The sequence below is a fragment of the Chenopodium album genome, chromosome 8 (assembly GCF_948465745.1).
Source record: "Chenopodium album chromosome 8, dcCheAlbu1.1, whole genome shotgun sequence".
Lineage (NCBI taxonomy): Eukaryota > Viridiplantae > Streptophyta > Magnoliopsida > Caryophyllales > Amaranthaceae > Chenopodium > Chenopodium album.
Genome location: NC_137841.1, coordinates 27,622,065 through 27,694,153, shown reverse-complemented (window position 1 = coordinate 27,694,153; position 72,089 = coordinate 27,622,065). Strand labels below are relative to the sequence as shown.

At 33.5% G+C, this 72,089-nt stretch overlaps 1 protein-coding gene and 1 long non-coding RNA gene across 2 annotated transcripts; one reads left to right on the top strand and one right to left on the bottom strand.

Moving 5' to 3' along the window:
* The first annotated feature begins 32,180 nt into the window (after positions 1-32,180).
* On the top strand, positions 32,181-35,647 carry LOC145555990 (transcription factor MYB30-like). The gene is made up of 3 exons (XM_081617686.1): positions 32,181-32,542; positions 33,203-33,332; positions 34,551-35,647. Exons 1-3 carry the CDS (start codon positions 32,410-32,412, stop codon positions 35,353-35,355), a joined length of 1,068 nt encoding a protein of 355 aa, XP_081473812.1. The 5' UTR covers positions 32,181-32,409; the 3' UTR covers positions 35,356-35,647.
* Positions 35,648-39,361: 3,714 nt separating this feature from the next.
* On the bottom strand, positions 39,362-44,319 carry LOC145555989 (uncharacterized). The gene is made up of 2 exons (XR_014091660.1): positions 43,802-44,319; positions 39,362-39,798 (listed from the first exon to the last, which is right to left on the bottom strand). It is a non-coding gene; the product is annotated as an uncharacterized LOC145555989 (long non-coding RNA).
* Between the last annotated feature and the right edge of the window lie 27,770 nt (positions 44,320-72,089).

Genomic DNA, 72,089 nt, shown 5'->3' with positions numbered 1-72,089 from the left:
TGTTTCGGATGCAGAGAAAATCAAGGAACTCAAATTAGCATCCATTCCAACTTGTTGGAAAAGAAGGTTTGTTCAAGGACTATGATTTGACCAATCTGCACAATTGTCTTCATTCCATCTATCGAGGTGGCATTGGGGCTTTAGGAAGTGGAGGCATCAACGATGAGAATGTTAGAGAGATCGTCAACTCGATCCTTCCAATTTACTACTCCTGGACTGACAGTGTAAGGTTTGAGACTTACAATATTGATTGTAAGATAATGGCTAAGAAACTCATTCTTGGTCAGTTAGTTAAGAACCATGTAAAGGAACTGATTGATTCATTCAATCAGATGGATATCTAAGGGAGACAATTTGATGATGACTTTGCTCATTACACTATTCTGTTCTCACTCCATGACGGATTTGATCTCGTCAAGCTTATTCATGATGATGAAGGCTCGACAGTGACACTAGTCATCAACCACACAGAGGAGTACTTGAAGAAGGAGGGAAGCCAATGCTTCTATTGCGGTAGGTGGTCTTGCCACACACTAGGGTGTCCCCATTACACACCAGTAAAAACGGAAGGTAAGGATTTATCTAGTGTCTTTGTTGTTGAAATCAATCTTACCTCTTCTAGAAATAGGACATTCTATACCGGTTGTGGTGCTCACATTGTTAATAACATGCAGGGCTTGAGATAGAGTAGGAAGTTAGCAGAAGGGGAAGTCACACTTCAAGTAGGAAATTGAGCAAAAGTTGCTGTACTTACTATTGGAAACTATCATTTGAGACTTCCGTCTGGTCTTATTTTGGTGCTTAATAACTGTTATTATGTCCCTACTATTACCAAGAACATTATTTCAGTTCCTGTTTTAGATACTAAAGGTTTTTCTTTTGAAATAAGAGACAAGAGTTGTTTTATTTCCAAAGAAAATATGTTATATGCTAACGCAAAATTGATTAATGGTTTGTATGTCTCAGATTACACAACTCATGTTTACAACATTGATCAGAAAAATTGCAAAACACATGAATCAAACCAAACCTTTTTATGGCCATTGTAGGTTAGGTCATAAAAACCAATCGCGCATCCAGAAATTACAAAAGGATGGACTCCTAAATTCATTTGATTATGAATCATTTGAGAATTGTGAGTCATGCTTGTTAGGTAAAATGACCAGGTCACCTTTTACTGAAAAGGGTGAAAGAACTTGTGAAATTTTAAGCCTCATACATACGGATGTATGTGGACTAATGAGTTCAAAAGCTAGAGGTGGTTTTAACTACTTCATTACTTTTACTGATGATTTAAGTAGGTATGGACATATCTATTTAATGAAGCATAAATCGGAATCCTTTGAAAATTTCAAGGAATTCCAGAATGAGGTACAAAACCATCTTGGGAAGACAATTAAAGCACTGCGATATCCGATCGTGGTGGTGAACATTTGACCCAAGAATTTGATAAACATCTGATTAATTGTGGAATAATTTCACAGTTAACTCCTCCAAGAACACCACAGTTGAATGGTGTTTCAGAAAGAAGGCGTAGACACCCATTTGTGTCTCCCCAAAACCAAACCCAGTGATGAGTACCTTTCGCGTCAAATCATAATCGAATGAAGCGAAAGTGTGGAAAGTCTAGTGTTGCGGATAGTTTTTAATTTCTTTTCTCTTCTCTCTGTTTTTGAAAACTTATTTTAAGAAAACAGCCAATCCAGTTTGGTTGGTCCATGATATGGGTTCAATAGTAGTGTAGTTGGATGGGGCTTGACAAGAGCTTTCCAACGATATATTATAAGCCCAATTCCGATGAATATTGAGGAAGTTATGGCCAATTTACTAAACTGGGCCCGGTTTGAGCCTTATATACGGCCCAATGATCTAGGGGAGGGTCTAATATTATTTATCATTCCTAATGCAATTAGGAATGGTTTTAGTCTTCTAGATTCTTCTAGAAGGTTCTTTTCATTCCTAATTCAATTAGCATTGATAAATTGACTTTTGTTGACTTTTCAGAGTTTTAATTAAAATCAAATAGCATTTTCGAGGAAAATATATGATTTTATCCTCCAGTACGGCAAACTTATCTGATTTTCGAAAACGCATTAAAACAGGCTTGGCGCCTGATTCCAGGCATTGGCGCTTGGAACCAGGCCTGGCGCCTGGTGCCAACCATTGGCGCCTGGTGCTAGCCATTGGCGCCAGTTAGCCAGGGTTGGTGCCAGCTCTGTTTTTTCGTGCGCCAGACTCCGTTTTCATTAACCAATTCTCACGAATTCTCATCAACAATCAGTTTTCAATTCTAATTCTCTCTTAATTCATTCATCTTTCTTCTCTAAACTTTGTTTTCATATACAAAATTCCGCATTCGCAAGATCTAGAAACACCTAGCCATATTCGAAGTTGCCTTCGCCCTAGACGTTAAAGGTTTTAATTTTTGAGGGTTTGGTCCCAAATCTCTCTTTCAATGATTTAATTTAATTGTTTGTTTATTATTTTCCTTGAAGTTACTAAGGTGTGTATTTTGTTATTAGAAAGAGGTACGAGGCATCAAAGTAAGTGCTTTAATTGATTTTTATTGATGTTATGATGTAGAAATCATGTTTATATTGCTATTATGATATTCCTAGTATCATGTCTAGGGTAACTTTAATATTAAATGTGATTGCTATGATGCTTCCTATGTTCTTCCTTATATTTGTGATTGTTAGTATCATGTTAGGGTTAAAGATTTGATTTTTATTGCTTAGTGACATGCTAGGGTTTGTTATTAATCTTGTTAGTATCATGCCTAGGATCTTGCTATTATTATTATTATGCTTTAATATTAACATGAACATGATTATGATTATAATTGTTATAATTCATGATTATTATTATTTTGATGATTATTTTATCTATGATGATTATGATTATAATTTTATTATTGCTATAATTATTATTATTATTATTATTATTATTATGATTTTAATTATTATTTATTATAATTATGTTGCTTGATTATATTTATTTTTATTACTTGATCACACCTTTTATACATGTTTAAAGGGAATTAGTACTTGTAATCACGCTTAATAAGATAATTAATAATCTTGTTTAGGGTTAATTGTGATGATAATTCAAGTGATCGCCAATAATAGATGTATTTGTGCATTAAATTCAACCAACATAGATAAACAGGTTTAGGGTTAATCCTATTGATTGCATGTTAATCAAAAAGCGCACATGAATACGATCAGAATAAAGTAGAGGCCTATTATTAGGGCAGGTTCAATCTCTTTTAGGTTGGATTTGTACCTTCATCCCCGAACCCTTATTTGGTTCAAGACCTTATGGAGTTGACGATCTCTTGGATCGTTAAGGGGTGTAACCTTCACCCTGTGAACGGTTTACAAGTTCCTAAAACTTGTTGGCGATTCTTTTGCTCTATCTTCTTCCCTTTTGGACGCCACCGTACTTTAGTGTAAGATCACAGTGGGGTTCAAGCTAGGGGATTAACGCTTGAAATTTATTCCCTACAGTTTTTGGCGACTCCACTGGGGAGGATTTCTATTTTAATTCCTGAATTTGTTTCGGCAATGATTTAGAATGAGTGGATGAGACTCGAAACGTTCTAAGTATTTCATGTGCGTAATTTTGATTAACATTATTGTCATATGCATAAAAAAGATCTCATTGGAAAGACCATCCGTAATGAGTTAAAAACATAGGATTTTACACGTAGGAAATTTGAGAAATATCTTTCACAACTAGGACTGAAATAACACCGCGCAAACTGGAAAATTTTATCGAGCACAGAAAGCTGCTGAGGTATGTGGGAAGTAGCGCCAGAGGCTAGAGCTTGGCGCCAGCATTTTAGCAGTAGCGCCAGACGCCAGTATTGGCGCCAGGCGCTATAGTTAAAAGCTGGCGCCAGTCTCTGATTGCTGGCGCCAACTTCCCCCAATACCGAGCTAGAAATATGCGTTCTAATTTCGACCGGTTTTCGTATTGTTTGCTCGATCCTACTTCCTGATTGAATTTTTTCTCACTTTTCTGAAACCCATATGTGTTCTACATATGGACATAACCCTCTGGGAATTCATGCTCCATCTACCCGATTGAACGCTCCGATCCGTGCAACAAAGTGTACATCCGAGATGTTGAATTCACCAAACCATGGAAGCGAGTTTTTTTCTAAAGCTCGCGGTGTCCCATCCACTCGCGCCAACCCTTCACGGTTAGGCTTCCGCGCGGTGCATCCGGACAATTAACCATGGACCCTCTATTGACTAAACCATATCCCGAACTTTAGAGAACTAGAGCCATGGTTAGGTTGCGAACTCATTGCATCATATTGTGCCTACTTAACTAATTGTGCATTAGTTGTTGTGCATATATTCTATGTTTTCTTAACCGTTTGTTTGACTTGTGTTAAGACTAAATAAACTAATTAATGACTAAAGAACTTTGTTTAATTAATTAATTAATTAATTTGAGCTAATAAATAAATATAAAATCGAGTCATAGTTCCTTTAAGTCAACCCGGATTTTTATTCCCGTATACTGCACAAACATCAAATTGTTTTTGTCATAGCCGGAGTTATAGGAAGAACTACGAGTCTTACAACCTATGGATCTGTAGCCCCGAGTTTTATCTTTAATTTGGCGTTGGTTTCATCCAAATCAGAGTCACAGATAAAAAGTTATGACTAAAATACCACAGTCTGTCCAGTTTAATGCATATACGTGAAGTCTTAACTTAGTCTTTGCTTAAGTCTAGTCACATAGTCTAGCCACATGGTCATGACAAGAGTCTCAACATGTCACCTACACTCACTAGTCTTAGCACACACTTTGAGTACACATCACCATGACCATGTCTTAGGTTCATGCATGAGTCGGTTTTTTTCCGTCATTTGAGTTGGGGGTACATTCTATTCCTAATTCTTCATATCCCTCCACCTCCATCATCTTTTTCTTTTTTCACATTCTATTCCAATTTTTCTTCACTTCCTCCTTCCATTGCATGTTGAATAAAGTTTGAGTCAAATAATTAACAATGAATATCCCCAAATTCCTTTTCCACAGTACTTGGTCGAGGAGAGAAGGGCGATTAATCAAGGACAACCTCTTTGTTCAAGTCTCACTTTTTGATAAACCAATTCGTCAAAAGAGGAAGGCTAAAAAGATAATGGCAACTCAAGAAGAAGTCAATGAGCTTAGGAACCAATTGGTTACCGTGACTGAGACACTGAAGCTACTCACACTCAAGATTGATGACCCTGTGAAGCAACAACAAATGAACCTCATGCAAGAGAGTCGAAGATTGTTGGACAAGGAACTTCTTCCACATAAGTTCAACGCCACTGCATCCCTAAATTCAAGGCAACAGATAATCCTTACTTCCATCTAAGAGATTTTGAAACCATAATGAACATTAAGGGTATCTATAAGAAGGTTTTCCCTTCTCTGTTCCCACTATCTCTTGAAATCGTTTGTCAATAATGGTTCTTTTCCCTCGAGAAAGAGAAGACCTCTTCTTGGGAGTCGATAACAAATGCTTTCATTGATAGATATAAGTGCAACATTCAAGATGAAACAGACTGTAGACAACTCGGGATGTTAAAACAAAAGGAAAACGAAGGGTTCACGTCTTTCTTCAACAAATGGAGGGAAACTTCTGCTAATATGAGGATGTTTATCAAGAATCTCCAAGGGAAGTATTCAAAGCACTTAAAGTACCAACACAACTTGAATACTTTCAAGGCTGTCTACAATATAGGCATTGACATTGAAGATGATCTTCTGAAAGATAATGGTGCGAGAGGAAAGAAGAACGACCATCCTTCTTCTTCCTTTCCCATTAATGAAGTACATGCCACAAACTCCTCTAAACCACGAATCCAAAGATCAAAAAGAGTGTTCACTCCACTCGGTATGAGTTATGAAACAGCTTTCGAGAAACTACATCACAAAGGACTAGTCATGCCCATAGGGCCCATCAAAGATCCAGTTCCAGAAGCCAGACCACCTAAGTGGGACTCTAATAAGCACTGCAAATATCACCAAGGAAAGGGTCACGACACTGAGGAGTGTTGGAAACTCAAAAAAGCTATTCAATATCTGATCGATAACAATGAAACTTCCGAGATTCTAGCCATCGAAGATGACCAAGCATCCTTCGATCCATCACTTCTTATCACACTTGTAGGAGAGCCCATGATCGAGACAGCTTATATGACCTCTCTCGATGAAGTGGCCATGATTGGGGAGGATGAAAGTCTTTTCTTAGATAATACCAGGGAAGACTCGTCAAGTCTAAAAGAGGACGTTCGAAAATTGCAAGACGTCGTTGCCATGCTCTTGAATGTGGTAGAGGGATTAGCAAATCGAGTAATGACCATCGAACGAAATTCTCGCCAAGGGTTTAATGAAGAACTCAATGCTCCTAAGCCACAGGCAAAACGGACCATTGAAGAGTACACACTAATAGGAATGACTTGCAATGAAGCTTTCGACTGTCTTCACGATCAAGGTCTTATCCACCCCATTGGTCCCAGTCAAGACCCTCTGCCTGAAAAACGGTTTCCCAATTGGGATCCAAATTCTTATTGTCGATACCATAGAGGTCGTGGTCACACCACCGAAGTATGTCTCGCCCTCAAAGATCGTGTTCTAGATCTCATTGATCCAAATCTCCTTCATGTTCCTCCGCGCGACAAGAAGGCCAAGATTAGTAACAATAGTAACAGTGGCTGTAAAGGGAAGAAGAACGACTATCCTTCTTCTTCCGAAAACACCTACTCTAGCAACAGTGTTGGTACTTTCGACCTTAGTGAGATCCTAGCCATGGGTAATCGAAAGCAACTGAGAAAGGATTTCACCCCTATTGGAATTAGCTACGACAATGCTTTCGATCGACTCCATGCCAAAGGACTCATTACTCCTATTGGACCTATTCAAGATCCTCCACTCAAGAAGAGATCTCCTATTTGGAATCCAGACGAACACTGCAAGTACCATCAAGGTAGGGGTCATGCTACTGAGAGCTGTTGGAAGCTAAAGGAGGCTATCCAACATTTGATTGATAATAACGAGCTTCCCATTAACAAGAAGAGCGAGCGATGATAAAGCAAACAATACAAGACAAGATGCGAGCTTCAACGACAAGATTTCGTGACCTCTTTTTTCTATTTCTTTTTTTCTTTTTTTTTTACCCTTTCCCCAATAAGTCTAGCATAGGCACCTTTTTATTCTCCTTCAATTCATTTTGTAGGATCATTATATATTTTTCCCTTTAATAAAATGAGCATTTATTTCCTTATATATGATCATTTCATTATATTGCATTAAATATAAAAAAAAAAACAAAAAACAAAAATTCCATGTCGAATTAAGCACAAGGTATACCAATGATTTGAGGCACCCTTGTAGCCACATCTTATCTCCTTTCACTTTTCAAATTTACAATCCTTTCTTCACAAACTACTTTGAGCCTCGTCTAACAATAGAACTTTCTTTTTTCAACCTACATCTACCTAACCTTGGGATGGGATGGTGTGCAACTTATGCAATCTCAAAAGGCTTGAGTGATATCAAAAGATCAAAATAAAAACAAAAGCAAAAAATAATAATAAAAGTGTACAAAAGGGTAAGTGTTCCAATGTCTCTGATATGAAAATATCTTTGATATGAACACGTCTCAGATTGCGTCTCTTATCGAGTGCTCGGTACCGTGCCTGAGAAACATGAATGCCAAGTGAGTGATAGACCGCATGATCGGGATTGCCCACACTTATAAAAATAAAACAGATGCTAAAGCAAAAGATAAAAGAGAGCTAAAAAAGAGTAGAAACTCAAGCATAAAAATATAAAGATTCAAAAGCAAGGTTGCACACCTTGGGGGCTTATCTAGGGTCTTGAGCCTTTTATCCCCTTCTTCTTCAACCTTTATCCTAACCACGTTACAACCCTTAAAAAGACCTTTTTGAGGTATACATACACTTGTGCGAGGTTTGGCTAGAGCTACGTTTGGCCTGATTCCTAACGGATACGTAGGCAACCTCACATCGAGGTGCGACCGTAATAAAAATGCATTCATATTCACATTCACACACTTACACCATGATCATATCAAGGGATCTCCAATGCTCATCCCTATTCATGTAGAGCTAGACTTGGGGGCTTGATCCCTATATCATTAGCTTACCTAGCCTAAGAGTCACCACCATTTGACTCTTTTTTCAAATAATATTTTCCCACGCACTTAGCCCTTGCGGCCTAAATTTAGTGTCACTTTCACACACTGCACAATACATGACCAAATATAATTCCCTTAGGAACCCTTTGTCATGAAATCATAACGTTGAAGCATGCCTTGTCATATCAACATCACTCATCAATCATATTCATCATTGCATCACGAAGTATGAAGTGCTTAGCCTCCGTGCCTAAGTTACCTAAATACTTTCATTATTGAGCCAATTGAGATAGCCTAGGATGGATTAATCCTTGCACCTTGAGAGATAGTATCAAACAACATTTGACTAAACTCATTCAACATGCATCTTCAAACCTTCGATTCTTTTTCGCGTCTTTCTTTTTCGGGAGAAAGTCGATACCCTCCACAAAAAAAAATGACGGAAAATTTTTGCTTTTTTGCATTTTCGAGTCGCACAATCATAATATAATGCACACACGGGTCATGAGTCACACGTGTCATTTCACTTCGAGTCGAGTCAACCTCGAGTCAATCACAGCGAGTCAAGTTTATACCTTGAGTCGTGTCATGTCAATGAGTCAAGCAATGTTAAACCTTAGGTCAACCCTAAGATAATTTAAAGCCTTAGGTAAACCCTAAGATAATTAAAGAGATTGGCAAAGTTCTATAGTAAAAAATAAATACAGGTGCAGCAGAATAGGGAAGACCCTACTCCAATTCTTGGCGCCAGAGATATCTCAACAACGACAGAACAGCAATTTCGGGTTCCTTGGTACGCTAATTAGCCCCTATAAGCAATCTGACATGATTAAGTAGTCAGTTTGATTACAATTACAATAAGTGGTCGACCTGATGAAAGATTGTCTCACTTAGCTTAAAGCGCCTAATCACGGAGACACCGACATACTGGTTTTAGCGGAAACAAAGTTCATGCGAGCTTTAGAGATCGACAAACGTTGGTCTTCGGAAATTTTTCTTCAGAATACTATCGTAACAAACATTCAATCATTGAAGCTCTTTTGTTTAGAGACGCGTGAATATTTCCATCAAGCTCTTTGCTCCAGAGACGCGTGGGCATATTATTCAAGCTCTTTTGTTCAGAGACGCGTGGACATATCATCAAAGCTCTTTTGTTTATAGACGCGTGGACATTTCATTCAAAGCTCTATTGTTCAGAGACGCGTGAACATTTTCATTCAAGCTCTATTGTCCAGAGACGCGTGGGCACATTATTCAAGCTCTTCGTTCAAAGACGCGTGAACATTTCCATCAAGCTCTTTTGATCTAGAGAAGTGTGGGTATATCATTCAAAAGCTCTTTTGTTCAGAGACGCGTGGACATATCATCAAAGATCTCCTATTTTCAAGCTCTTTTGCTCAGAGACGCGTGGGCATCCTATTATCAAGCTCTTTTGCTCAGAGTCGCATGAACACATCATTCAGAAGATCATATAAAAAAGAAGCTCTTTGTTCAGAGGCGCGTGAACATATCAAAAAGAAGCTCTTTGTTCAGAGACGAGTGAACATCGAAACAGCAAGGTGGCGTTCCCTAGATTGTGGAGAGTTGTCACGAACAACTGAGGGTTGTTTCAAGAGAAGCAATCTTAGATAGTATTCCCTTGGACGGGGAATATTATCAAAGCGGAGGAGGATCATTTCAGGAAAAGTAGTCTTCTATATTTGGAAGCAGTTACAGGCGTAGCGGTTTTCAAGCGGGATGGCATTCTCTAGTTTGCAGGAGGTCATCAAAACAATCAGTTACTTTCAGAGACGTGTGCTCGACGGTGCAAGATACGCGTTTCTTAACTCTTTTATCTGTTTAACTAACGCTAGTTTGCAGGTATCGGCGTTGCAAGAATCATCTAGGATCGCAGAACGTTCTGAATCATTCTCCGTCCCTATCGCTACTTTGACTTTTGTTTTCGAAACTTGCGTATCTCCAAACTCAGTCAAAGTGGGGGCTTCTGTAGACACCCATTTGTGTCTTCCCAAAACCAAACCCAGTGATGAGTACCTTTCGCGTCGAATCATAATCGAATGAAGCGAAAGTGTGGAAAGTCTAGTGTTGCGGATAGTTTTTAATTTCTTTTCTCTTCTCTCTGTTTTTGAAAACTTATTTTAAGAAAACATCCAATCCAGTTTGGTTGGTCCATGATATGGGTCCAATAGTAGTGTACTTGGATGGGGCTTGACAAGAGCTTTCCAACGATATATTATAAGCCCAATTCCGATGAATATAGAGGAAGTTATGGCCAATTTACTAAACTGGGCCCGGTTTGAGCCTTATATACGGCCCAATGATCTAGGGGAGGGCCTAATATGATTTATCATTCCTAATGCAATTAGGAATGGTTTTAGTCTTCTAGATTCTTCTAGAAGGTTCTTTTCATTCCTAATTCAATTAGCATTGATAAATTGACTTTTGTTGACTTTTCAGAGTTTTAATTAAAATCAAATAGCATTTTCGAGGAAAATATATGATTTTATCCTCCAGTACGGCAAACTTATCTGATTTTCGAAAACGCATTAAAACAGGCTTGGCGCCTGATTCCAGGCATTGGCGCCTGGAACCAGGCCTGGCGCCTGGTGCCAGCCATTGGCGCCTGGTGCTAGCCATTGGCGCCAGTTAGCCAGGGTTGGCGCCAGCTCTGTTTTTTCGTGCGCCAGACTCTGTTTTGTTATTTTATCTTTTTGCCTGATTTTCTCTATAAATAACGTATTAAAAACTCCGTTTTCATTAACCAATTCTCACGAATTCTCATCAACAATTAGTTTTCAATTCTAATTCTCTCTTAATTCATTCATCTTTCTTCTCTAAACTTTGTTTTCATATACAAAATTCCGCATTCGCAAGATCTAGAAACACCTAGCCATATTCGAAGTTGCCTTCGCCTTAGACGTTAAAGGTTTTAATTTTTGAGGGTTTGGTCCCAAATCTCTCTTTCAATGATTTAATTTAATTGTTTGTTTATTATTTTCCTTGAAGTTACTAACATGTGTATTTTGTTATTAGAAAGAGGTACGAGGCATCAAAGTAAGTGCTTTAATTGATTTTTATTGATGTTATGATGTAGAAATCATGTTTATATTGTTATTATGATATTCCTAGTATCATGTCTAGGGTAACTTTAATATTAAATGTGATTGCTATGATGCTTCCTATGTTCTTCCTAATATTTGTGATTGTTAGTATCATGTTAGGGTTAAAGATTTGATTTTTATTGCTTAGTGACATGCTATGGTTTGTTATTAATCTTGTTAGTATCATGCCTAGGATCTTGCGATTATTATTATGCTTTAATATTAACATGAACATGATTATGATTATAATTGTTATAATTCATGATTATTATTATTTTGATGATGATTATTTTATCTATGATGATTATGATTATAATTTTATTATTGATATAATAATAATAATTATTATTATGATTTTAATTATTATTTATTATAATTATGTTGCTTGATTATATTTATTTTTATTGCTTGATCACACCTTTTATGCATGTTTAAAGGGAATTGGTACTTGTAATCACGCTTAATAAGATAATTAATAATCTTGTTTAGGGTTAATTGTGATTATAATTCAAGTGATCGCCAATAATAGATGTATTTGTGCATTAAATTCAACCAACATAGATAAACAGGCTTAGGGTTAATCCTATTGATTGCATGTTAATAAAAAAGCGCACATGAATACGATCAGAATAAAGTAGAGGCCTATTATTAGGGCAGGTTCAATCTCTTTTAGGTTGGATTTGTACCTTCATCCCCGAACCCTTATTTGGTTCAAGACCTTATGGAGTTGACGATCTCTTGGATCGTTAAGGGGTATAACCTTCACCCTGTGAACGGTTTACAAGTTCCTAAAACTTGTTGGCGACTCTTTTGCTCTATCTTCTTCCCTTTTGGACGCCACCGTACTTTAGTGTATGATCACAGTGGGGTTCAAGCTAGGGGATTAACACTTGAAATTTATTCCCTACAGAAGGAATCGAACTTTACTTTATATGGTTCGATCCATGATGAGCTTTATGGATTTACACATATCGTTTTGGGGATATGTATTAGAAACAGCTGTGAACATACTGAATAGAAGACCCCTCCAAAGCAGTTGAGAAGACTCCATATGAGTTATGGACTGGAAACGTTCCAAAGTTGTCTTATCTTAAGATTTGGGGATGTGAAGCCTATGTAAAATGTTTACAAGGCGATAAACTAGGCCCTAAACCAGACAAATATTTCTTTGTGGGTTATCCCTAAGAGACAAAAGGGTATTACTTCTACAATTGTGAAGATAACAAAGTGTTTGCTGCTCGTGATGGTGTCTTTCTAGAAAGAGAATTTCTTTCTACAAAGTCAAGTGGGAGTAAAGTGGTTCTTGAAGAAATTTGAGACGAGCAACAAATGGATGTGGATAACAGCACATCATAGGCGAGGGCGCATGAGTCGACTAATACGAAAAATCATGTATCGGAGCAAGCTAATTCAACTAGCGAGACTCCTATCGTCCCACTTGAATCTAATTCTTGCGAAAATCTTCAAAGAGTTGAAGAGAATATTTCTATTATTTCTCCTACCCCACGTAGGTCTTTTAGAACCAGAAACAAACAGTTTATTGAGGTTCTGTTAACTGAGGATTCTGAAAACTTCTTATTGGAGGATGAAGAGCCTACAACCTACAAGCAAGCTTTGGCGAGCCCCAACTCAGATAAATTGATTGAGCCCATGAAATCTGAAATGGAATCAGTGTCTGAAAATGTTGTGTGGACCCTTGTAGATTTGCCTGATGGGGTAAAACCCATTGGATGCAAGTGGGTCTACAAGATTAAAACAAACAAGGATGGAAATGCCTACATCCACAAAGCAAGACTGGTTGTAAAATGACAGACAGATTCATGGTATTGACTATGATGAAACCTTTTCCCCGGGCCAGTAGCTATACTTAAGTCCATTCGGATTCTTCTAGCGATTGCTGCATTTTCAACTATGAAATCTGGTAGATGAATGTCAAAACCTCCCTTATATGGGTTCTTGACGTAGAAAGTGTATGACACAACCTGAGGGTTTTGAAGATCCAGACAATCCTGGAAAGGTATGCAAACTTCAAAAATCCATTTATAGATTGAAGCAAGCATCAAGGAGTTGGAATCTTTGTTTTAATGAGGCAATCAAACAGTTTGGTTTTCTCAAAAGTGAAGGGGAACCTTGTGTATACAAGAAGTCCAGTGGGAGCAGCGTGGTTTTCTTAGTCTTGTATGTAGATGACATACTACTCATGGTGAATGAGATACCAATGCTTTAGTCAGTCAAGGAATGGTTGAAGAGTTGTTTCTCTATGAAGGACTTGGGTGATGCCGAGTACATTTTGGGAATCAAAATCCATCGAGATAGGTCTCGAAGGATGATTGGATTGATTCAAGAGACTTATATTGATAAGATTCTTGACAGGTTTGAGATGACAAACTCCAAGAGAGGATTTCTCCCCATGTCCCATGGCATTACGCTCATTAAATCACAGTGTCCTATTATGCCAGACGAGATGAGACGTATGGCTATCGTACCTTATGCTTTGGCAGTAGGGTCGATAATGTATGCCATGATTTTTACAAGGCCAGATGTTGCATATGCCTTAAGCATGTGTAGAAAATTTCAGGAAAATCCAGGTGAAGCACACTGGACAATTGCCAAGAACATCCTTAAGTACTTGAGAAGGACTAAAGGATAGCGGAAAAGATGAATTGGTTGTCAAAGGCTATACAAATGCGAGTTTCCAAACAGATAGAGATGATTTTCAGATCCCAATATAGGTACATTTTCTATCTGAATGGAGTAGCAGTGAGCTGGAAGAGTTCAAAGCAAAGCGCTTGTGGGGAATATTTCAAGCATTACCCCAAACTTGAACCCCAATGTGATCATACACTTAAGCATGGTGGCGTCCAAAGGGAAGGAAGCTAGAGCAAAAGAGTCGCCAACGAGTTTTAGGAACTTGTAAACCGTTCACAGGGTGAAGGTCACACCCCTTAACGATCCAGGAGATCGCCAACTCCAATAGGTCTGGAACCAAGATTGGAAGTTCGGGGATGAAGGTACAAATCCAATCTAAAAGATAAAGAACCTGCCCTAATAATAGGCCTCTACTTTATTCTACTCGTATTCATGTGCGCTTTCTTACTAACATGCAATCAATATGATTACCCTAAACCTGTTTATCTATGTTGGTTGAATATTAATGCACAAACAAAACTATTATTGGCGATCACTTGAATTATAATCAAATTAACCCTAAACAAGATTATTAATTAGGGAAATTCTCAATGGTGCTCTTGAGGTTTTTCTTTTTCTCAATGTTAAACAACAAAAAAACAAATTATCCTTGGTAACCATGAAATTATTACATAAAGTTATTTATAACATTAATGATAGTTTTGTATTAAAAGTTAACTATGGTTAGGTTTATTTTAATTTTTTACAATGAAATAAAAGTTTAAAAAAAAAAAAAAAACAAAATTCAGCCACCACCAATTGCCAACCTTCCTCCCTGCCATGGTGCTACCCTCTCCACCATTGACGCCACATCTGCCGACACCCAGACCTTGACTCCACCCTCGCCGACGCCCTGGCCTTCCCAGCAGTTGCCCCTCCCCTAAACCACCGCCCCATCCCCCAAACCCCCTCTTTCTCTCACCGAAACCCCATTGAAACCCTTCCCCTAATTCATAACCCCAACCGCTCCAACCCGCCGCCTCCACCTACGCCCAGACGGCCAGCCCCGATGCGGCTCACTCGGCGTCGGTCACACTAGACCCTCAACGCCAGTCGGTCCATACCTTGAAGCCTATCAGGAAGACCTCCTATTGATGAGTCTATTTTATATATATATTTATTCCCCGTCCCACGGTCATATTTGTGCTTATTTGGGCTCTACGGAGCTATTTTTATTACTAATATACGTTTTCTAGCGTTTTTGTAGAGTTGGTATTATTTTGTAGGAATTTGAAGAATTATGACAATTCCCGAGCTTATTGAGCCACTATGAAAATATTAGAGATGATCGTACCTTATGACGAGTTTTTGAAGCCCAAGGTCGAGCTAATTAAATTTGGTTCGGTGATTAAGGGCTCGGTTTGTTTGGAGTATTAATTTTGTTGCAAGTCCAAGATAAATTAAGAAAAGAAAAATTCAGCCCAAGTGAAAAAGGCCTGTCGAAGTTATGCCCAGATTATGAAGTCGAGGAAAAAGGCGCGCCCGATCGGGCGGCCCTTTTCCCGATCGGGCGCGTGTTTCCGGAAGTCGGTTTAAGCGTTCGTTTTATTTGCTTTAGCTTAGGTTTCGTAGATTAGTATAAATACTCTTTTGTGGAGCTAGTTTTAGTTGTCTTGGATCATTGTGTGAGACAATTTTCCTTAGATCATCTATCTTCTTCCCTAATCTCCTCTCTCTTAGACTTTATCTCTCTACTTAGTTTTCTCTCTCTTAAACTCTCTCTAAACCTTTGTTCTTAATTCTTTCTTTTAATTCCAGATTTATTTTGGTAACGATTTCTCTTCCCTTAATCTTAGTTATTATTTTATTCCTTTGATCATGAGTTATTTTATTATTTTGATTAGTTTAGTTTTTAATATGTGTGAGTAGTTTAATTTCTAGGGTTTATGGGGATCTAATAAATAATATGAAGGGGTAAATTATTGTTGTTAATTATCAATGCTAGATTAATTTCCTATTGATTGATTTAATGCTCTGTGACTAGATTAGGCCTATCTTTTATGCATGAGTTTGACAATATTGATTCAAGAATCGAGAGATGAGAATTAATGTTTAGGTCTAATTTCAATAGGCAAGTTAATTTATAAATGGTTAAGTCAAGATTCGAGAGATGAGATTTAATACCGGTAAATTAATTGTGTGATTGTAATAAGTAGCGAGAGCCCTTTACAATCTGGTTAATTGATGCATTGATGATTGACTATTATTGATTATTGGTATTGCATGATAATTTCTTATTGGATTGTTTTAATGTTTTACAATTGCGGCTTGTAAAAGTATAGCAATATTAAATTGATGAATCGAGCAGATGTTAATTTGATATTAAAGGCTATTTTCAATGAGGACTTAGATCTAGTAAATTGCGAGAGCCTGTTAGATCTATGTTGATTAATAAATTGCGAGAGCCTGTTAATCATGTTATTTATGCAATGTTAATGATTGATTACTATGTTTTACCCTGGAGTATTATTTATTAATAAACTTATACCCTAGATCCCTTTATATATTGTTTTCTCCCTACTCTTATTCTTTGTAGTTTAGTCTCATACTTAATTATAAATATTGGTTACTTAAATAATTTAGATTATAATAATTAATTGGAAGTAAAAAGACTTGTTTCCCTGTGGAGATCGACCCTACTTCCCTATCTACCTTAGTTAGTGATTTAGGTATTTATTTTTTATTAGGGGATACGACTTTACCCTGTCAAAATTTGGCGCCGTTGCCGGGGAAACGGTTTTATTTTTGTTTCTAATAATTATTAGAGTCTAGATTATTTTTAATTAATTTTTTTTATTATTATTATTTTTTTTTTTAATTTTTAATTTTTTTTTTTATGAGTTGAAAATATCCATGCTTATGTCACTACAAGAATTATATAATTTTTATGCAGCAACTACTGTAGTTGTCAACGTCTTTGTCATGAAAATCCTGAATGCCCTTATAGTGAGTTTTTTGTGCGTGCTCCGGATGATTTTAGAGTCTTTCCATATACATATGATCATATTCGGAAACGATTAGTTGCTAATGAAAGTTATTGGAAGGCTCTTGATGAAAAAGTCTATGGACACTATAATAATATGAATGTTATTGAGGATGAAGAACCATCGGTTATAGAATTTGTGGTTGAAAAATCATTGGTTGACGAATCGGTGATTGAAAAATCATTAGTTGTAGAAACGGTGGTTGATAATTCCTTTGTTGATGATGAGGTTATTTGTGAGGGTAAAATTTTAAAGTCATTATTGGATGGTAAAGACAATGACTACCTCCATGTTCGTTCTATTAATTCTAAATTTTTAGCGGAGGAAGTAGAAGGTTGTGGTGTATTTTCATCTCCCTCTTTTGATTTTTCTTTCTACCTTGAGTTCTCTTTATGTGCTCTTAACTTTTTCTTTGTAGGGATAAATGTGCTTGCTATTAAACCCTATATAGTGCTTAATGAAATGTTTGCAGGAGCGTTTGATAAGTTACTCAAGGCATTGAATTCTTCCGATTGAGAGAAGGAGTATGGTCGAGCGAGACCTTGATAAACTAGCGCTTTGCGGGAGGCAACCCGTATTTTGTTGCTTTTTATTTAGTTTTTTTTTTTTTTTTTATTTATTTGTTTGTGTGTTTTCTTTTTGTTTTGTTTTAGAGAGGTAGAGGAGAGTATATCTTATATTTGTGGGAGTGTGTTTTTGTACAGGTATAGGTTTAAGAGGTCAAAAGACTTAGAAGAAATTGAAGACGAAGAAAAACAAAGGAAACGACTGGGCACGGGCCCGATCGGGCGAAGCTCTCCCGATCGGGCGCGCAAGGAGGGTTAAATTTCATGCCTCCACTCGCCCGATCGGGCGAATTTGCCCGATCGGGCGCGAGAAGAGAGCTGGAATTGAGCCTTAATTAGCCCGATCGGGCGGAGCCGCCCGATCGGGCGTGCAAGTGCAGTCAAAAACTCGAGCAAATCTCGCCCGATCAGGCGCGCGTACGCGTCAGCAAACTACATCAACTTCGACAGGCCATAACTTTTGCGTTTCTTATTCGATTTTTGCGTGTGAACTGTCGTTGGAAAGCTCTTCAAGTCTAGTTTCCAATGCACTTAGAATCACTATATTATCATTTATACATCAAAAGTTATGATCAGAATAGTGCACCTGACTCAAATTTGTACTTTTTCCCACTAACACTTTGTTTCTTTCTTGCCCAATTTTGTTCCAAAGAGATGTATTGCAATCCTCGAGACTTTGGTGACATTGATGTGGTGATGATGAAGATTAGTCACTTTGACTACTAGCTTCCCTTTAAGACAATGAGGACATTGTCTGATTTAGCTTGGGGGGAGGTTCTCGTGTTCGTATGGTACATCTTTCACTCTCTCTCTTCTCTTTTTATTTTTATTTTTCTTAGTATAGATTTTATTAATTTCTTAGGTTAGTTTTGTTCCAATGAATTGTAAATCATGCTTCTCTGTGCCCCTTACTTGAGAAAAATTGTTTTGATTCCTGGTATTTGATGATAAGCATTGTGGATTAGTTGATCATGATTTGATGTTTGATTGTCTTGAAACCTTAACATGCGTCAATTTTGTCCAACTATTTGTGAATATAGTGCTTGACTAGTTGATTTGGTAAGGAATGTGTGATAGTTCCATAATTCCTGGTATGTCAATGAATTTTAGTATTGGTTTGCTACTATTAGTAATATTTATATGATTCATTATTATGCACATTGTGGAGGACGAAGGCATTTGTTTTCTTTTAGGTAGCCTCCAGATATTGTAGATACATTTGTTCCCTTCTTGCTACCCATGTTGTTTCCTTGACTTTTTATTGTTTATTAGCCACATTACAAGTCTATTTTGCCCCATTGGTTACTAGTCCCAAGCTTGGCTTGGGGGAGCTATTAGTGAGTGAGGTGAGGGAGTTTGTAGTGTACTTATTATTTGCACAATTTGGGTGGGCTTTTGAGAAGTTGTTTTGTTGTTGATCATGTTTATTTTTGATGAGTTTGAGAGTTATATTTTCTTGAAAAAATAAAGCATGATGTTATGAAAAAAAAGAGAAGTTCAAAGAAAAAAAAATGTGAAAAAAATAAGCGAACTTCAAAAGAAAAAAAAAGAAAAAAATGTTCAAATGTTCTAGTTAGAGGTTTGTAAAGAATAATTTTGAGCCTCAATGGAAAAAATTCAAGTTGGAAAATAAAGTTTGTTTATTCACTCTATTACTCCATTATTATATCTTATGAGTGAAATTGTAAGTGTTGGGATTATTTACTATGATTGGAGTTTATTTGGTTGATGTAAGAGTTGGTTGTGTAGGAGATGTTGATCATTATTTATTTTGATCATGGGTTTTATTAGGATATAGCTCCTTTAAGCATAGCTTTTCTCTCACTTATTCCCAAATTTATCCTACCCTTTACCCTAGCCTTACATTACAAGCTTTAAAGACCTTCCGACCTTTGTGCATAGAATTGTATGAATGTGAAAGTGTTGTTTATCAATGCAAGTTATGATTTGGCATATTTCGAGTCGACTAGTAGGATTGAGCGTTCATTGTTTTATACACACGAGAGTGTGAGTTGGGAGGGCATTGTTCACGTTAAAGGGGTGGTTGGAGAGCGATCGAGTACATCTTTTACTCGCCACATAAATGAGAGTTGAGTGTGTGAGCACTAGTCTTGAATTCTATATGCTTTTGTGGTTTGATCTATTTGACAATTGTTAGGGAAGATTGGTAGTTGGATGGATTTGATTGGTTGACTTTGATACATGTTTGTCAGATTTACCTTAAATCATATTTGTTAATTTAAATTGTTTTTGGGGTGAAGTATTGATTTATTTATTCATTGCTTTGCTTAGGGACAAGCAAAGGTTTGGCTTGGGGGAGTTTGATGAGTCTATTTTATATATATATTTATTCCCCGTCCCACGGTCATATTTGTGCTTATTTGGGCTCTACGGAGCTATTTTTATTACTAATATACGTTTTCTAGTGTTTTTGTAGAGTTGGTATTATTTTGTAGGAATTTGAAGAATTATGACAATTCCCGAGCTTATTGAGCCACTATGAAAATATTAGAGATGATCGTACCTTATGACGAGTTTTTGAAGCCCAAGGTCGAGCTAATTAAATTTGGTTCGGTGATTAAGGGCTCGGTTTGTTTGGAGTATTAATTTTGTTGCAAGTCCAAGATAAATTAAGAAAAGAAAAATTCAGCCCAAGTGAAAAAGGCCTGTCGAAGTTATGCCCAGATTATGAAGTCGAGGAAAAAGGCGCGCCCGATCGGGCGGCCCTTTGCCCGATCGGGCGCGTGTTTCCGGAAGTCGGTTTAAGCGTTCGTTTTATTTGCTTTAGCTTAGGTTTTGTAGATTAGTATAAATACTCTTTTGTGGAGCTAGTTTTAGTTGTCTTGGATCATTGTGTGAGACAATTTTCCTTAGATCATCTCTCTTCTTCCCTAATCTCCTCTCTCTTAGACTTTCTCTCTCTACTTAGTTTTCTCTCTCTTAAACTCTCTCTAAACCTTTGTTCTTAATTCTTTCTTTTAATTCCAGATTTATTTTGGTAACGATTTCTCTTCCCTTAATCTTAGTTATTATTTTATTCCTTTGATCATGAGTTATTTTATTATTTTGATTAGTTTAGTTTTTAATATGTGTGAGTAGTTTAATTTCTAGGGTTTATGGGGATCTAATAAATAATATGAAGGGGTAAATTATTGTTGTTAATTATCAATGCTAGATTAATTTCCTATTGATTGATTTAATGCTCTGTGACTAGATTAGGCCTATCTTTTATGCATGAGTTTGACAATATTGATTCAAGAATCGAGAGATGAGAATTAATGTTTAGGTCTAATTTCAATAGGCAAGTTAATTTATAAATGGTTAAGTCAAGATTCGAGAGATGAGATTTAATACCGGTAAATTAATTGTGTGATTGTAATAAGTAGCGAGAGCCCTTTACAATCTGGTTAATTGATGCATTGATGATTGACTATTATTGATTATTGGTATTGCATGATAATTTCTTATTGGATTGTTTTAATGTTTTACAATTGCGGCTTGTAAAAGTATAGCAATATTAAATTGATGAATCGAGCAGATGTTAATTTGATATTAAAGGCTATTTTCAATGAGGACTTAGATCTAGTAAATTGCGAGAGCCTGTTAGATCTATGTTGATTAATAAATTGCGAGAGCCTGTTAATCATGTTATTTATGCAATGTTAATGATTGATTACTATGTTTTACCCTGGAGTATTATTTATTAGTAAACTTATACCCTAGATCCCTTTATATATTGTTTTCTCCCTACTCTTATTCTTTGTAGTTTAGTCTCATACTTAATTATAAATATTGGTTACTTAAATAATTTAGATTATAATAATTAATTGGAAGTAAAAAGACTTGTTTCCCTGTGGAGATCGACCCTACTTCCCTATCTACCTTAGTTAGTGATTTAGGTATTTATTTTTTATTAGGGGATACGACTTTACCCTGTCACCTATCCCCGTGAAATACTCTAAAAACCATCTCCAACCCTCGAAAAAACCCAAATCGGAACCCTAGCCATGGCTGGGAAGGTCCGGTTAAGGTTTTTAAGGGATGGTGTGATGATTCTAGGGGAATTCGTGGGGGAGGGGGGGGGGTTTCGGGAAGGGAGATACGATTGGGGAAGGGGTTTAGCACGGCGAAGGTGCCGAGGAAAAGGGGTATGGGTGCGCCGGTGGAGTATTGGGTGGTAGGTCGAGGGATGGAGTGAGGGGTGGCTGCCTACTAGGTTGGTGGGGGATGAGTGGTGTTTTTTTTAAAAAAAAAAAAATTATTTAACTATTAATATAAAACTAACCCTAGTTAAAGATTATATCCTAAAATATATCATTAATGCTATTGTTAATATATATTAAAAATTTATGATTACCAAAGATAATTGAAAATTCTAGTGTTTACCATTGAGAAAAATAAAAAGTTGATGAGCACCATTGAGAATTTCCCTATTAATTATCTTATTAAGCGTGATTACAAGTACAAATTCCCTTTAAACATGCATAAAAGGCGTGATCAAGCAATAACAATAAATATATCAAGCAACATAATAATCATAATCATCATCATAATCCAAATAATTATAATCATAATAACAATCATATTAAAAATAAAGCATAATAATAGAAAGATCCTAGGCATGATACTAACAAGATTAATAACAAATCCTAGCATGTCACTAAAAAAAATAAAGATCAAAGCTTTAGCCCTAACATGATACTAACATGCTATTAAGAAAAAAATAGGAAGCATTCTTTTAATCATACTTGATATTATGAATTTTTAGTTGTTATCCTAAACATGTACTAGGAAGCAATAAAACATCCTAACATGATACTAGGAATCAAAATAACAATCTAAACATGATTTCTATATCAAAAGATCAATAAATCAATTAAAGCACTTACTTGGATGTCTTGTACCTCTTTCTAATAGCAAAATACACACGTTACTAACTTCAAGGAAAATAATAAAACAAATAATTAAATTAAATAATTGAAATAGAGATTTAGGACCAAACCCTCAGAAATATCAAACCTTTCACGTCTAAGGCGAAGAAAACTTCGAACTTGGCTAAGTATGTCTAGTGCTAATGTATGATGAATTTTGTTTGTAAAAGGCTAGGCTAGAAAGAGGGATAGAGAATCAAGATATTATTGATGAGAGTTGATGATTATAAACAGAGGTCTAATGACGCTATTTATAATGAAAACAGTCCGGATTTGATAAAAAAGAATAAGAGTTTGCACAGGAATAAAACACATCGATGTCACCGCAATAGTCCTTGTCGCCGTGCGACAGGGCTTGTCGCTGCACGACAGAGTCTGTCGCAGGCGCTGCAAGACAGTTTTTACGGATTTTGTTTTTATCATATCTATTGATCTAGAAGTCCAAATAAGGAATATAATATGTCGTTGAAAAGCTCTTGAAGTCTAATTTCCAATCCAATTAGAAAATGATTAAAATATTTTGTAGATAAAAATATATGGTCGAAATAATGGAAGGGTGTCAGCTTTGGATAGAGTTTCATATTCCATTCATATATTTTTTTTTTTATATAGCTTGGAATTAATATTATAATATATCATTGGAAAGATAATTTCAAGATCTATCCAACCATATAAGATTTAGATAAAGATTATGAGGCACAAAATTTATATCTGACTGTCTTTGAACATCTTTAAATTAGAATAGAATTAGGATTTAAAAAAAAGGAAAGTTTTTATTTAACTCAAATTCTTTAATCTTATCTTTTCAAAAAGGATAATTAAGATCTTTTAGAAACTTATAGAAGCTTCTAATTAATCTTAATAAGTTTAGGAATAAGATTAGACCTTTGGACCCTCCACATGATTATTGGGCCGTAGGTAAAAACTGGTTTGGGCCCAGTTTAGTATTTTGGCCATAACTTCATCATTATTCATCGGAATTAGGCTTATAATATATCGTTGGAAAGGTCTTTTCAAACCCCATCCAACTACACCATTATTGGACCCATATCATGGACCAAAATAAACTGGAATGCACGTTTTTCAAAAATAGGGTAAGAAAAGAAATATTTTCAAAAACAGATAGAAGAGATATTTTAATCAAAACATTCTCATCACTAGAATTTTCACACTTTCACCTCGTTCGATAATCAAATGACATGAAAGGTATTCATCACTGGGTTTGGTTTTGGGGAGACACATTTGGGTGTCTACAGCGCTGTTGCAGACTCTACGATAGAATTAGAGTATTTGGCTGCAGTTGAAGCAACAAAGGAGACAGTTTAAATAAAGAAGTTCCTAAATGAGCTGGACATTGTACCAAGTGCTCAGAAAGAAATTGAGTTGCATTGTGACAACAATGGCACCATTGCTCAATCAAAGGAGCCAAGGTCACACTTCAAATCCAAACATGTGGAGAGGAAATATCACTTCATTCGAGAGATCGTTGGTAGAGGAGATGTCAAGATGTGCAAAGTTCATACGGATGAGAACATCCCTGATCCTCTTACTAACCCCCTTCCATTGCCTAAGCATGAGAAACATGCTAGTGCAACTGGATTGAGGCTAATGATGTAATTTAAGTTGTATTAGTTTTTGAGAAAAACTTATTACATATGTAATACATTCATTTGCAGAGTTATGATTAATTAGAAATTCATTATTTCTCTTATTTAATTATGGTTTTGATATTAAATAAAATATCCAAAATAATTATGGATTGATGGGCTCATCGGGTTGATGACCTGGTGAATGAAACCCCATAGGTGAACAAAATCCATATATTATTTAAGTTCCTAGTTTGAAATCATTAAAGTGGACATAGATGATTTCAATACAAGAATTAGCATGTAATATTGATTGGATATCGCAATTTTATGGGCTATAGGAGCGTAATGAAGCTCGGTCAATCACATGGATATGCATGCATGTTGCATGATCGAACTATAGACCTACTTCGAAGTTCAAGTATAGAGCTTTCGGATATATTAGTGGATTCCTTTGACATGAGTGGAACACTAATTCTATTAAATAATTGATTTGATTGTGGTACATTCAAACGTCCTCCCATAACTGGAGATTATAAAGGATGTTTCCTAGTTAATTCAAGAGTTGAGTGGGAGCTTTGATTGCCACAAGATTGGATTGAGTCTACCTATTTAATTAGGAATGTGTCTTGGCACTACTAGAAATAGACTTATTTCCGACGGATTGATTTCGACGAACACCTGATTCCGTCGGAAACATAGGAAATTCCGACAGATTTTTATTCCGTCGGACATTTACGACGGATTCTAAAGATCCGTCGGAAATTTCCGACGGAATATAAATCCGTCGAAATATATGGGCTTTCCGATGGAATTTTCTGTCGGAAATGTAATTTTATGACGGAATTAAAATCCGTTGAAAATTTCCGACGGAATATTCTGTTGGAATATATTTAAAAAAAATCTACAAACCCTAATATTAAGCCCCCCCCCCCCCCTTTATTTCACCCCTCAGCTGTTTTTTTTTTCACTTTCCCCTTTTCATTCTCTTTCCTTTCTTCTTCTGTTTCTTTCTCATCTATGGCCTCCTCCTCCCTTCGCTTCGGTCTCCTTCTCCCTCCTCTTTCTCTTCTTTCCTCTCCTTTGTACTTGCTCTCCGTCATCTCACCCACGACCCAACGTCCTCTCCTTCGTACTTCCTATCCGTCATCGTCTCACGCCGCTGCCACCCCTATTTGTAAGGTTTTTGATTTTATAAGGTTTTTAAGGTTAAATTTGATAGTCAAAACTCTAGATCTAGAGTTTTTATTGTCGAATTAAGCCTTATTAACCTAAATTTGGTGAAATTTGAAGCTAATTTCATAATTAAAGGTATGTTTTGTTGTTTTTAACGCTCTTTCTTTTGTTTTATTATTATTTTTTTTTAATTTGGGTTCTGGTGGCTTGTTGGTGGTTTTAGGTTTAGTTTAAGGGTGGGTTGAGGGAGGTGGTGGTGGGTGCCGCCAGGGCTAAGGGTTAGGGTTAGGGTGGGGTGGGTTAATTTAGTGAGAGAAGGTTGGTTTGTTTAGGGTTCGGTCGTGTCTGGGTTAGGGGTTTAGGTGTTGTAGGTTGGGTCAGGGTTAGGTTTTGAGTCTGGGTTAGGGTTTGGGCCTGGATTAGGGGTTTAGGTGTTTTAGGTCGGGTCTAGGTTAGGTTTGGTTTTTTGAGGTGGGTTAATTTAGTGTGTGGCGCTGGTTTTGCGGTGGTCTATAGTGGCGATGGTGGTGGTCTGATGTGGTTGGTGGTGGCAGTGGGTTAAGGTTTGAGAAAGTTGGTTTGGTTGGGGTTGACAAAGCCTTTATGGGTGGTTAGAGGTGTGATACGCCGTGCCGGTGGTGGTACGACATATTTTTTTTAATTTACCGAAAATAGTTTCTGACGGAATTCCCGTCGGAAATTTCCGACCGAATTGTAAATTTCGTTAGAAATTTATGACGGAATTAGCCGGTGCTAGAAATTGTCTCACGACAGAAAATTCCGTCGGAATTTCCGTCTGAATAGTGTTTCCGACGGAATTTTCGTCGGGAAGGTGGTTTTTCCTACCAAGGCGTTTCCGACAACCATTTCTAACGGAATTCCGTCAGAAACACCTTTTCCAACGGATTTCAAGGTGTTTCCGACATAATTTTTCTGTCAGAAATGGGCTTTTATCTAGTAGTGTGGCCCCTTGAAGAGGAAGAATTCAGAAAATACATGGCCGTGCTTAAATGGATTACATAGTAATCATTTGTCTTGTAATTCTAATTCAGATTTCAAGAAAAGATTTGTAGATTAATATGATCACGACATGGGATGCAATCATATTATCAAATCGACACACATTGACTTAAGGAATTTGAATATTGCGCACTTGTCTCAGAAAAGTGGGAGATTGAAGGAGTTATGTTTTCGATAAATGCAATTACTAGATATATCAAGTATCACTATTATGGAGATAATAAGTTCGTTCTTTTGGGTCGTCGTTTTCTATTGCTAGATTATGATAAATGATCTTTGGGCTAGTCAAATAGTCCAAAGCCCTTTAGAATGGATCATATGAGGTCACACATTAAGAGTATTGGGTTAAACTAGTTAGAGGCCCATAAATGGGCCTCATGAGATTATGACAAACCATATCGAGTGTTGGGCTAGAGTAGGTTGATTAGGATTAGGAGTTTGGGCTTGACATGGACTCTTATTTAGAGATGTGATCTATAAATAAGATCCATGACTTAGATTGACATAACGATTGACAAGTCAGTTAATTGTAATTCAAGCAACCAAGTCCCAAAACCCTAATCCTCTCTCTCTCTCACTCACGGCCCTCTCTCTCTCCTCCCCTTATCCGTACGGTCGACCACTTGTGGTGGCTCGTGTGGTGGTTCGTTGTTGGTTTGTTGTTCTCTCTTCTCCGTAGAAGGTCAATTGAAGGGTTCAATTGCAACTAACTAGTATTAGTGAAGGTTTAATCCGTGCTCGTGGACCAAATACAGGAATCACACTTGAGGTTCTTTGTCTCCCTTGTTCTTGCTCAATCATACGTGGAATCACTCTTCAAAGGTATAATTACTTATTCTTTATGTGTTATGCATTGATTTTGGTTATTAGATGCTTATGAATATAATTCGTAAAATTCCGCTTAGTGTATCTAAATCCCTACAAAATCAACATCTAATTAATATCTTATTCTATTTTATACAATAGCAAAAACAAATAGTCAAGTTGTCCTAAAAGTCAAATCATGTCAAATTTTAGGAGCGGAGGTAGTACAATACCCTACGAGTTAAAGCTACTAATTATATTCATGATAAATTAAACATGTGCACCCAAACAATGTATATTAGATATATAGTGTACATGCTAATTTAAACATGTGCACAAACAAAACAATCAATGTATACTAATTATATAATGTTAATTTCTATCAATGATTAATTAAGTACTCTCTCCAATCTCTTCTTTATGTTTAATTAATTACAACTTTAATTATACTAATGTAAATTATGATCGAAAACTTGATTTGGATACTACATTTATTCTGAAACAATTCTAATAATATAACAATTTATAATTTCTTATATTCTTTTTTTTTGACAAAATAATTTCTTATATACTTGAATATGCTATAAGGTTAGTTTTATGAACTTGAATATGCTATAAGGTTAGTTTTATGAACTTGAATAGCTATTCTCGCAATAACTACAGAACTATCGAGGGGTGACCACAATACATTGCTTGGATAGGTGGTGGACTGGTGAAGAACTAGCTTTTGGGAAGTCTAAAGAGTCGATATGCATTCTAGAATGACATTTGTTAGATATCTTGAAACCTCTTAATTGCTATCATCCTGGATTTCCAAATAGTCCAAATTAGTGTAATAACTTTAGGTATGGTTCTATTAGATTTAATCGTATTATCGATTTATCTTGTATATCGTACCAACATATATATTTGAAAATGGTAAAGAATATACACAAAATATTCTCACTTCCTACTTTTAAATAACCAATTAATCATATATGTCTGTAATGAAGGCAATTGAGCGACGAATTGACTTGTAAATAAGGGCTTTTCTTGATAAGTTAAATAGACTTACATTTTAGAATTAGTTCAAGAATAATTAAATAGGATCGTAGATGATGATATAAGGGTTGTTTCGTTACCAAGTCTATTTCTTCCTTAATTCTTTTATATTTTCAGTTTTGTTCTCTTTTTCTTTTTTGTGCCCAAATTATTCCTCATTTGAGTAAAAAAACAACTCCCGTTGATTTTATTTATTTATTTTTTTTTTTTTTTTATTGTTGCATTTGGACTTTTATGGTTAATTTTGGCTATAAGAATATTGACTATAATTTATTTTTTATTTTTTTTTTTTTTTTTTTTTTGTAAACGTCAAAATATGTCATGTACTGTAGTTACTTTTTAGATTCGATTACTTATAATTATACATATTCATGATTAAAAATGTGCATTAGAGACTGTAAAAGTCTAAATATAATTCGTAACAAATAAAAGAAAAATTGGAGAAAAAAGAGGGAATACGAGTATTATGTGATGGATTGCTTTCTGAATAATTTATTTAGAGATGCACTAAATACAAGGTAAATTTCTATTCAAAAAAAAAAAAAAAAATACAAGGTAAATTTTATTGGAAAAATATTTTTAAAAAACAGTAAGGTTCTATACACTGTCGGTAAGCTCTTCCACAAAATTTGAACATTTTTTTTATCTATAGTAGTGACTAGTGAAAGTCAATTTACTATTAGAGCTCCCTCTCTATCATTATGGATAACATTGATTAGTATTGCTGAGTGCTGACAGAATTACTTCACAAGAGTACAAGACCCCTACCAAAATGAAGTTTTTCTTAATGAAATTCAAAGTGTGCAGTGGCGTTGTTCAAATACAACACGTCAACTATTATACTGGATCAAATGAACGAGTAATCTGATAAGAGAGTTGTTACACCTTAATAAGAGACCTCAAGCTTGAACTTGAGCCGAGCCTAAAGAATGCAAGTAAGCAACAAATAACATTGATAGGTAACTAGGGTTAGTTTTATTTTCTCTCTGGAGGAGTCTGGACTAATTTGAGTTCAGATTAGTCAAAGTCTAATAAGTTCGGGATATGTATGCATGCATGTAAAATCTCAAGCCTTGGATTGGGTAGGTAAACCGGGAACTTAATTAGTTTACTTTGTTAAAATAATGAATGCCATGTTTCAGGGTTGACATTGAGAACCATTACAATTTCGTACAGTACTGGCAATCTCCCTAAATGCAGTGTACACCCATCAACAATTGATGAAATGTTTTGGACTTGTTAATTACGGCATAAAACAACAAGCTTTCAATGCTAGCTTACTATACTCCATAGTTGGTACCACATCATTATCTGTTCTCTTTTTTTACTACACATATTCATCATACTTATCTAGTACACTAATTAAAGTACCTTGCTTAGGTATTCATAATTTATATTCATCATAATTGAATTAATAAAATGGTACGGTGAAATAAATGGAAAATGGTATATGCAGTTCTTTTCTTAGGGATTTATCTAAGAAGATTAAAAAGAAAAGATTAAGAATTATTATACTCTTAATATCATTGTACGATACTTAAAATTTTGTTATATATAGATCATATCTATTTAATCTTCTAAATGCAACCCTAAGGATACTGCATTTATCGTTTTCCTTTCTTCCCCCTTTTTATTTGTTCATGAAAATATTTCTAAGTTTGCTAGAATCTCTAATTAACTACATTACATAAGTATAAAAATATGAAATTCGAAAAGCTTAAGGATGATAAACAATAATAATGTGGGTGCATGATTTTGTCATGTATAATATGTGGACCTTTTTTTTAACCTGCTTTGCTTGTGATTTACTTTGTATACAATACAATAGATAATTAAACAATAATAATATCAGCAGTTGAATCATGATTATTTTCCTATGATGATATACACGGTAAAAAATTTATTTAATGTTTATATGCAAATGTAAAATGTATGAAATACGGAATACATCATAATGAAAAAAGGATATGGTGAAAAAATTAAAAATGTACCCTTCGTTACTTTTTACGAGTAATCTTTATATTTGGAATCTCTTTATGGAAGAAAAAGGTCAATGCGTAAAGATTAAAAAGTGAAGAAGGGAGTATACTTCTTATGAAAACATGCAACAACAATACATCATCAGTCCAGCACAGCCATTGGGGCTATTTAATGCAAACCATATTGAATGCCACGCGGTTTTCTGAGGCACACACAAATAGTAATAATAGAGATTTAATTGTAATATATGATTCCTTCATTTCATTAAATTACAACATTTTATATTTGTTTCAATTATATAAAATTGTTTTGCTGGAAAAATAATGCAGCATTTATATATATTGAAAGCTTTTAAATTAAATTAAATCCTCTTCTTTATTTTTCTCTTACAACATTTAATAGAATATTTAAGGGTATGTCTTTTAATTGATTGGTGATTTCTTTTCAGTGTTATCAAAGATTTGCAACAGAATTCTTTAACAATAAAATATGTGTAACAAACTAACACCAGACATTAGGGTTATTTCACAGTTCATTTTCATTAGTCTGTTTCTTTGCTACTTGCTATCAAAATACTACCTCCGTTTCATGTTTTTTGCAACTTAGGGGTATTATTTGTGAGACATAAAATATTTCAAAGTTGCAAAAAAATATGAAACGGAGGTAGTAAAAGAAAAATAGAGGTTGAATATTGAAGCTTGTGGGTTAATTATTATTTTTTTTTTTAACCCTTTCCAACAAAGTATTTAAAAAAAAAAAAAAAAAAACAAAACAAAAATAAGAATAAATACATTACGTGTTGCATGAGACGTAAACTAGTTGACTTGTATTTACAAGAAGATAGTTGAAATAGAGTAGTAACATAGAGAGTATTTGAAGAGGTCACAAGGCCGGAAAAGGGTGACCATTAATTAGCCTCCTTGTTTAATTTAATATCTTTATTTTGCCCTAGTTACCATTTAAAATTTTATATCTAGCCAATAAAAATGGTAAAAGAGAAATAGAGGTTGATTGCTAACCCTTGTTGCCTAATTAATTTACTCTTCCATAGCAAATTAACCAATATTATATCAGTTCGTCTTGTGTGTGGCCAGCCACGTCGTGTGACCACTTAAAAAAAAATGAAATAACCCCTATAACACTGACCGAGTAACCCCTACACCATTGGCTGAGTAACTCCCTTAACACTGACCAAGTAACCTCTATTACACTCACGAAAGAACCCCTATAATGGCTGCCACACGGTGTGGCCAACCATATACGTAGTATAAGAATTTGTGTATCTATATTTATATTTATCTAGAAAAAATCAAGTATATAAGCTTATAATAAATGGCATGAAACCGATAACTAGTTGACTTTAACAAACATATGAGTAGGTCGGGTTTCAAATTAAACATTGCATGTTCGACTTGAGCTTAATTGGTAAGAAATATTGGTGTTTGATCATGCTCGAGCTCGCTTGATGAGCTTGCCGCTTTTAATTTTATTTTACATTATGAGCTTGGTGGTGTTTTGTAAAAAATTTCTCATCCTTAGCTTGTGCTTCTTTGTGTGTATTTTGAGCTCGAATTACCTTTAAATAAGTTCGGTTTAGCAAAAATGTTTTGGTACAAAGCAATGAAAAAAATATATACAATTCACAGTGAGCTCTAAATGGATGATAAGAAGAGCTTTGTAAGTTAATCCCCAAAATAAATGGAATATGACATGTTTTGAGTAATTCTTGTTTAGTAAACAAGCCTTATATTATATATAGTTCAAATTTGTCCAATTTAAATGAGATTAAATAAGCTTTAACCAAGCTTATTACAAGTTGTTCAAAAATAAACGCAACATCTTATATGCAACTAACACTACATATATAAAATCTTATACGAGTAGTAGTTATTATAGTACCATTATATTGAGAGTATTTGTCTATTTGACAAGGTCATAGGTGACAATTGATTAGCCTAGTTGTTCAATAATAACTTTACCCTTCTCGTTATCACTCAAGCTTGTAAGCTTTATTTTGAAATCCAGCCGACTAGTAAATGCAATTTGCTGCCATCTTTTGACTCTCTCCACTCTCATCACATTTCTTTCTTGGACCCCCACTAAAGCTTTTGCTTCCTATATTAATACCTCACTCTTTCTCTCTCTCTTGGATCACCATTATTTCATTTCCTCACTTAAACAAATTAAGTAGTTCTAATTTCTCTTCTTTCTATTTATGTAGTTTAAGCTTAACCAAAGTACTTGCACCTTTGCTTCACCACTTCAAGATAAAACTCAAATAAGAGTTTATATCATAAACTTTCAATATATAATCACATACACAATATAAAGCTAAAGCTTAAAGCTAAGAGTGTATTGTGAAATGGGAAGACCTCCATGTTGTGATAAAGAAGGTGTTAAGAAAGGACCTTGGACTCCTGAAGAAGATATCTTGTTAGTCTCTTATATTCAAGAACATGGTCCTGGTAATTGGAGGGCTGTTCCTACTAATACAGGTATACTTTTTTCTTCGATTTTTTTAAATCGTACTCCTTCCGTGTCTAAAAGTTTTCCCTGTTTTCAAGTTTTTGTGAGACAATTATTGTCTTGATAACAAGAAGTTATAGAGTAAGGAGATGTATATTGCACACTAAGATGTTGCTACTCCATGAATTTTACTTGTAATTATCTAAATAAAGCCTAATTTCAAGATTAGGGTTTAGGATCGGATCTAATCAATTGTTGCCTAAACCCTTTTTTCCTTCTATGTTACTGGATCTCTACTCGAACTCGAGTACTTGTGTTTGACACCGGTATTAATTTGTACATAAGTGTTAGATTTGACTACTTTATAAGTATACAAGTGTTAGATTTTGAGTGTCATTAGTTCATTACCCATGTCATAGTGTCAAGTCAAGAATTCAAAACAGGTATTTGAAGTAAAATGAAGATTGGAGTTAGAGTAAAAAAAAAAAAAAAACAGTATCTTTATGTCTTAAGTTCTTAATTGTATCGATACATTAGATTTTGATGTAGGGCAATAGATCTCATTTTTTTCATATTGCTTGATTTGTTCAAATATCAATAAATAATCTGTAACACATTGAGCATAAATTAGTTTTTGTTTGATATACTATAAATTATTGACTAATTAAGTGTGTTTTTATTTTGTTTAGGGTTACTTAGGTGTAGCAAGAGTTGTAGGCTGAGATGGACAAACTACCTAAGACCAGGAATCAAAAGAGGAAATTTTACAGATCAAGAGGAAAAGATGATCATTCATCTTCAAGCTCTTCTTGGAAATAGGTAAAAACAAAAACTCCAATTCCCAATTTTCTTAATGTAATTAATCTCCTGTCCATTTGTTAATTACAGGTCTATAACACAATTAATAGAGCTTAATTCTAGTTGGTTTGTATTATATTACCTCTCCTTACACCAAGTGTTCTTATTTTGACGGTGATTGTCTCATCAAAAAAAGTCTTTTAGTGACGGATAAAGTAGTCGAAAGTTGAAATTTTAAAAACTAGCTAATCTATCTAAGTACAATAATTTTGATAATGTTTCCTTAATAGATCTATGGATATTATTAAATGTAGAATTGGAAAAAAGAAATAATTTTTTTTTGCTTGTTAGGGTAAGACTGTGTACACTTGACTTGGCATGTTAGCATTAGGGTAGAGGTCCCCTAAGAGCAAACTTATTAAATGATTTGGCCCTACGCCCCTACCCACGCCATCCACAATTACGGTAAATTATGACATGACAGCTTGGATAATTTAGTTTAATAATCTCTCCATATATTTATTTTTTTAATTTTCCATGTTACATCCACAGTTACGGTAAATTATGACACAGTTTTTAATGAACACGTCTAAACATAAATATGTTTAAGTATGTATTAATGAACACATTTAACATAGTGTTTTAAAAAGAATTCAAGTTACTCTGTAATATTTGAAATTACACATTGAAATGTCTAAGGTTATATTCTATAGAATATGTTATTTCTTTTATGTTTCGTGTTCATTTAGTAATCATTATATTACATTGTCATAAGAACCTTTGGAGATTTCAAACAAAATGAAACAATACCCAGTGAAGGGTGTATAAGTTATGTTTTATTTAATATTTTTTATTCTTAATTGTAAAAGAAATCTAGTGTAATATAAGCATAATTACTTTTTGTTTTTACCTAAGGCATGATATAATTAATGAAACTACAAGTATAATTGTACTCTTTTTTAGATCCATCATTTTTTTATGACCACACATGTGAATATTAAATATGGTGGCCTTAAACATAATTGTGCAATAATGATCATTCATATAGTAGCAAGATTCTCTCACTTATATTCACAACAGAGTGTCCCTTTCCTATATTACTCCATCAAATATGAATTGTCACATATTGAGTATCAACTTACACTATTTAAATTACAATATTAACGTGATTATTTGTTAAATTTCGTGTAATTTACGAGGAATAATCGTATGTTAACCATGATTAATTTCGTGTTACAGATGGGCTGCAATAGCATCATACCTTCCACAACGAACAGACAACGATATAAAAAATTATTGGAACACCCATCTGAAAAAGAAGCTAAAAAAGAAACAATCGGATAATAATCATCATCAAAACTCGAGATCAGATGGATTTATTTCATCACCTTCTTCTCCTGAAAATCAGAGTTCGAATAGTCGAGGTCAATGGGAAAGAAGGCTTCAAACCGATATTCACATGGCGAAACAAGCCTTATGTGATGCCCTTTCAACAATGGATCAAAAACCAACCTCGAATATGCCTGATATGATGAACTCATCACAAAAGATTAGCTTGAATACAAGCCATAATAATAGTAGTAAGCAAGGGCAAACGGCATCATCTATCTATGCTTCAAGTACTGAGAATATAGCGCGATTGCTACAAGGGTGGAACATGAAGTCCCCTAAGAAAGAGCAATCGAGCTCGGTGTCAACGGATCATCACTCTCTTAGTAGCACAATGGAGGTTGAGTATGGCCATGAACAAAAGCCTAAAGTTGCAAGTGATCATAATTTTTCGAAAAATGAGGCGTTTCATTCTTTGTTTGGTACAATCGAATCGAGTGAATCTCCATACTCGGATTTCTCTCAGACAGTGTCTCCGGAGGAGGCTAGCTTCTTCGAGCACGAAAGCAAGCCTTTGAGTGATGGCGGTCGAGGCACGTTGTCCGTGCTAGAGAAATGGTTGTTTGACGATTGTTCAATTCAACACTGTGGACCACAAAGCCAAGTTCATGATCTTATTGATATGCCCTTGCAAGAAACGGCTGATTTTGAATGAGGAATTTATTATTGGTATTATTATTATTATTATTATTATTATTATTATTATTATTATTGAAAGTTTTTTTTCTTAGAAAAATTCTAAGGACAATGAAAATTAAAAAGGGTATCCTCATTTTCATATTCCTTGGAATTTTTCTTAGATTAAAACGTAGATTTTAATTAGTAGGACTAAATCAACAAGCATAATAATCTTAGCTTGTTGTAACTAGGGCAGACCATTTGTTATTTGTGGGATAATTATTTATCGTAGTGCATGCGAATAATAAGACTCCTGATTCATTTGTTAATCTAGGCATTATATCATTTTCATTGTTATTATTTAACATTATGACGGCATTATTAATTCGCCAGATATTTAAATTTTAGTACTAATGTGTTATCATATTATGGAGCATCTTTAATTTCTAAGTAAGTTGGTGATCAAGATATATTGTAAATAAAGATATACTCCGTATATACGACAAATTTAGGGTGGCCTTCTCTCAAAACATGATCATAGTTACTTTTATTACTTTGTATATACTCCCTCCGTTTCATAATGTTAGCCTCATATACTATTTTGGGCGTTTCAAAAAGATATACTCATATTAAATATATTTCATTTATAACATGATTTTTTTTTTAAATTAATAAGTTGTGAATTGATGACATGACTCTAAGTAAGGAAATCTTTACCTTAAATTATGCAATTATGACCTGTGCTTTCCTAATAAAAAAATGAAAAATTTGTCAATTACTGCCGCAAGTTAATACCACTTTGTAAATTACTACCGCAAATTAAAAAAGTTGTGAATTACTACCGCAAAAAAATTTAAGATGTTGCGATTACTACCAAACCCCCATTAAACCCAACTATGACGTCATTATATCACTTTAACCCATGTTTGACCATGGTTAAGGGCTTTAACCAGCCAAAAAAAAAGAAAATGGGTTAGGGATATAATGATGTCATGGTTAAGAGATTTAACCCATGTTTGACCATGGTTAAGGGTTTTAACCATGGGTTAAAGAGCTATAATGACGTCATAGTTGGGTTTAATGGGGGTTTGGTAGTAATCGCAACATTTTAAAAAATTTTGTGTTAGTAATTCACAACTTTTTTAATTTGCGGTAGTAATTTACAAAGTGGTATTAACTTGCAGTAGTAATTGGCAAATATTTCTAAAAAAAATTAAAAAGTTAAATAAGGTAAACTAAGGGTCTGTTCTCATTGACTGAACTCAGCTGAACTGAACTGAACTGAAATGAATATTTTATAAGAGAAAGAAATTAAGAGATGATGAACTGAACTGAAATGAATATTTTATAAGAGAAAGAAATTAGGAACAGAACTGAACTGAACTGAATTGAATTTCAACGTATGAGAACATGCCCTAATCATGAATTATGTTGTACTTTAATGGTAGATTCAAAATATATTTCTCTTCTTATTTTATGTGATTGATTTCATATGGGATTAACATTATGAAACGGAAGGAGTATAAAGAAAAACTGAGTTGTGTACTCCTAGCAAATTGTACTCAAACTTTTATACAATTAGGTTAGATCATGTGCCATGCACGGTTATTATTACTCCATATTATTTATTATCGAATAATGTTATATTTAATTGATAGAATATAATATATAAATTGTCTAAATTTATCATTGAAAAAAACAAAGTATTTGACATAATGAAATATGGATGCTTAATTGACATTCTAATGTTTTAACCATATAAAAACATCTATATTAGTTGAACATATAAAGATAATACTCCCTCCGTGTTTTTTTAAGTGTTACAGTTTGATCGGCACATAGTTTTAGGAAATTTAATTGACTTTAATAAAATAAGAGGTAAGTGGAGTAGTTGGAGTATTAAAAAATTGTAAAAGAAAGATAGTGGAGATAATAGTTTATTGAAAAGTAAAGAATGTGAGAGAAGATATATAATAATAATAAAAAAAAAAGTAGTAGTGGGTTTAGGTGGGGACCATGAGAGGAGAGAGATATAATATTTTAATGTAGCTTTTTTGCCAAAAGAGGAAGTGTAATATTTGTTAAAACACGGCCAGATTTGGTAAGTGTAACACTTATAAAAACACGGAGGGAGTAAAGATTAATTTATTATATGAATAAAAAAATAAAATAAAATAAAAATAAATTCCTAAAAAAGCCATAAAAAGAAGAATATTAAAAAAAAAAAAAAAAAAAAAGGATGGAGAAGATGTGAGTTTTGACGAAAAAAATCTATATCTATATACTCATCAATAATCATATATTGTTGTATCCTTTTTTTAGTCATTAACTTTTACCTATCTCAATTGTATCCTCGAAGCAAATATTATGTTTGCCATACAGAAACTTAATAGTAGAAGATTGTATTTTTTTTAATAATATTATACAAATGTTTTATATTCCATACTAATATATATATATATATATATATATATATATATATATATATATATATATATATATATATATATATATATATATATATATATATATATATATATATATATATATATATATATATATATATATTTTGATTTAGGGTCAAATGAGAAGGATGAAAAGGATTTTATATGCATGTGTGATTATACTGAATATGGAATTTTATTTTTTTTTAATTGAATGTGCATATATTTTTCGATGTATATTCGATGTGCATAAAACTTTAACAAACTGTGCATAAATTTACATCTAAATATGCATATTGTTTACTCATCTTATTCATTCACCTTAGAATAGGTATTTTGGCAGAGAGTGCACAAATTCCAGTAGACATTTCAAGTTATCCTTTAGATTTAATTTAGTTTCTTAGTTTTCTCATTCATTCACCTAAAAACACCCTAATTATCTTCTCTCTCATCCTAGATCTATTTCCATTAAATAGTTGTGGAACAACATTCATTGGCGATCATTGCGGGGAGCTTCAAAATGAAAATATGATATGATATAAAATGGTGAAGTTGATCACATTCCTTCTACTGGAAAGAAGAATTGAAGGCAAGGAAAATATAATCATGAAACTTGTGGCACGAAGAGAGAGAAAAGACGAATGTATAGTAAAAATTGGGGACGACGGTCGATCTTGGATAGATGGAAGAGAAGCGTGAATTTGTGGGAACTAAGCTCTATAATCAAGGATCTTTGATCAGTAGAGAGATGGTGAGAGAGATGAAGTAGAGTAGCGTGTTTTTTTTGTTCTAATATCAACCGCTAGATTGCTCATATGAATGATTAAGATTCCTTCTCATCTTTCTCATTTTAAGATACTTCTCATTGGAATTATTTTATAAAGGTAAATATCACTGCTATTTATATAGTAATTAAATTTTATAAATAATTTCTTTTAATAAATTTTCAATTAAATTATTTTTTAAAAAAAAATACTAAGGACGACACGCGAGAAGATGACATGTGTTATTGCTGATGTATCTTTTACTCCGTAGTATATAGTTGATGATTATTGATGATTGATTGATTTTACATGTTATTTTAGACTTTTATACAATTTATTTACACATTCAGTTATAATACAAAGTATGAGTAAAAAAACAAAGTAATGTACAATCTTGTTAGATATTTCTCTATACATATACTTTCACTACAAGAAAAAAGGAAATTAGTGACGGTGAAAGTAGTCGCAAATTCGTCGCAAAAATGGATTTGCGACGAATTTGCGACTACTTTGGTTAGTCACTAAAGGCCTCGTCGCAAATCCATTTTTGCAACTACTTTTGAGCTAGTCGCAATTTTAGCAACGGATTAGCAACACCCTTGCAACTACCAATTAGCAACAAATTTTCATATTTTAGCAACTGAATCATTGTCCGTCGCAAAATATTAGCGACTAATTTGCTACTATCATTTAATGACTGTCTTCCAAATTTTAGCAACTGATTCATTGTCCATCACAAAATATTAGCGACGGATTAGCAACGGATTTGACTGTTTTTTTTTAAGACTACAGAGACCATTATTTTGAGATGGATTAGCGACTACAGAGACCAATATTATTATTAATTTTTTTTTTTTTTTTTTTTTTTTTTTTTTTTTTTTTTTTTTTTTTTTTTTGTAATTCACAAGTAACATTGAGACCAATTTTTTGCTACTAACCAATTAGTTGAAATCACAAAGGCAGCAATTCAAAACAGTGCCTTTCATCATTAAAAGTTTTTTACATGAACAATTGCCTAAAATAACCACAAAAACATGGATTTTTTCAACCTCGAAATTGATACAGAATACACATATATATATATATATAAACTTGAATATCTTTCAATAATAATTATTGTAATATTACAATTTTATCACAAAAGAAAGTATTTTAATTGTACAAAGTTGGGATTAGCATTAATAAGAACATTTAATGGCAGCAATAGCAGCATCAACATTGACATCAGTGACTTCAACGCTAACAGCAGCGATTAAGGCATGAGCAGCAGGTCTGTAGAATAAAAACCAGATAAGTAGCTTGATTAAAAATCCACATGTCAAGTATAGATAACAGAATATACACAAGAAGACCTGTTTAAAAATCCACACGACTAGTATATAAACAGAATATTGCAAATGAACTATAATAGAGATGCTTAAACTTATCAAGATCCCCTTGAAAGCTTGGGGAGATTCATAGCAATGCAAGGACCAATAGTGATCTAAGATACAAAAGATCCCAATCCTTCTTATCATAACTAAATTAACTAGATTAATTATTCAGACAAACAGAATTAGGAGACTAAGGTAATATAACAAGTAAGGTTGGTTGTCGACGTTCCTAAGGTGCTTCTTTGCTTGTTAAGCTGATAGGGATCCAGTAGTGAATATTATTAACCTATCAAAGAGAAAATATTTAATGGAGATTGCAATATCAAAGAAAAGATGGAATAACAGTTCACATACGTTATGTTTTGAAGCTAAAGAAGCAATAAAACAAGAAAGAAAAAATATGGCAGAAACTTTTCAAAACTCTGATCCCATAAAGTAAGTAGCAGGGCATTCAATATGTCAAGGCTATGAACTAGCCCATCTGCACTTTTTTTTAACATAAAACAATAAATATAGAAGCATAATATGTACTATATAGACAAGAAGAACCAAGGATAAGATGGTGGACCCTAAGGGATGCAAAAGCTAAGGTTTTTACAGAAAAGGTAATTGAAGAAGCGGATTGGGATGGAGAGGTGGATCCGGACATGACTTGGTTACGAATGAAGAACTGTTTCCTAAGAGTGGCCAAAGAGGTCTTAGGGGAAGTAAGGGGAAGAACTTCGGTACAGAGAGATACTTCGTGGTGGAATGAAGAGGTGAAAGCAGTAATTAAGCAAAAAAGGGAATGCTATCAAGCCTTAGGAAAATGTAGGAGTGATGAAACCTTGGCAGCGTATAAGGAGGCTAAGAGCAAGGCAAAGGCAGCTGTTCGCCAAGCAAAAGAAAAGGCATATCAGGAGGTTTATGAAAAGCTTGATTCCAAGGAGGGAGAAAGGATCATTTTTAAGATGGCAAAGAGAAGACAAGAGGCAAGGAAGGATATTGGCATGGTGAAGTGTGTCAAAGATAAGAACCAAATGGTCCTAGTGCAAGAGGAGGGCATCAAGGACAGGTGGAAGGGGTACTTCGATGAATTATTTAATGGAAGTAATGGAGTTGTGATAGGAGATACCTCTATGAGTGATGAAGAAATCAACATGGAGTATGTGCGAAGGATTAGGAGAGTAGAGGTGGAGATTGCACTGAGGAAGATGAAACCTAAGAAGGCGGTTGGCCCTGATGGGGTACCGATAGAGGTGTGGAGGTGTTTGGGTAAGATTGGTATTGATTGGTTAACAAACCTTTTCAACAAGATATGGACGGCTACAAGGATCCCACAAGATTGGAGGAAGAGCACCTTGGTCCCGGTTTATAAAAACAAAGGAGACGCTCAAGATTGTTCTAACTATCGAGGAATTAAGCTTATGAGCCATACTATGAAGTTGTGGGAAAGGGTGATTGAACAAAGGTTGAGGGCATGCACAAGCATTTCAGATAACCAATTTGGTTTTATGCCTGGGAGATCTACTATGGAGGCAATCCATTTGATAAGACAAATGATGGAGTTTTATAGGGTAAAGAAGAAAGATCTTCATATGGTCTTTATTGATTTAGAGAAGGCATATGACAAGGTGCCAAGAGAGATACTTTGGTGGGCAATGTTGAAGAAAGGTATCCCACGAAGGTATGTAGACCTAGTTAAGGATATGTATCGGGATGTGTCAACAAATGTGAGGACATGCGGAGGGTTGACAAAAGATTTCCCTATTACAATCGGATTGCATCAAGGGTCTGCATTAAGCCCTTTTCTTTTTGCAACGGTTCTAGATGAATTAACTAGACCAATTCAAGATGAGGTTCCATGGTGTATGTTGTTCGCAGATGATATCGTTTTGGTGGATGAGACTAAGGATGGGGTTAATGTCAAGTTGGAGCAATGGAGGCAAAGGTTGGAATCTAGAGGGTTTAAGCTAAGTCGGAGTAAGACTGAATATTTGGTATGTCGTTTTGGCACTCAGAGGGGGACACGCAATGAAGTGGTGAGTTTGGATGGAAAGGATTTGACCATGAGTGAATGTTTTAAGTACCTAGGGTCGATCATCCAGAAGAATGGTGACATTGATCAAGACGTGACCCACAGGATTAAGTCAGGGTGGCTTAAATGGAGAGCGGCCACGGGAGTGTTATGCGACCGCAGCATTCCCTTAAAGTTGAAGGGAAAATTCTACAGGACTGCCATACGACCAGTGTTGCTCTATGGTACAGAATGTTGGGCTTCTAAGAAAGAGCATATTAAAAAGATGGAGGTTACGGAAATGCGCATGTTAAGGTGGATGTGTGGAAACACTTTAAGAGATAGAATCAGAAATGAGGTTATTCGCAAGAAAGTAGGTGTGGCGGGCATTGTAGATAAACTAAGGGAAAATCGTCTGCGTTGGTTTGGACATGTAAGACGGAGACCCGAGGGTGCACCGGTGCGAAGAGTGGAAGAGTGGGACCATGGAGGGATTAAACGAGGAAGAGGGAGACCAAAGATGACTTGGTTGGAAGGAGTGAGGAAGGATATGAAGTGCATGGATTTACGTGAGGATGAAGTTTTGGATCGTAAGGGATGGAGGAGAAAGATTTATGTTGATGACTACACGGAATAATCAAACTTGGTTCATGTTAGCCGACCCCACTTTTGGGATTAAGGCTTTGATTGATTGATTGATTGATTGAATATGTACTATGTATCTTTCTCAGTCCAATCTATCAAGGGACCTCTAATTTAAGCAATAACAATAAATCCCAACCCCGTACGTCCCAGAATTTTGAAGTACTATATACTATACTATAATCAAGTTTCATGTTCTTGCTTATCAAGCAACTACTATACATGGACTAATGTAATTAATTTATTTAAAGAGTGAAACAAGCATATTGAAGCTCACGTTCCAAAATCAAGGACCATATCATAAACTAAAAAGAAGAAGATAGAAGAAAATGATGAGCTTGTGTTACAAGAGTGCAATGAATCTTGATTACTACTTGTCCTAACACTCCCCTTGATACTTTTAGACAATAAGCAGTAATTTGTTTGTGCTTAAACTTGACATTAACCTATCAGTTAGTCTCTAAACACTCCAAATTCCAAAGCATAACCATAAATCTCCATAAACCTAAGAGCAAATCCTGATATCTTAAATGAGAAAGTTATGGCATGATCATTCATTCCACATCAGCAAATGGCATAGTTTGCACTGTTTAACATTCTCATTCAACTTTCTTTTCTACGGCTTCATAAACAATCTTCAAAACTAGAATGTGGCAACACTTCAATGATAAAACAGAAAATCATGAAGCTACACCCATTAAAGGGTGATAACACCATAAAAAGAACCAAAGAGCACAAAATAGTTTGCAAAATTACATCTTCAGTTGTCTCTTACGGTGTTATCCAGCCAAGTATAATGCAGATTACATCTTCCTTGGGTTGTTTCTTAGTGACATGAGAATAGTAATAATGAAATTGTAGTTACAAATACAAACCTCTCAGCAACACTAATAATGCAAGGGTGATTATAAATACACACAAAAACCCCAAAATTTCATCAACAATTTCAATTTTCTGTCTCTGTAATTGGATTTCTATAAAATTACTATAAATCATCAAACCTCACCAATATATATAACAAAAAATCTAGCAAAATCATGTAGAAATATATGAATAATTAAAAAAAACGCAAATTTTGACATTGAATCTCCAAAGCAATTCAATAAATGGGCAAAATTAATCAATAAGCCCAAATAAAAAATCAACAAATTGATCCAAAATAGCAATAAAACAGGCGATACAGAGGGACAAAATTGGTTATCAAGGAATTAATTCTAATGAGAACTGGAATAAATGAAATTGATTAAAATATAAAGGACCTTACATATCGAGTAATCGGCGCCGGTGTTTAAGGAATTTGGCGACGTGGGAGACCACAACGATGGCGGAGGAAGAGTGATGGAGAGAGTAACCAGATCAGAGAGAAAGAGAGAGAAATCGGAGGTTATCAGTTGTTGATCGAATTTGGTTGGTTTTGGGGTCGAATTTGTTGGATTTCGGGGTCGAATTTGTTGGATTTCAGGGTCGAAATTTGCTGGGGTTTTGGGTTTGAACAAGAAAAAGCTAAGGGGTTCAAAATTCCAGGGGATTCTGCCTCGGATTTGCTCGAAATTGGGGGGTTTGGCTCGAATTTGCTAGGGATTTCAGTTTTTTGTTGAATTTTTTTGGGTTCTGGGATCGAATTTGTTGGGGTATGAATAGGAAATTTTTGCTGGGTTTATTGAGGTTTGAATGGCTTTAGCATCATTTAATGATGTTCATGTCGAAGTAATAATTTACAAAATTGAAATCCTAAGTTTTTGTGTCTTCGGAGAAGATGATCCTAGGTCAAAATTAAATTGGGGCTTGTAAGATTGGTAAAGTACTAAAGTGAAGATATGAAACGGAACTGAAGATCGTTACTGCTTTGACTATCTAAGCCGTTAGTCAAAAAATTTCAGTAGATGTTACCGTCTTAGCACCATCCAAGAAAAGTTACAAATTTACCCCAACCATGTTAATTCCATTTACGAAAATATCCCCTGATTTACATCTTATGTAAATCAGACTGATGCACTAGTATTTCCCCCAAGTTAAAGTAGTGCGTATTTCAATTCTTTGTCTACACTGTAAGCACTAAGCAGTGCGTTTTAGGTGTCAATATGAATAAGCTTCAATTTGAATTAAGAGGGCAATTTCATCTTGTGGGTGAAACTGATCTTACCCTAACATAGGTGAACAAGTAAATTATACTTCGTATCAAAGTAAATTGTTAACACTTTTATCGCGAGATACGAAACCATAACTAAGTCGTATTTATTTCATTATTTGAAACACCAAACACATCAATTGGAATGTAGAATGAGTTGAAGTGACAACTACTCCGTATATATTTTTTGAAAAAGGATGAACATCAAACTAATACCGAACGAATGAATATTTCGGTCTTTTTCATTCGCAATTCTTTTTTATTTTTTGCGACTGAATATTAGGGTAGTCACAAATATTAGTCGTAAATTAGCGACAACATTGCGACTACTGCGAAATTAGTTGCAAAATTTGCGACTACCAACCTTTTTCAGTCGCAAAAATATTTTTTGCGATTGAATATTAGGGTAGTTGCAAATATTAGTCGCAAATTAGCGACCGCATAACAACTACTACAAAATCAGTCGCAAAATTTGCAACTATCAGTCGTTTTCAGTTGCAAAAAAATTTTTTGCGACTGAATATTAGGATAGTTGCAAATATCAGTCGCAAAATTGGCTTTTTCTTGTAGTAATTTAATTATAAATATATTGGTTCAATATTTTTCAATCTTTAAAAAACCAATATATAATGTTTGAATTGTGATTTGAAAAATGTTACCTCCTCATGTTATATTATGTAAGAAGTATGTAACAGAGGATGGATGTGTATGATTTACTTATTGGTAGATTATTTTGATTGTTGAGGATGTCACAAAAATTCGTTATGCATTGTCGACCTGTCTTCTTAATTCCATCAAATATTGTGAAGCTCATAGAATTTTATAGGGACACACATATATATATATATATATATATATATATATATATATATATATATATTAGTAATAAAAAAATTTTTTTTTAAAAAAAAAAAAAGCAAAAGTACCTGTTTTGGGTAAAAATATCCCGTCCATGTGGACCAATAAGAGAGGGCCACGTGTCAAGCATAGGCAGGTCCATTTGGGCCAATTGCCAGCTGACACATGTCAGCCTCAGATGTCTACCTAAATTGCGGCCTTCAAGGTCCAATTCTCAAGAATGCCGCAAAACGGCGCAACCCACCAAATCTAGGTCAAATGACTTAAGAGAAAGCACGTTCTCCAATGACCCTATAAATAGGGAGATATCCCCCAATTTTGGGACACATTTAATCATTTTTTACACCTACCCTACAGTCTCTCACATCAGAGAACATCTGATCTCGGAATCCTAGAAGATCTCATTTCACTTTCCGCACATTCTCCTACTTACATTCGAGTACTAACTTGATCGTCGGAGGTGGAGCTCCAAACACCCGGAGTCTCCGTTGTTTTGCAGGTACAGGCCACGTGCAACCAGTTTCTGAGCTGTAACTCTCCCGAACAATAAAAACACCCAAAAATAGTACCTATTGTAAGTTCCATCCAAGTTGGCTGAGGCTCTGTGAAAGATTTGATACCTATTGTAGGAGCTTTAACTTAATTTTGTGATAGTTGAAACTTTTTCAAATGGACTAAACAATAACTGTGAGACTTTTTTTTTTTTTTTTTTTTTTTTTTTTTTTTTTTTTTTTCGTATTAGGGCCATTTGTATTCCGCTATATGCTTTGTGTTGACCTAATTGTGAGAGATATTAGTTTATATTAGTAGGATTTTTCCCATTAAAAAATAAAAATAAAAAGAAGACCAACCCTAGCTAGTTGTTTCAATTATTGTTTCATCAACCAAGGTTAACTATCAAAATGTGATGGTTGATAATTACTTCAGCTCTATGCTTGAGCTAGTAATTAAAGGAGATTATGGATTCCCTTGGCGATGAACATGAAGCAGTTTTATTAGAGGTCTAATTCAAATACATTTTTGGATAGTATATGAAATTTTAGATCATTAATCATTAGAAAATTTACAAATTGCAGCCATTTAAAGTTCGTATTTTGCAAATTACAACCTTTTAAAAAAAAATTGCAAATTGCAGCCCAAAATTTCATATAAATGGTAAATTGCAGCCCGATTCAACTTTTTCATCGTTTTACAAGTTGAAAAATTTTCGATTAAGGTTTTAGGGGCCATTTTAGTTCTTAAGGGACCGAATTGAGCTCGGAATTAGCAAGAAAATAACGCAAGTATCTCATTTTGCGTAACAAAAATGTATCGATTTGTGGAAAACTGTAAATATGAGACACTTACATTATTTTTTTGCTAATTTTGAGCTCAATTCGGGCCCTTAAGGGCTAAAATGACTCTTAAAACCTTAACCGAAATTTTTTCAACATGTAAACCGATAAAAAAAATTAAATTGGGCTGCAATTTACAATTTATATGAACTTTTGGGCTGCAATTTGAAAAAAAAAAAAAATTAAATGACTGCAATTTGCAAAATACGAACTTTGAATGACTGCAATTTGCAAATTTTCCTTAATCACTCCTAATTTTATTATAATCCTTCTATAGCTCTAAAACAACTTAATGTCGGTGTTCTTACTGCCCTAATTGTTAAGTACGAGTATAAAGTAAATAAAATGCTTTTTTCCCTTCACATTTGCCCTTTATGTCATCGTTATCTTGCATTTAAAGCGTGTTTGACAAACATAAATTAAAACTCTTAACTTGAAAAGTTACTAGTGAAAAATATGGATATGCTTGGCAAAACTGATTAAGTTGAAAAATACTTTTTAACTATTTTCTTACTTCGTACAAGTATTATTAATTTCGTCAAATTTGATTTGTTCACGTAGTATAGAATGACTAACTAAAGTCAACTTGAACTTGTTCACCAATTGGATCATCAATTTGCAACACGTTGAAATAATAAATTGTACGTCCTTGTATTAAATTTTGACTACGATTTTTTTATTTTTTTATTTTTATATATTTTTTAATTTTTTTCTTTTTTTTTTTTTGTGGGAGATTTATCCATCTAAGAATTGGGTTAATAGCAATAAGTGCATATGATATAGTGGTCATACCTAGCTATATAAAATAATAATATAAATAATAAAAATAATGGGTGTCTTAGAGTTTAAGGGCATGCTACATTATCCAACGCATTGACGCCTGTTGTTATAATTAATTTGTGTGTGTCAGTCAAACACAATTGAAGAAGTTGTATTATTTTGATGGAGTAGTAATTAAATTCTATTGGTGCTCACATTTAGTTCTTGGCAGACATTAAAAAAAAAAAAAAAAAAAAAAAGCTTACAATTTACATGTGTTTATGTAGAAATTCAAATCTGTGTTATGTTGTACTAATTGACCGCAACTTTTGGGCAATTACTGACTACTGTAAGTCAACCTAGTTCATAATAACTGCTACTGTTATTTCATGTTACCAAGGTAAACTGGCCTGGTCAAAATACAAAGGAGATATGTAAGATAGTGAAATTTGGTTGATTAGGTGAAATAAGAAAATTTCGGAGTTTGATTAAAGGTGAATGAAAATAATAAGGAAGAGAATGTGCCTTGTTTGATTAATTATAGGTTAATATAAAGAGAAGATATGGAGTAGTTGTACTTTGTATATATAGCCCAATAGTCTTTTATGTTAGTCATTCTCCTTCGTCGATTATTTTTTAAGCATGGGAATATGGGATAATTAGTCTCAACTCACATGTAGATTGTGGTTGATTGGTAGATTGTCCTAACGTATTCTTTTAGTAGTCTGTAATCTTTAGACATAAACTCCTCTGTAATGAAGGGCCAATATGGTCAGTGAAACAAATGACCATGTACCATCAAATTAAGAATAGACTAAGTTTTAGTTGTGCTATACATTGGCTAAATATTAAATACGACACGTGATGTAATGTATTAATAATTTTTGTATTTCAGTATGTATATATGCTTGTTTTTGTATGTCAGTATGTATATATGCTTGTTTTGAAAAATTATGAAAGTTTGAAGGAAAAACTGTATGTTTTTATAAAAGTAGAAAATAAATTTGTAAAACTAATACAATAAACGTTACCAATTCATTTACATATAGGAAATGACATAAAAAGATGTCTATCAATTGAAGGAGAGGAATAACCCGATGGAGAGGAAGATCGAGAATGTGAAGGATACATGTGACATCATAACATGCAAACTTCCTTGTTATATATCGACATATCGTATGAGGATAGATATATGCATGTGATCGTTTCTTATGAAATTATCGACCACATTGCACATACATATGAATTACTAACCATGAAAAAATTAGGGTTACCGGTGGACGATAATTGATCATGCCTAAATGAGGTTATTATGTGATAACCAATGAGAATGCTGCGCTACTAATACAACGTAACGATGAAGCAACTACTATAGTTATAGAAGGCTATTGCTAATGATTTGACGGGGTATTGATTATGTATGTTGCACCATCAAATCATCCATTGAGCATGTAACACCTCAAACTAAATACTACTAACTAATTAATTAACCACGTTCATGGGAAAATCATCAATTTCCAAAATAAATTTGGAGCAAAGCACGTTCAAAAACCATATATGCAATAAACTTGCAGTTTGTAAGAAATTTTTTGAAAAACTACCTATTATAATCTAGAATTTGTGAGAAACTACCTATTAAAAAAAATGTTGTAATTGACTACCTAATTTTTTTAAAAATGTTGTAATTTACTACCTTACGCCGGATTATGAAGGAGTTTGACCAAAATTCTTCGGCGTTGACTTGGTCACATGACAGTTAATGACCCTTTTCTTTCCCAAATTTTCTCACAATTTTCCCACGTGATGGTCACCAAGTGTCATGTGACCAAGTCAAAGCCGGAAAATTTTGGTCAAACTTCATAATCCGGCGTAAGGTAGTAAATTACAACATTTTTCAAAAGTTAGGTAGTCAATTACAACATTTTTTTTAATAGGTAGTTTTTCACAAAATTTCCTAATTTGTAAGACTACGCAATTATTTACACAAATTGGTTCTAAAATGATTGGATGGTAAAATTCCCATTATCATGGGAACTCATTGACATATAAGTGGAATTCTCGTGCACATCTTTTATCCCTTAGCTTAACAAATTAAAGCAATGGTATTGTCTTTCATGCATGCTTGCTTGCAAATTAAAAGTAGGAAGAAATAAGAAAGAATATCTTTTTTCGTGCACAAGCTTAATTAGTTATACACGTGCAAAGGGCAAAAACTATAATAATATAACATAAGAATTTTTTTTTTTTTTTTTTTTTTCAAATCTATTTATATTTTAATGCAAGTGTAAATATGATAATTTAAAAGTTACTTGTCATGAGAGTGTACCAAAAGTCCACTCTTAAAATCTTATGCAATAGACATTGATTTTTGTCCAAACCTCTTTGTTGTCCACAAGTGAACTGTTTCACATTGGAGAAAAAATAGAATAAGTAAATGCTCCCTCTATTTTAATTTAAGTACTTCAATTTTACGTCATATTTGTCGATATATAACTTTGACTAATGATATATTTAATTATTATAAGTTTAAACTATAAAAAGTCGATATTTGAAAAATATGTGTTAGAGACAATTCCAACAAGTACCCACATAACTATACATCTCATTTATAAAACAAAAACATTGATCATGTAAAACGGTGCAAGTGAATAGTGCCAAAGTCAAAATGGGACACTAAAATAAAAAACGGAGGGAGTATCATCTTATAAGTTATAAGCTAAAGGAATTACTCCTATTATATCATCAGTTAGTTTTAGTATGAAACTTCATAGATATTGAGCTTTTAAGTGGACTAAACATTCCTCCTTATCATTTAATGGGTAATTTTTTTCTAACGCAAAAGCGTTTCGAGAGTGTTGGATAAGATAATTAAAAGTAAAAATATTAGATTGAAATAAATATTAATAACATCAATCGATTCATGATTTTGGCATGCATTACCAAATTAATACTATTTTAGGAAAGATTTTATAATTATCCAATGCCTTGGGACGCTTGTTAGGAAGATAAGTTGCATGAATGCATGATATTAAGTGTGCGTTAAAATGTTACATGATAAGGGTCTATTCTCATTTCCTAAATTGAGCTGAACTGAACTGAACCGAACTGAATATTTTATGAGAGAAGAAAATTAGGAACTGAACTTGAAATAAATTGAAGAGAACATGCCAAAATACTTTGTTGCCGTTGACTTACATATCCTTTACTCGTAGCAATTATCTAACTTTATTAAAAGTAAGTATTTAGCTACATAATAATTCAAACATACCTTTTATTTTCTTAGAAGGGGGGCTCAAAAATAGGTGAAGTTCACAGAGTAAAAGTAATGCAACAAAACACTGGGAATCACACGATAAGTTTGGTAACAAAATTAAAGAGGGTTGTCTTTGGCTATCTTTATCATGATACCTTTACTATTGTATTATTATTAATGTCAAAAGCTGTTGAAATTGATCATAAGAATTTACTGAGAATCTACATGAAATATCAATTAATGTAACCCATGTGAACTTCTTGTGGTATTCATTTTCATAGACTAGCATGTAGTTTTTCTTCTCTCTCCTTTTTTTCTTTAGGATAAAGTATAAAATAAAGTATAAACCAATTAATCTTTGCCACGCAAATGTATTGTGCCAATCTGTAAATTATAAAGTGTAATTCTATAGTCATTTAATGTAAGTTTTTATGTCTTCAAAATACTTGTATATATAGGCTGTCAAAGTGTCAAGTGCTGGAAGCTTAATTATCTTTTTCCTTATTTCTTCTAATATTCCAACTTTTTTGGGTTGTGGAGGAACAAGTTACTAGGTGTCAAAAATTGACCCGATCAATCTGATTCAATATAGGAGCACAATAATTTAGCATGACACAAACTTCAACAAGGCCGATCCAAATGCCCGAATTGAAACCTCTAGATCAAAGTGCTTTTTATTTCAGACTATTTCATTTTTTTTTGGTACGACATAGCTTCGTAATTAATTTTTCAAAAACTTTTGTATACACTCGTTTTGCAATAATATCAGCGTACATCAAACAATTGTAGGGTAACTTTTAGTCAATTTGGGGGAGAGATGCTACACATAAACCAGGTTTATGTGAGGTAGGCATAAACTACCAATAAAAAAACGCCATGTCGCTACTAGCCAAAATAAAGAGGGGGAAAATTAGGGGGGGGGGACATTTGGCTTTAGGCGCCTAAAGTTATTGTTGGGCGGGAGAAAATTCTAAGCGTCAAACCCCCTTTAACGCTCACAATCCCACCAACTTATATATTTAATTCACTTGTAGTAGATTTTACAATTCATTTGTCAGTAGATTTTATAATTCATTTGAATACAGTATATGTTACAAAAGCATGTATCCCCAATATCAATTTATATGTTATTGTTACTAGAAAATGTTTTTATCTAATATCATATGTAAAGGCATTACCAAGAGGTACAAATTTACTAGCTTGTACATAACGACCAACATGGGAATAACAACAACCGATATTTACAAACTATAATTTAGGTTTTGAATACTATTTAAATATAAGTTGTTAGCAAAGTAAATTCAAACCTAAAGTTGTTTTTAACTATTTTTACAAAAATATATATTTACTAATAAGAATAACTCTTCAAATGCTAAATGTTTGCTTCAAACATCCAATATTAATGACAAGTCTTGAGTTAAAATATTAAACGAGTTAAGTAGTGAATGATTAGAATCAAATAGTGGAGCGGTTAAAAAAAAGGAAAAATTGTCAAAAATAATACAAACTTTGAGCGGTCCGCAAAAATAAGTCAAACTTTTGATTATTTCTAAATAATACAAACTTTGGAGGGTGTCCGCTATAAACAAGTTATTTTACCTGCAACCTGAATCACCGGTCGATTTCATGTTTTTTTTTTAATAAATTTGTTTAATTATGTAATTTAACTATGTAATTAACTCTTTTTTTTTTTTACGTGAACTATGTAATTAACTCTTAACAACTACTTTAATGATTGTTAATTAGCAATTAAAATATCGAAAAAAAACTTCAAAAATACAATTAAAAAAAACCGACTCCTCCACCAGCCACCAGCCACCACCGGGCACCGACACCAGCCCCCCGGTACCGACCGCGCCCAGATCCCACTGCCCGGTGTCGACGCCGACTCCCCTCCTCCACACGTCACCCCCTTCCCTCTTCCCCAACGTATTCTAAACCACCAAACTCCTTCCTCCGCAAATAACCACCGAACTCCCTCCCCACAACACCACCGAACTCCCTTCCTGAAATCTCCCTCCCCCGCTAAACCACCAAAACCCATGTCCCATCCTCGAAAAACCCTAATCGAACCCCCTATCGATGGCTGGAAGGCCCAATTTGGGTTTTTAAAAGATAGAAATGGGTTTTTTTTTTGTGGTTTTGCGAGGGAGGATTTTGGGTGAGGGGGTTCGGCGGTTTAGGTCAGCGTTTGGCAAGGGAGTGACACGCGAGGGGGGGGGGGGGGTTGGCGCCGAGTGGCAGGGTATGGTGGAAGTGCGTGGTGGCTGAGTGGCTGGGTTGTGGGGATTAGTTTTTTTTTTACTCCCTCCGTGTTTTTTTAAGTGTTACACTTTGACCGGCACATAGTTTTAGGCAATTTAATTGACATAAATAAAATAAGAGGTAAGTGGGGGTAATTGGAGTATTAAACAATTGTAAAAGAAAGATAGTGGGTTTAATAGTTTATTGAAAAGTAATGAATGTGAGGATATAATAAAAAAAAAAAAAAAAGTAGTAGTGGCTAGTGGGTTTGGGTGGGGACCATGAGAGGTGAGAGATATAATATTTTAATGTAGCTTTTTGCCAAAAAAGAAGTGTAACACTGAAAAAAACCACGGCCGGAAATGGAAAGTGTAACACTTAAAAAAACACGGAGAGAGTATAAAAAATAAAATTAAATACAATAATAATCTTTTAAAAATAAAATACATTAAATAAATAAATAAAAATCAAATTAAATTGCTAAACCAATAAAATTTTGACACGTGTCCCGTACAACCTATTAATCAACTTACTAACAGGTTAAAACTTGGTTTTGGCCAACCCCCCAAAGTTTGTATTATTTTCAAATTATTAAAAGTTTAACTTGTTTTTGGCGGACAGCTCAAAGTTTATATTATTTTTGACAATTTTTCCTAAAAAAAATTCATTTGCAATACAACAAGAAGTTATATATGAAAAGTAAATAAATATTTTGAAATATATTAATAATAAAACTTAAACTTTTGGGATCTTTGTTTATATATTGTAAGTAGCTAGATTTCTAACTAATCATCAATTTATTAATTTTTTTTACATGTTCATTAGCATTACTAGTATTGTCGTGTTCTTTAATACTACCTCCGTTTCATTTTTTGCGACGATTTGACATAAAATAGAAAGGAAAAACATCTAATCATTGCAAATAATATGAAACGGAGGTAGTATTAATTTAACATAAGATTTCACGTGAGAAATTTATTTTTAAACGGAGGATATACAAATTGATTATATGAAACGGAGGTAGTATTAATTTACAAAAAAGGAAGTTACGCTACTTCATATAAATATTAGATAAATTGATTATTAATATGAATTACAATTATTAATATTGTAATATACAAATTCTATCACTCCATAAATTGTTTTAGCAAAAAGTAATATTATGCAATAATTATCATTTACAAAATACAATGGTGAAGGGTTAAAATATATTAAATTTGGATTAAACATAATAGCTATCGGTTACTAATAAATATTTCATTTTTTCAAAAAACGATTGAAAATGCTTACCAATCAAGAATTTTAATACATATTAATAGTACTAAAAGTTTTGGAAACTTTGTTTACATCTAGTAAGGAAATTAATAGCTAGTATTACTAGTTATGTTTTAGTTGGTTAATATTAATATTAGATTAATCATTATTGTTATAAGCCACACATATACATTTAATAGAAACTCTCCATAACTCGATCTTGATCAATTGTGTTTTTTTAAAAAGGTGAAATTATAATTGTTAATTCGGAGATATTTGACAACTAAATATCAATAACATGTTATAAATTAGAATAAATGGTGTTACCAAATAAATTACAATTTTTACACTAAATATCAATAACATGTTATAAGTTAGAATAAATTAAGTAAACATAGAAATACTATTTAAATAAATCTTGTTACTGTAATCTTGTTAATGAATACTATTAAAATAAACGGTGTTGCTAAATAAATTAGAAATTTACAATCATCGTTACCACCCTTTCAATTTTTTTAAAAAAGATACGTAATGTTATTTCCTGTTTTATAATTACAATTTTTTTCCTTTGTTTTACTTTAATTTGTTTTCAAGAGTTTGGTGCTATAAAACAGGATAATAATTTCTTATAAATACGTCCTCAGTCATCGTGATATATCAAGGATTTTAATGACTTATCCTTTTGATTAATCTAATATCCAACATTTGTTACCGGCCAATAATGTAACTTGCAGAAATTTTAAAGTTTGATGTTTAAATTCTGGGAAAATTGTTCATCAAATAAATCTGGGTAAATGGACTAACATTGGAAATAACGATGTTTACAATCAGATGATATAGCACGATATTTCAATCTTGGTGAATTTTGTATAACATAATTTGTCTACAAAAAAAAAAAAAATTGAAACAATGAATCTTCTCTACAAAAAAAAAAAAAAGTAAAAAAAAAAAAAAAGTAAAAAAAAAAACCATTTCTTTCCAGATCATAATATTAATATAAACCATTTAGAAGTCCCAAAAGAAGGTAATGTAGAGTACGTAAGTGATGCCCAGTAATGGTGGTTGAGAACAAGGATCAAAGATTTTTACATAAGCAACCGAATAAAAACAAAAGTTGAAAAAAACCAATTTTTTCAGATCTGTAACAACTTACATTCATACAAATCAGACAATGAATAACTATATCTGTAAAATTAAAATAAATAACAAATAATTAATAATATAATGTACAATAAAACATTGTATATTAAATGAATTTCTGGAAAAAAAAATATTTTCAAGCAAGGATGAATTTTTTTCAAAATATCATCAAGAACATGAAGAACATAACAAGAGAGAGAAGAGAGACAAAATCAAAATTCGGAATGCAAAATCTTTAAGCCTAAGACAAATATTCGATGAATTAGTCATGAAATATATAATATACATTGTATTAAGAAAATAATTACACAAAAAAGCCGAACCAAAAAAAAAAAAAATTTGAAGGTATGAACATGGGGAACAAGAAGAAAAAGAAGAGAAAAAAACAAAAACCAAAAACAATTAGCCAAAAAAAATGAGAGGAGAGAGAAATGGGTGGTTTAGAATGTGGGGGGCAAAAGGCTACACATACAAAGCTAGTATGTGTAGGCCCACATACAAAACATGCTGGCAGACTCTCATTGGGTTACAAAATGGGGCCCACTCCCACCAAAAATCAAACTTTCAGCCAAAATTTCAACTTTCACCCAAAATTTCAACAAGTGTTATGAAAATATTGTGTGGATATCCATTATCCTCTTTGTATGTTTTCAGAATTGAATATTCTAGATCTAGGGTTTATTCTTATCTAAGCAAACCCTACTTATAATATTTTATGTATATATACCCCAATCATATGGAATAATATGAATAGATTAATTCTCCCTCAATTCCTGATATTTTTCCTTATTTTCACAACACGTTATCAGCACCAAACTCTAGCCAATTGAGCAGATTAATAAAACAATTGATTTGAGGAGGCCACTAAGAAATTCACATATTGTCCACATAGTTCTGTAAGTATCAATTATATTCATGTCTCCCTATTACTTTTGTTCATGCGTTATTGGCTTATATGAAAATATATATTAGCATCTCTCGGTGTAAATTGCTTAACGATTTAGAGTTCAATAGTACATATTGATATGTTATCGAGTAATACAATTCATTGAAATGGAGTTCGATAAATATAGTATCTCTTTCATTGCTATTATCATCATTTCTTTAACGCAAGTAATTTCGTAAAACAAAGTTATATTGCATCCAATAGCTTTAAATGTTGATAAACTTCTAAAAATTATCAAAAGATCGGCCTAGGCTTTTTACCAATTCTTTGCTCAAAGTTGTAGGCAAGTTGTTAAATATGTATAAGTATGAATTAATCCTAATACTTTTGTTTAATTTTAATTTCAATTCACATTATTACTTCTTTTAGTATTTATTCGGATAACAGGTTCGATAAAATATATCACATATATCCTAAGGTATCATATATTCTATCAAGGTTCATGATTCAGTTTTCACAATTGAAATCCATCGGGAAGTGATAAATAAAGTTAGGCTATTTGACTAGAAAAATGGAGGATAATTGTTTTACTTAATTTTTTCGTTTAACGGAGGATAATTGTTTTACTTATTTTTCGTTTTCTAATAAGTTCCTTGTGAACTTATTGACAGTATGATATGATTTGTCATTTCAGTCATTTGTTCATATGAATAACTTTTGTGGGCTTGTGGCCATTACATTAGTCCTATTTGCATTTTAGGTAAACTTAATTCTTAGTGTAATTATGTGTATGAAAGTTATCCATACTAATTTTCTCTAAATTAATGATCTTTGGATTAATCGACTTAACTTGACTTTGATTATAAGTTAATATCGATAGAATATGATGTCGTTATATTCCCCTTGTATATCTTTAAGTAGATCTTTCTTTTTACACTCTATCCTTAGTTAATTAACTATGAAATAAGAAAGTCAAAGTTAGTTTCCATAATGTTAGGGATAGATGTGGTATCTAATCTTTTTAGTATTGATTTTACCAATTATGAATTATTTATTGGCTAATGTTTATAATTGTATTTCAATAAATAGTTAGAAATTTTGGAAAAATCACACACGATTGTTTAAATATGGATTTGAGAACAATCTCTTACTTTGTTACTTAGATGAGGACGGAAGATCGAGTTGATTCATGAATATAATTTTAGTTTGTTATGATGATGATGAATATTTCACGAGATATTTATTCTTTCCTATGAAATAGATAAGATGAGTAGCGTGCTATTGATAACTTACAGGTTTATACTCTATAACTGCCCGCGTGAAGTTGGATTATAGAAATGATGAATAAATTGATGTGAAATACATATGGACTTGCATTTCCTTAATTTTATATAGGGTCATAAACCCTCAAAAATAATATGAAGATATCTACAAGTCATAATACTAATGTGATTTCACAATGTCATGAGTATAAAGGCTGATATAATTGGGCAAGAGTAGGAACAAATAAGAGTTATATAATACTAATTTACTTAACTTGATACATGACATTGTCAAAAGGATTTATGCTTTAAAATGCATAAAGGGATTTTAAAGGTTGTTGAATAAATTTCAAAACCCCGTATGCAAGGATTAAGAGGAAATAATATTTATTTCATTATTATATGTAATCCTTGCACATAAATTATATGATATCAATGATGGTCAGTCATGTATATATTAGCTTTAATATCAATGTCAATAATTTATTTAATATAAGCTACCACATAATATCACATATTTACAATGACACCATCCTGAAGATGGATATGAATTAGTGTCATTGACTATATGTCAGTTGTAAATGCTCCAATTAAAATTAATGTCCTAGAAGGACAACATCGGTTACTAATGAACTTAAAGCACGCTTGAAGCGTAGTAGTCCAATAACTTTAAAATATAATAACCTTCGAAAAAAGGAATGTAGCAAGTATTGATAATGACAAGTTTGAGGAAGTGATAATAAATCCCATTACTAGGAAAAATCACTTTTAGTAAAATTTATATATTCCATGCATGATTATATGAAAGACTCCAGAAGAGTATGAAATGTCCAACAAGATTAACATGCATGTATCAAGATTATAGTCAAAGCTCTAGCAGAGTATGAGTATTTACTTGATAAAGTATTAGTTGATTGTCTTGCCAAATTGTCTTGCTAATTATATAAAGATACACATATTGGTGTTCTAATATCACATCATATCCATGGCCATGCATAAAGTAAGCTTAATAAAGTGATCACTAGTGTTGGAAAACTGTCCAGACTTAAAATATAGAGAAGTGATTGGATGTGATAATTAAATTAGGTCATCCGGATTTAATAATTATCCGTTATGGAAACCTGAAGTTTCATTTGATAATGTGCTGACTCTCTCTCAATGTTAAATATTATGAAATGAATTGAATGGCAAGACATAACATTGAGATTGAGCTATAGTTGAATTGTGATTCATAATAACTTGTATTGATGAAAATTTCAAGAGTTATTAGATTTTAATTTCTTATATAAAAGAGTAATGAGTGACCAGAAGTTCACCAAAAGAACTTATATATTATTGTCAACTATTAAGTGACCAGAAGCTCACCAAATACACTATTTGAGTCTTTAAAGATCCAGAAGATCACAAACTAGTAGAATGACAAACAAGTGATTTATTATTCCTAGAGTTTAATGAGCAATTTGGGAATAGTTGAATTTGATGCAGAATAACTAATTAGTAGTTTTGTTTTGACTATGAGTTTTGTTAAGTTTGAATCTAAAAGGGTATTTAGAATTATTATTGGGGTTAATTTTATGAACGTATGGTTTTCATGAAATTGTATTACATATATTTGCTAGATTTTGGTATTACTTTTCCTATCCGTAAATGAGTTTGGTTATTTCTCTATGCTTGATAGCAAATATGAATGGTTTGATTTAGCAATTATTTACCCATGTCTAATGTTTGTAAATTGTACGAAGAAAGCCTAAGGCACATATGAAACTATTTATAATTTATGTATTGAATTATGTTTTTATATTTCAAGTATGATATGAACCATGTGGTTTTCCACTAACGTGAACGTGTTAATGTTGGTTGTTTATGTGCTTGTTTCTATTTTCTAATTAAGCTATATCAGGAAATATATTGATATAATTGATCGATCCGAAATTATAGTTGATTCAATCAATTCAGGTATTTTTTATTAAAGTGTGAAGTAGTAGGTTCTCATATTATTTTTACCTTCTCATTCAATTATAGTATTATGTACCTATTATTATTATCCTTATAAGTTGATAAAATTATGAAGCATACTATATACATTATATTGATTGATGTGTGATTAAATTCAATTATAGTATTATGTGCCTACAAAGGTAAATTGAATATGATGTGCGGACCTGAAGTTCCTTATATTTATAAAGAGTATTCATGTCTTATTTTTACCTTCTCTTTCTGAAAAATGTAGATGGATTGGTATATATTCTCGTACATATGGACTTGGAGTTCCTTAATTAATTAAATATATAGCAAAAAGTGTGTTATGAGTTCAATTAATTAAACATGACATTGTGAGAAACTATACATAATTATAAGAGGTTTTTCTTTTTTTTAAGATGAATGTAATTGGGCATGAGGAACATGATAAGTGTTCTATAAGTATAATTTTATATAAGCATGTTTTGCAAAAAGGAACATGTTACTTGATACATGACATTGCCAAAAGAATTTATGGCTTAAAAGTTGCAAGGATTTTAAAGGTTGTTGGAGCAAGGATTAGGGGGAGATTGTATGTAACCCTTGCATATAAATAATAAAATATATTGATGGTCAGTTTGATACATACAATAATTTAAATATCAACGATTTATTTAATAGAAGTGGCCACATGTTCATTAAATATTTTGAAATGATACCATCCTGAAGATGGATATAAACAAATGACATTTATCATATACTAGTTGTAAATGCTCTAATTTAAAGTTGATGTCCTAAGAGTATAACATCAATTGTTGATGAACCTATAGCATGCCTGAAGCGTGATAAATCAATAGGTTCTAAAGATAATTAATTATCTTTGAAAAGGAAAGGAGTCACTATTGACAATGACAAATTTGAGGAAGTGGTAAATATCATTACATTTCTAGAAGAAATCACTTTTAGTAAAGTTCATATGTTTCATGATTATATAAAAGACTTCAGAAGAGTATGAAATATCCAACAAGATTAACATGTATCAAGTTTATAGTTTAAACTCCAGTAGAGTATGAGTAATTATTGGATAAAATATTAATTGATTGATTGTCTTGCCAATTGTATAAAGAAACACATGTTGGTGTTCTAAAATCACATCACATTCATGGCCATGCATATAGTAAGTTTAATAAAGTGATCACTAGTGTTGAAAACTGACCAGAGTTCAAATTTAGAGAAGTAGTGATTAGATGTGATAATTAAATTAGGTCATCCGGGTTTAATAATAATTACCCGTAATGGAAACCTGAAGTTTCATTTGATAATGTGCTGACGCTTTCTCAATGTTAAATATATAAAATGAATTGAATGACAAGATGTAATATTGAGATTGAGTTATATTTGGATTGTGAGTTATAATAATTTGTATTGATGAAAATTTCAAGATTTAATATGTTTTGATTTTTTTTTATATAAAGGAGTAATGGATGATAAAGGAGTAGTGGCTGACCAGAAGTTCACCAAAATAACTTATATATTATTGTCAACTATCAAGTGATCAGAAGCTCACCAAATACACTATTTAAGTCTTTAACGATCCAGAAGATCATCACCTACTAGAATTACGAGCAAGTGATTTATGCTTGTATAACAATTCTTTTGATTGGGGCTATTATATGTCAGCACATATTAAATTGGAGAAGAAAGAAGAACGTACAACTGCACAACATATATTGACTATGAGTTTTGTTAAGTTTGAATCTAAAAGGGTATTTAGAATTATTATTAGTTAATTAAACATAACTTATTGAATTTTTTTTTTACCTTTTTTTTTTTACAGAATATTAAATTTTTATTTTTTTTTTATTTGGCTTTCCAGAAAAACACAAAAAAAGGGGGTTTTGTTCTTCTCTGTCGCCGCCATCTTTTTCAATAACTCCAATTTTTTTTTTCAACTTGATTAATTTCGCTCAGATGTGTAGCCAATTCATCCTGCTGTTCATCCTTTCATATTGAAAGACCTTTTTTAAAATTTTTATGGAAGCTTTGATGGTGTTCACTCAGAATAATTGAAGTTTTTTTGTGTATAATCAACGAAATTTACATTCCAAATAATAGTTGCATCTAGTCTTGAACACTGATTTATAGTTATGTTATTAATTTACAGCGGATTTGTTAATTTATTGTCTAATTTGTGTGTTGTATCCATTAACATTCAAGTTCAATCGAGAAATTTTCCCCCAATGTAAAAAGATAAATTTCCCCCAATGTAAAAAGATAAATTGTGAAATTTTACATTGTTGGAAAAAATAACATATGATTCGTCAATAATGGATAAGATTATAATTGATCTTAATTAGTCATTCAATATTCAAGCCTGAAGGAACATTCCGGCGATTAAAATGGCTAAAATGTCGATTTGTAGGGAAGACGACGAAAAGGACAAGTCAAACGCCGTATTTTGAAAATTAATCAGTAACAAATACTGGAAACTTAGTAATACAATTCCTATACCTTGATCACTTATAAATTGTTACTAAACAATTTTGTAACAAGTACATAAGTGTAACTTATAACGAAAATAATAACTACATAAGTACCGCTTGATTTCCAAAAAATAAAAAAAATAAAAAATAAATAAAAAATAAATAAAAAACAAAAGAGTACCACTTGGTAAGGGTGTAAGTGTAATTCACTTATCCCGAGTCTAATTTGTTCAATTTTGATCTAACTGTTCACACTCGTTAGGTTTGTGCCTGTAGGGAATAATTTCAAGCCTTTAAAATCCCACTAGCTTGAACCCCACTGTGATCATACACTAAAGTACGGTGGCGTCCAAAAAGGAAGAAGATAGAGCAAAAGAGTCGCCAACAAGTTTTTAAGGAACTTGTAAACCGTTCACGAGGTGAAGGTTACACCCCTTAACGATCCAAGAGATCGTCAACTCCATAAGGTCATGAACCAAATAAGGGTTCGGGGATGATGGTACAAATCCAACCTAAAAGAGATTGAACCTGCCCTAATAATAGGCCTCTACTTTATTCTGATCGTATTCATGTGCGCTTTCTGATTAACATGCAATCAATAGGATTAACCCTAAACCTGTTTAATCTATGTTGGTTGAATTTAATGCACAATAAACTATTATTGGCGATCACTTGAATTATAATCACATTAACCCTAACAAGATTATTAATTATCTTATTAAGCGTGGTTGCAAGTACCAATTCCCTTTAAACATGCATGAAAGGTGTGATCAAGCAATAACAATAAAAAATATATCAAGCAACATAATAAATAATCATCATCATTAATAACAATAATAAAATAATCACAATCACCATAAAAATAATGATAATCATAAATTATAATTATAATCATGTTAAAGCATAGCAAGATCCTAGGCATGATACTAATAAGATTAATAACAAACCCTAGCATGTCACTAAGCATTAAAAATCAAAGCTTTAGCCCTAACATGATACTAACATGAATAAATATTAGGAAGAACATAGGAAACATCATAACAATCATATTTAATATTAAAATACCCTAGACATGATACTAGGAATATCATAACAATTTAAACATGATTTCTACATCATAATATCAATTAAATCAATTAAAGTACTTACTTTGATGCCTCGTACCTCTTTCTAATAACAAAATACACACGTTAGTAACTTCAAGGAAAATAACAAAACAATTAAATTAAATAATTGAAATAGAGATTTGGGACCAAACCCTCAGAAATTAAAACCTTTCACGTCTAGGGCGAAGGCAACTTCGAATATGGCTAGGTTTTTCTAGATCTTGTGAATGCGGAATTATTAATTTAAAAACAAGGTTTTGAAAAGGAAAAAGAAAGAATAATAAAAAAATCTTGATGAGAGTTGGATATTGAAAAAGGGGAGATATTACCTCTATTTATAGGAAAAAAGAGGGTCGAAGAATTAAGAAAAGAATCCAAATTCGAATCGAAATAAAACTCGTAGACAACAGTTTTTGCGGATTTTGTTTTTATCATATCTTTTGATACAGGAATCGGAATAAGATGAATAAGATGTTGTTGGAAAGATCTTGAAGTCTACTTTCTAACCCAATTGGAATCAGATTAAAATATAATGTAGAATAAAAGATATAAACGAAATAGTGAGACGGTGTCAGTTTTGGATAGAGTTTGATATCTTATTCATGTCTTTTCCGTTATAACTCAGATTTAATATTATAATATATCATTGGAAAGATAATTTCAAGATCTATCCAACCATATAAAATTTGGATAAAAAATATGAGGCACGAAAATAATATCTGACTATCTTTGAACATGTTTAAATCCGAATAGAATTAGGACTTTAAAAAAGGAAAGTTTTATAAAAAAGGAAAGTTTATATTTAAATCAAATTCCTTAATCTTATCTTTTCAAAAAAGGATAATTAAGATATTTTAGAAACTTATAGAAGATTCTAATCAATCCTAATTAGTTTAGGAATAGGATTAAACCTTTGGACCCTCCTCATAATCATTGGGTCGTAGGTAAAATCCGGTTTGGGCTCAGTTTAGTATTTTGGCCATAACTTCCTCATTATCCATCGGAATTGGGCTTATAATATATCGTTGGAAAGGTCTTTTCAAGCCCCATCCAACTACATCATTATTGGACCCTTATCATGGACCAAACTAAACTGGAATGGACGTTTTCATAAAATAGAGTGGGTTTTCGAAAACAGAAAGAAAGAATTTTAACAAAAACTAACCGCAACACTAGAATTTTAACACTTTCACCTCATTCGATTATGGTTCGACGTGAAAAGTATTCATCACTGGGTTTGATTTTGGGGAGACACAAATGGGTGTCTACAGTGCCCTGAGTAAATGGCGAGTTTTTTGAAACATTTTAGGGAACGTCGACAGCAGTCGAAGTCACTAAGAGGGGTGCTTAGGCACGTGTTCACTCCGTCTACCTTGAAATCCCGCCGACCGCCTAACAAAATGTGATCAAGCGCCAGCGTAACAACTTCGTCCGAAAATGAAGCTGTACCATGGAAGCTCCTCTTTTTAGTCGAACACACATCGGTATGGCTTTATCGTTTAAGCATGGCATCGGAAGAAAAATTCAACTTCGCCAGCTCGAGCGGTTACGAGTTCGAGAGGGACCAAGGAACGCGGACGCATTTTATGGTCATCTAGAAACACCTCCATGCGATTTTCTTTTTTCCAATTAACGTCTGCAGTAAGATACGTGTGCCTTTTTATGACTCGATCCCTACACAATTTATTGTATCAATATGTCAAAATTACGGTTGCATAAACTCAAATATGTAATACCACATCTTTAGCATCGGATTCAAACATATATATGATACGTATTCCACTCGGTTTTCGTTTTTCCAATCAATGTCTGCGGTTGGTTACGTATTCCTTTGTATTTAGCCGATGAAAAGTGCGGGGCAACCCCACCCTGTTCCATTTGTGCCCTAACCGCCACGAGCGTTTAATCTGTGCACATGTGTTTACTTCCTGGTAATCTAGTGTAAGACGTTTCATTCGGAGACTTATATCAATTTTATCTGTCGGTACTTGCGCAGCTTAAGCTTTGAGTAATTGTCTCAATACTTGTCTCCGTTATGACAAATAATTTTTCTTTTTTCTTGAAATTGTGATAGTTATAGCGCGAATTGAATAAGGTAGGGTTGCCCCACACTTATTATTGGCTGAGTGAAGAATATGTTTGAATTGCTCAAACATAGTAAACTACAAGATCCCGTTAACGAGAATCACACCACCAGCCTATCTTCGGCTAAGAGAAAATAAATTGGTGGGCACCGTGACCGTTGTTTAATTTATTGACTATATTTTAAATTTACAAGTAACAAAAAAATTGTCCAATGAGACAGACGACGTCATGTCTCTTATTTGTATAATAGTGTCCCTTTTGTAGTATTATTTGCACGTAAATGTCTATGCCAATGTTAAATTTTGTATTTTTTTATTGCACCTAAAAAAATTCCAGTTACTAGACTACAAGTATTTTTACCAATCTATAATGATCAATTTCTGATTAAATCTTATTTTTACCAAACTAAAATGATAATGTCCCGATTAAACCTTATTCTTACCGATTTTCTTTTTTTTTTTTTTATTATTATTATTTTAATACATATATATATATATATGACGGAAGTAACTACATAAGTACCGCTTGGTAAGGGAAATTTAATCGTTTCGTGCAGGTACTGGAAGCCTTAGCGTGCCCAGCAGTGTGCATACAGTCCGCTGTACGTATTTCGTAGGGATGCTCTATTTTCCGTGCCCTTTAGTTGGGTGTAGGCCTAATCACTTATACGAGCGATGAAGCTGATTATCTTCCGTGCCATTTAGATTTGGTCACAGTAACGAAAGCTTCGGGTTTAGTATCCCTTTTCCCGGAATTGGCTTAAAATTTTAGTCCGCGACCAAGTTCAATTGATTAATTTCACGACTGCCCCCGTTAACTGTCGTACGACAGTGAAATGGATAGTTCGGTAACAGCATATGCTTTAGCGGTAACAACATAAGTGCCGCTTGGTAAGGGAAATGTAATCATTTCATGCAGGAGCGACAATGAATTCAAAAAAGTAGTGTACCCCGAAGTTCTAACCCAGTCTAGAGGGTCGCCTCAGCTGGGCCCGAAGGCGTAGGGGAAGCCCGTGAAACAACCCATTTTCTTATTTCCCGCATACTACAGTAACGAGCGATGCAGGCCCTGCTGCCAAACTAGGCTCGAAGGCGTAAGGAAGGCTGTGAAACAGCCCATCCGCTTATTTCCCGCATACTACAGTAACGAGCGATGCAGGCCTGGCTGCCAAACTAGCCTTCTCACATCCACCCCTGAGTGAGTAACGAGTTTCTTGAAACATTTTAGGGAACGTCGACAGCAGTCGAAATCGCTGAGAGGGGTGCTTAGGCACGTGTTCACTTCGTCTACCTTGAAATCCCGCCGAACGCCTAACAAAATGTGATCAAGCGCCAGCGTAACAACTTCGTCCGAAAATGAAGCTATACCGTGGAAGCTCCTCTTTTTAGCCGAACACACATCGGTACGACTTTATCGTTTAAGCATGACATCGGAAGAAAAATTCAACTTCGCCAGCTCGAGCGGTTACGAGTTCGAGAGGGACCAAGGAACACGGACGCATTTTATGGTCATCAAAAAACACCTCCACGCGGTTTTCTTTTTTCCAATTAACGGCTGAGGTAGGATACGTGTGCCTTTTTATTGAGCCTATGACAAGTGCGGGGCACCCCCCCCCCCCCCACCCCGTGCGATTAGTGCCCTAGCCGTCACAATGTCAACTTTATGTTAATACCAATTAAGGTTTACCGTTACTATAAATTAGATTATGATACCAATAAAAGTTGTTTGTCACTAATACAGTATCTTACTTCAGATTGAAATTAAACTGCTTATCAAAATTTATTTTAACACAATTAAGGATGTATAGAGACTCGATCCCTACACAATTTATTGTATCAATCTGTCAATATTACGGTTGCATAAACTCAAATCTATAATACCAAATCTTTCGCATCGGATTCAAACCTATATATGATACGTATTCCACGCGGTTTTCTTCTATCCAATCAATGTCTGCAGCGGGTTGCGTATTCCTTTATATTTAGCCGATGACAAGTGCGGGGCGACCCCACCCTGTTCGATTTGTGCCCTAACCTTCACGAGCGTTTAATCTGTGGACACGTGTTTACTTCCTGGTAATCTAGTGTAAGGCGTTTCATTTGGAGACTTATATCAATTTTATCTGCCGGTGCTTGCGTAGCCTAAGCTTTGGGTAATCGTCTCAATACTTGTCTCCTTTATGACAAATAATTTTTCTTTATTCTTTAAATTGTGATAGTTATAGCGCGAATTGAACAAGGTAGAGTTGCCCCACACTTATTATTGGCTGAGTGAAGAATATGTTTGAATTGCTCAAACATATATAGTAAACTACAAGATCCCGTTAACGGGAATCACACCACCAGCCTCTCTACGGCTGTGAGAAAATAAATTGGTGGGCACCGTTGTTTAATTTATTCCCTATATTTTAAATTTACAAGTAACAAAAAAATTGTCCAATGAGACAGACGACATCATGTCGCTTATTTGTATAATAGTGCTTTCAATATTTCTCACGTTCGCAGAGCAGAAACCACTATTGCTCAACTTGTAGCAAGGTGGCGGGATACTCGTCACAGTTCGGAAATTATTTGTGTTCACTCTATTCCGCAAGGTGTCTTAACCTTGGCGAATGGAAAGGATCGATTTAGAATAAAATGTCATGCTTCCCTCACATACCTCTAATTAAAATATTCGAGTACCTCGGACATGGGCAATTGTGGTGGTGATGATACTACAAAATAAATATTTGTTACTAATGAATTATTAAACATTCCACTGTTTTCAAGGATTACGGAATAACGCATACTAAAATTGTTTTTTCAATTACAAACTTGATAATCAAAATACATAAGGATTTCTTGATTTCATGTATACCAAATTTAATTTCACAGAATGTTGGTGTGAACAATCCTAATTGGGAAGCTATGTGCTGAAAGAAATTACAACGATGATGCTTTCAAAAGAACTATGCAAAAGATGTAGGCGCCGACTCACAATTTGATTATTCGCTCAATTGGACCAAATCTCTATGCCTTTCAATTCTTCCATTGTAGGGTAGGTATAAGGAGAAAGCTCTGAATGGACGAGCATGGTGTTGGGAGACACTAGTAGAAAAAAGCAATTAGCCACCGGTTCAAAACCCCCCTATGCCACCGGTTTTGAACCGGTGGTCATTTGGGGGGTGGCAATAATTTGATGCAAAAGCCACCGGTTCAAAACCGGTGGCAAAAACAAGTATTGCCACCGCTTAACCGGTGGCAATTACAATTGGCGGATTTTTTTTTTTGGTATTAAACATTTTTGCCACCGGTTAACCGGTGGCAATAACAGGTTGTAAATTTTTTTTTTTTCCTTTTTCTTTTCTGCTGCAATTATAATACTAATACTATAATATAAAAACAATCAATGTAAGGCAAATAACATCACATGAGCGCAAAAGAATTGTTATTGTAAATTGTTATTGTACAATACTAAAAAAAAAATTAAAAAATTACATTGAATTATAATCAAACAATGAAATTCAACTTTAAATTATTGTACAATAAAAAATAAAAAATAAAAAAATACATCTAAAACAATTTTTCAAAATCAAAGTCTTGAATCTTGTTGCATGTCTTGAATCTTGATGCATCAATTAAGACCTGCATAAATTAAACCCAGAATTAATAAAACTTACCAAAAAAATGTGAAAAAAAAACAGTAACCAACAAAATTCACGAACTCTAAATTATATAAAAAAAAAAAAAATTCGCAACCCAAATATTTCACAACCCAGAATAGTTCACGAACTCATGCATGTACCTAGACAAAAAACGATCCAAATATTTTGAAAATCAATTAACCCCAAAAATTTAGAAAATCAATTAACCCCAAAAATTTAGAAAATCAAATAAGCCCAGAAAAATTTCAAAATCACTTAAACTCAGAAAAATTTCGAAAAATCAATTAATTACAAAAAAATTTCGAAATAAATTAAATTTTAAAACCCAGAAAATCAATTTCGAACTCCACCATAAATAACAAAACCCACCCACCTTAAACCACCGTAACCACAACCACCACCACAACCCACGAATTCCACAAAAAAAAAAACAAAAAACAAAATAAAAGTAAGAAAAAAGAAAAATTACCTCTAATTTCACCAAAAACCCCCGAAATTATCTAGAATTTGGGTTATAAAGGTCAAATTCGACCATGAAAACTCTAGATCTAGAGTTTTCATGGTCGAATTTGACCAGAAAACCTAAGGCAGCGAAAGTTAGTGGCGGCGGCGGCGGTTTTCAAAAGAGGTGAAGAGGAGGGAGGAGGCGAGCGAGATAAGAGAGGAAGAGCAGAGGGGATGAGGGGACGAGAGAAAAGAGAATGAAGTGGACTGAGTTGAGAACGAAGATGAGTTATGGGTATGGAGGAGCTGTGAGGAGTGAGGAGTGAGGAGAGATAATTTTAGAAAGAAAAAGGGAGGAGAGAGAAGATGAGGGGGCTAGGGTTTGGTAAAAGGGGTTAATAAATAAGAAGGAACAAAAGGGGTGGGTTTTAGAAAAGGCCGGGTTTTTTTTTTTTTTTATTTTAACAAAGCCACCGGTTTGAACCGGTGGGATTAATATTTTTCCCACCGGTTCGAACCGAACCGGTGGCAATACTAATCCCTCAAAATCCCGCCCATTTTTTCCCCTATTTTTGCCACCGGTTTTTTAAAACCGGTGGCCATTGAGCGGTGCCTTTTTGCTTTTTTCTACTAGTGAGAACCACCTTCTGATTTTGAAGGAAATTACAGGGGGCAAACAACCCAAAAGTATTCCTTTAACGCACTTGCTTTTCTGGATTAGAGTCTACAATTTGCTTTTTAATTGTACATCAGATGATATAAAATCCCTAACAACAGGATTAGGGGAATTTCTGGAAATCGAAGATGATTTTTTGGGTTAAATTGTTTCCGAAAAGTTTGAATCATGATTGATGTTCGTAAACCTCTTAGACGACATCAATGGATTAAAGATGTTCGTAAACCTCTTAGACGACATGGCACACACCCATTGGTTTTGTATGTGGGCCTTCACATGCAAAGCTTGTATGTGTAGCACCACTCATGTGGGGGGATCATTCAATTTACATTGAAAAACACAATTTGATTTGAAATAATTTGAATTTTTTGGTTTGAAATTTGAATGAAATATTAAAATAGATTATTTTAGGGGCTCAAACCTTTTACCAATCAAATTTTGCTACATCATCAGTTTATCTATGGCCCACATAATCTTAGTTTATGTGTAGCCTTTACCCAATTTGGGGCAATTTTTAACTTTCTTTAGGCTAACTTTAAACCTGGTGAGATTTTAAAGTAAATAGACAATGGAATAAGTTTTATAAAGGTGATATATTTACTTTAACACATTGAAATTTGAGTTTACAAATCATTAGGGTAACGTACCATATCAGTAAAACATAAATTACTTTATATATATATTGACAAGAGCAGGTGCATAGGAAGTAAAGAATTGAAGAAAAACAAGCCATTGATTTTGACATATCATTTAGGACAAAATACGTTTGCTGATATATATATATAAAGTAATTTATGTTTATTTATATAACGTATTTTTTAAATCATTAGGGGGAGGCTCTCGTGAAAATTTTTCTTATGTGAGAATTTTTCTAATTTCAAAACACTCTTTATGTTCTAAATTTTTACTCATATGTTCTAAAATTTAAATCTGATGTTCTAAACTTTTCCTCAGGTGTTCTAAATTAAATCAAATGTTCTAATTTAGTAATCACATGTTCTAAACCATAAATTAGTTAAGTTTAATATCATAAATTTTAAATAACTTGTTCCAAAATTTTAACTTATATGTTCTAAATTTTAAAATGTGTGTTCTAAGATTTTTAATTATATGTTCCCGATTTTAAAGCGTATGTTCTATTTTTTTACTCGTATATTCTAAATTTTTTACTTACACTTTCTATATTCTATATCAGTTTGTTCTAAATTTTTATTCACATGTTCATAATCTTAAATCATATGTTCTAAATTTTACTCATATGTTTAAAATTTCATAAAGCAGATTTTATAAATTTTTAATTTCTAATTCTTAAATCAAATGTTCTAAACACATTTACTCACATAGATGTTCTAAATTATTACTCAGATGTTCTAAATTTTAATTTCAAATACATGTTCTAAATTTTTATTCGTATGTTCTAAACTTTTACTCACATGTTCTAAATTTTAAATCAGTTCTCATATAAGTATTAATTCTCACATATGAACCTATTTTCACCGGATCCCTCCCCTATATATATACACACACTTCCTATGCACCATTGATTTAAGTTGTACTCCATATCAAACATTATTGTTGTGGTAAATTGTGTATTTGGTTTCAAAACTATGTTTATAACATGCCGAGTAAATGTTAGCCAAATTTTTATTTATTTTTGGTTAAATATGTGTATCGTATGGGCACTAACCTAGCAAGTTATAAAGAATGAGTTCACATGTGAAAGGAGTGTCAAAACATAACACACGTTATGAAATGAGTTGTAATCCAATTGTTGCAAAGAAGAAGAGTGATGGGGATAAACATACAAGTCTTATTCGAATGTTATGTAGTTTAATCCGATGTGAAGTTTGTTTAATTAACCCATTTAATTAATATCTATCAATGTTCTACTAGTTTACAAAGTTGGTATAATCATTTAAAGCCCAATTGTATGATCAGATTATCAAAGTTGATTTGTGTTTTATAAGAAGAAATTTTCTTTGGTAATAAATTGGGTGGGGCACGCTAAATAATAAGATTGATCCTAACATTATTGAGG

Coding starts and splice junctions, on each gene's coding strand:
- LOC145555990 (XM_081617686.1), top strand. CDS start 32,410: ATGGGAAGACCTCCATGTTGTGATAAAGAAGGTGTTAAGAAAGGACCT. Junction 32,543..33,202: donor GGCTGTTCCTACTAATACAG/GTATACTTTTTT, acceptor TATTTTGTTTAG/GGTTACTTAGGTGTAGCAAG. Junction 33,333..34,550: donor CAAGCTCTTCTTGGAAATAG/GTAAAAACAAAA, acceptor TTCGTGTTACAG/ATGGGCTGCAATAGCATCAT.